The sequence below is a fragment of the Chamaea fasciata genome, unplaced genomic scaffold (assembly GCF_029207755.1).
Source record: "Chamaea fasciata isolate MVZ Bird 193981 ecotype frontalis unplaced genomic scaffold, bChaFas1.0.hap1 SCAF_4, whole genome shotgun sequence".
Lineage (NCBI taxonomy): Eukaryota > Metazoa > Chordata > Aves > Passeriformes > Sylviidae > Chamaea > Chamaea fasciata.
In genome coordinates, this window is record NW_027094089.1 from 39,427,992 (window position 1) to 39,499,675 (window position 71,684).

General features: G+C 39.7%; 3 protein-coding genes across 7 annotated transcripts in view; 1 reads left to right on the plus strand and 2 right to left on the minus strand.

The window, feature by feature from the left end:
* Positions 1–1,140, minus strand: part of CDO1 (cysteine dioxygenase type 1) — a 10,073-nt gene extending 8,933 nt beyond the window's left edge. The window contains exon 1 of one of the 2 annotated variants that reach the window (XM_066181340.1): positions 824–1,140. In XM_066181340.1, coding sequence (XP_066037437.1) covers positions 824–1,005 — 182 coding nt within the window. In that variant the 5' untranslated portion in view covers positions 1,006–1,140. The remainder of the gene's footprint in view (positions 1–823) is intronic. The other variant, XM_066181339.1, reaches the window with a different exon arrangement.
* An 8,867-nt stretch (positions 1,141–10,007) lies between these two features.
* Positions 10,008–13,836, minus strand: ATG12 (autophagy related 12). The gene is made up of 4 exons (XM_066181342.1): positions 13,359–13,836; positions 13,068–13,204; positions 11,504–11,566; positions 10,008–11,151 (listed from the first exon to the last, which is right to left on the minus strand). Exons 1-4 carry the CDS (start codon positions 13,834–13,836, stop codon positions 11,092–11,094), a joined length of 738 nt encoding a protein of 245 aa, XP_066037439.1. The 3' UTR covers positions 10,008–11,091.
* A 16-nt stretch (positions 13,837–13,852) lies between these two features.
* Positions 13,853–42,428, plus strand: AP3S1 (adaptor related protein complex 3 subunit sigma 1). Of its 4 annotated transcripts, none has more exons than XM_066181343.1 (6): positions 13,853–13,935; positions 15,989–16,080; positions 19,276–19,387; positions 27,329–27,400; positions 32,471–32,578; positions 41,784–42,428. In XM_066181343.1, exons 1-6 carry the CDS (start codon positions 13,867–13,869, stop codon positions 41,910–41,912), a joined length of 582 nt encoding a protein of 193 aa, XP_066037440.1. In that variant the 5' UTR covers positions 13,853–13,866; the 3' UTR covers positions 41,913–42,428. The 4 variants fall into 4 exon arrangements, with proteins under 4 accessions (XP_066037440.1, XP_066037442.1, XP_066037441.1 ...); XM_066181345.1 differs by lacking the exon at positions 41,784–42,428 and adding an exon at positions 35,515–35,557; XM_066181344.1 differs by lacking the exon at positions 27,329–27,400.
* The last annotated feature ends 29,256 nt before the right edge of the window (positions 42,429–71,684 follow it).

The window sequence follows — 71,684 nt, forward strand, 5'->3', positions numbered from 1 at the left end:
GGCTAAAAAGAGTCAAGCTAGAATGATGCTTTCACTATGGCACAGTTAGAGAAGAGAGAAGGAAAAGTTTTGGAGTTTGGGGTGGCTTTTTGGGGTTTTTTTTTGGTTTGGTTTTTTTTTTTTTTTTTTTTTTTTTTTTAAAGAAAGTACTCGAATGAAATGTGTATATCTTGAAATTTAAGATAGCGAACCCAACAGTGGCAAAGATAAATCAGCTGCTAGCAGAGCAAGAGGGAGTTAAAACCGTAACAGGTATTTCCCTTCCCGGCGGTGAGCAGCAGAAAGCCTCGATCTGCACTACGGCGGAGCACGGGGCAGGCGGCTACCGGCCTGCCGATAAGGCAGGGCTTGCAGACACGCACCGGCTCCGCCACAGACACCGAGCACGCCTCCTCAGCGCCCCGCGCAAAGCCCGCGCCGCCGGCGTGCTTCTCTCGGGTTCTTTCTCCCAACTTTGTTTACGTCTTTATTCGCTCATTTCGGTGGCTCCGGCTCCTCGCTGTGTCCCCCCCGGGCCGCTGCGGCGGGGCGGCCGGGGAAGGGGGAGCGGGGCCACCGCCCGCCCGTGCCCCGGGGCCGCCATTGGCCGCGGCCGCCCCGCCCGCTCCCCGCCCCCGGCTCCGCCGCAGCGGCCCCCCTGCGACCCCCGCCTCGCGGCCTCTGCCCTTCGGCCCCTCGGTGCCGCCGAAAGGGCTGTCGGCTGGGTCGAGGCGGTGGTGGGAGGGGTTCGCCCTGCGTCCCTGCTGATCGTAGTTCCCGTCCGCGGCTCTGCCTCGCCGCCGCTTGCGCGGCCTGGGGCTCCCTGCTCCGTGGTGTTCTCTACCTGTACTGGTCAAACTTGGCGTATTGCAACCACTCCTCGGGGTTGCTCTCGTACGACTCCATCAGCGCCTGGACCTCGTCCACGCTGACTTTGTCCTCGGCGAATATCTGATGGAGGATTCGGACCAGCTCCTCCAGGCTCCGCGCCTTCCACATCTCCGTCTGCACCGGCCGCTCCATCATCGCAGGTCGCTCCCCTGCCGCCACCAGCCGCTGCCCCTGGCCGGCCCCCGCCGCCTCCCTTTATGCGCCGGGAGGCACGGCGGGAGCCTACCACCGCCCCGGCGGGCGGGCCCGCGGCCAGCTGCCCGTCCCCGTTCCCTTGAGCGCGGCCACCGACCCCGGCGGGCGGGGGCAGCCGGACGCGGCTGCAGAGGTTCCTCGCACCGCCCGCTGCTGCTGCCCCTCCGGAACCCGGGCGAAACTGGGGAGGTCGGGCCGGCGGGCGTCTGGAGTTCCGGTGTCCCCGGCGAGAAAAATAGGAGAAATGGCTACGGCTACCGGGCGGAAAGCATCTCTCTCCCTCTGCCAGGGAGCGCGGCCTGCCGCTGCTCCGTTACTTACACGTTGGTTTGAAAAAATACATTTAAAGGCTCAGCTGAAAAGCAAAACAAGACACACAGCTATTTAAAACACAAAAGTTGTCTATAGACAGCCTGCCCGTTGAAAGTGCTATTTCTTAAAAGCCAGTGCACTCTACAGGAACATTTAGGGCTGCCACAACCACTAGCACTCAGAATGACAGCCAGAAACAGAGAATGGGACAAAAAAGACCGTGCCAACACAACAGACCGTCCGCGCACTCCTCAATCTATCCAACCTATATACTCGCAGCAGAGCAAGCAGATGCCACGCCAGCCATCTCCTTTCCATTTCAGCTCTTAATAAAATGTTGATTAATGATGAATTCTGGCAACAGAATTCACTACACACCACAGAACAGTGTTCTAAGAAAATCCATCTATTCTTTCTTGAAAAGCAAAAAAGGTTCAGCTCTTTAGGTCTGCCTTATGATTCTGGAGCTGGAAGCAAGCAGACTGGTGGTTTGAGCTGTGGCTCAAGGGTGCTCACAACACTGGCAGCTTGCGAGTTCTCTTACAGTTACATTAAGGGATTTTTAGAACACCTGCTTTCTCTTCCCTCTCCCTGACCCGTACACAAAAGTACAGACATGACAAAAAGAAGTGCCATTTATGAAGTAAAGCTCAAGAGGCTGAATTAATTTCTGGCTTCACTGCAGTAGGGAATACTTTCCCAGTTTTAAATGGGGCTGGAATCTAGCACACTGGAGTGAAACACAAATCAATGTACCGAATAGGTACATTTTCAGCCCTCATTCCAGAACCTCTCCTGGCATGCAGAAAGCAGACCCTGCCTTACCAGTATTTTGTAAAGTATTGTTGGTATGTGTGTGTGTGTTTGTGAGAAAGATCTGCAATGATTGCAATATTTTTTAAGGTCTGAGAGAACCTAAGACTATCCCAAATCTCTTAAACACAACCTTGGCACTGATCTCAGCAGCCATATCCACTTTTCCTGGGCCAAATGCAGGTAATGAACACATGACTGCCCTTGGTAACTTTTTCAAAGTCACAATTAAGAATGGGTCTTCTTTCTTAATGAAACTTGCCTCTGGTGTATTTTAGCTATTGGTTGGTGGTCTCAAGAGATTGGATGGGGAAGCAGCACCTTTGTTCAGTACTTACCTGTGTAGTTTCATACAGCACCGTTAAAACTGCTGTAGGTTACAAAGAATTAGAATTAGTGTGAAATATCGTTCATTTCAAAGACGGAATTCAAGTTCTTTTGGTGGCTTTTGGAAGCACTGCCCAAAGGAAAAACACATCCCTCAAGAATAAATTGCAAGGATCACAATAAAGGGTTGTGAAATGAAGAATGAGGTAAGTTTTAAAATATTTTTTGTCTTATTCTGATATTCACAGGATCAGACAGAAACTAATTTTCAGCAGCTGTATTTCTCTGCTTATTTGTACACTTGTGCTTGGAGGTATTTTCCCTGGTATTCAAAACCATGGGAAATGTCCTGGGTTGAAGTATATTCTATCACCATCTTCATGAACTGTTGAAACCAGGTGAGGCAGTGCTCCCTGCCTCCTCCACTCTGGCTTATCTTCTGTTAATGGGCCCATCAGCACCTTTGCTACACAGCTCACAGATAACCCCCTCCTGGACTACCTCCTGTTAATGGGCCCATCAGGCCTTATCACATGACTCACCATCCCATTGTGGGATGCTCCGCCCAGAGGGAGAAACCAAGCATTCCAGCCTGGATATAAGCTGAGACTCTGAACACCAGAGGGGCGCTTACCCACTGGATTCCCAGAGGACCCGAGCTACCAGACCTTTCTACAGGATCACTGCTTCAGGAAGACCACCTCATCTGGACTGCTTCCATCACTACGCTCAGGTTGTATTCTGACTCTGTCAGCGGTCTTTTGTATTATTGCATCGATTTTATTTTACTTTCTTTCCTTTTTTCTTTTTTCCTATTAAATTGTATCTCTGACTTGGAGCCTCTCATTTGTTTTGCCTTCAAACTACTACAGGAAAAAAGTATTATGCCACTGCCCTTAATCCCTGGGACACCTCAGTACTTTGATTCCTTTGCCACAATATTGATGAGATCCTTAGTGAAATACTGCTAGTAAAAGGACATTTTATACCCTCCTCTGTTACAAGTAAGGAATCAGGCTATATCTACCTACTGCAGTTTCCAACTGCTGCTATTTATTACAGTATATATAGTTAGACTTTTTATTTGCTCCTATCCAAAAGTGTTTACATCTTTTAATTTGGAATTGTTCAACATACTTTTTGATCCCCAAAACTTCTACAGGAGTTGATTACTTGACTGCCTGAACACCATTAGGAACAATATCTATGTCTCTCCAGCTTGTGCTTTTGCTTAAGCGCTATTGACAGAACTGGCACAAGTCTGAGCACATTAAGAGTTAGTTGCCACTGAAAATTCAATATTTAAAAAGAGATGATTGAAATCCACACAGCATGGAAATTATTTTTACATTCTCAGTTGTGATTCTGCACGAGGAGACTACAGGATTTTATGCCCTTTTATTGCTGAAAATCATAAACCTGCAGAAATTAACTATTATATGTATTTCTCAAGTATCCTATTTAAAATTTATCTTGAAGAATAGAAGCTTGGGCTTTAACCACAAAAGCTTTGCTTTATGTACAAATGCTGAAGCACTCCACTATTACCCAGAAGACAGGTATAAGCAAATCAAGCAATAATTTGATATGACATCTAACTCCAAGAGAGACTTACCAGCTGAAGTGCTCAAGCACTTATCGGCAAGTCACCTCCTACTGGGGTGCAGCTCACAAGGTTTCTCACAGGCCTTATTGAGGAAAATCTTCAAGTCAGATCAACAGAATTATTGAACTGCAGCATTAGATACTTTGCACCATGTACTAGGCCTGCAAATCTAGCTTGTACTGTACTTTATTTTACATAACTTGTAACTCCAAATAAAAACTGTGAGCCAGTTGAAGGTGGGATCCATGGTGCCTGAATGACCAGACTCTTGTGGCCAACAACTATGCTGTGTCTCTACTGTTAGCCTGGCCAGGCAACAGCACTTCAACACCACAGTGACTACTTACACCTCCTCCTCCACATAGAATGACTTTCCTAAGTCACCCTGTCTTGGTTTAGGAAGACAGGTATCTGCTAGGTAAAATTACAATCAGAGGCTCTTTGGCAAAGATTTGGGAAATAGGAATAGCAGTTCTTTACTAGTATGTAATACAAAGCAAACAAACACAAAAAAAAAAACCCCCTCCCCCCCCCCACCAAACAACTACAGCATTAATGACAAACGACAACAGTACCAAGAACCTTGAGGGCTTTGTTTCACAAAACCCAGGGCAGTTTGGTTTCGGTGTCCCTGCAGGATCCTCAGAGCACCAAGCTGAAACAGTGGAAAAGTCCCGGGCTGGTAGCTGGGATGGCAGGGTGTCCCGGCAGCGCAGGGGGTGCAGGGTCACGCTGCAGCAAGAGGAGCAGCGCCGAAGAAGCTCGAAGGCGAGGCAGAAAGCGGCCCAGCTTCTGCGAGTGGCAGAGAAAAACTCAGGATTCAGGTCGAACCGGTGATAGTAGATTTCCCAGGACTGGATCCCTTTGGCCACAGTGAAACTCCTCCAGCCAGCAACAGCCGTTCCCCGCTCGGCGTTCTTTGCGGCGGCTGAGCTCCTCGAGGAGCGGCAGACACGCACCTCCCCGAACGCCGGAAGCAGAAAAGCACGCAGCTGCCTCAAGCTTTGTCTTTTACCTGCTTTATCTCCCCCTTCCACCTTTTGTCCACCTCTTTGTTTCAGTTAAGTACTCTCAAGTATCCAACACTTGGTCTCCTTGGTAACTTGTGGGGAAAAAATTCTTTAGAGAAAGAAGGAACAAACCTAACCCCCAACACACCCCTTCATTAAGTCTCTGTTCATCTAAGTTTCTGATGTTTGTAGAGAGCTCTAAAGAGAAAACCTGGATCTGCAGTTGCAGTGCAAGTTTTGGGACTACATGACTCAATGTAGTCATGAATCAATGTATCAGTGTAGCTATTCCTCAGTCCTATAACCTGTAAAGTGAGACTGATCACTAAGTGGATAAGAGATCTTACATGAGAAACTGCTGCTGTACAGCAATTCTCAAAAAAAGTTTGAAAATAAATTGTATCAAACATCACACAGTTAAACATGATCTTCAGAATAAAAACATGCAGTAAAACTTGAGTGAAATGATGACACACATACACAATTATGTCATACACTGAAAGCACCACCAACTACTAAATGGCATGAACACTGCTGAAGGTAAAAACACTCCAAACAATGCAGTGAAGAGCTCTGTGGCATTGAACCACACAGCACAGAAAGGATTCTTGGAAGAATCAGTTTGATCCCCTTTTGGTGGGACATTAGTACACCATGCATGTGGCATAAATAAAATACAAAATACTAACTTTTTTCTCTGCAAGAAAGACACTTGAAAGTAAGTTTGTGGTGTTTTTCAATTTATGATATTTACATGAAAAAGCCGAAGTGCTGGCTAACCTCTGCATTAAGAGCATTACTGCATAATTTTGCTTGGAGATATTTTTCCTTTCTTTGAGGTTTCCCATTAAGAACTCTTTCAGGCTATTAGTTCTGTTACCAAACAGAGTTCAAGGGCAACATCTTTATCTGCTTTAAATCATATACTGATTTTTGCAATTGGAACATGTTAACTCAAATCTTTTCAAGTTAGGCCCTCAAAGCAATAATATTTTAATGCTACATTGTGTCCATCTGATTGACAAACATACATTATATAAATAATTTGCATTGGAACCATCATCTCTATCATGGGAAGATAGAGAGGAAGGACTCCAAGACTCGTGCACTTAAAAAAAAAATTAAATAATGTTCATCTACTTTAAATAAAAGAAGGTACGATCGAACCAATTTAGTCATTTAGAGATGATTGTGTGGAGGGAATGCAGGGGAATCATTTAAAAAAAGTTTCTAGATTGCTCCCAAAGTTTGAAGAGAGACCATGTTTTTCCTCCCAAAGTTTAACTCTTCTCACTGCGCATACAAGGGATCAAATCTCACCTGGAATTTCACCTGTGTACCTAGAAACAAGTATCCCAAGGACTGATCCCTGGCACAGGGGCCAGCTTGTGAAAAAGAGATTACATCAATGTTATTTACCTTCTGAACTCCGTAACAGGCTGATCACATCCAACATGCCCACCAGAAACGGTACCTTGCCCACTGCTGAACTGAGAACAGGCAAAAATCTGTGCCAGCAACTGTTCTAACAACCAGCGGTACAGATGACAGAGCTACAGTGTCCCAGAAAACTTCCTGGCACTACCAAGTCTAGATGCAGTGTGACAGGCTTAACATTAAGCCTTTAACGTACTCATTTTGGTCTCAGTCAAAAATGTGATTCAACGTTTTTTAACTACCTATTTTAGGATGAAACAATCTCTAAATCAGCTTTTGTCACTCATTTAAAAGAGGCATCTGACATCTGACAGCGTTATGGCCATTAAAGCAAGAGGAAAGCATGGATTTTTAAGTCGTTTAGTCTTGGAAGCATATTAAATATGGTAGTACCGAAACTGAAGCATAGTCTTTGCAAAAAAGAAACATATTTTATGTTTTCCTGTCAAGTGTTTTTCTTCTCTTGATGATCCAATACAAAACAAGGCCGAAAACAACTCTTATTTTTTAACACAAATTGGATTGTATCAAGCTTTTACAAGCTTGTAATAGTCATAGTCCTCATGAAAAACCCCAGAGTTAAATGATGACATTTGGTCAGCATGCACATAGCCAGCACAACTGTGTATTTTATCATTTCACTCTTGAGATAAATTTAGTTTCATTTAGCTCCTTCAGGTTTCCACGTGCATTTAAGATTAGTTCAAGCTAAAATTACAAATCTGCCATTAATGCTAGTCTCTAAATTTATGATTCATAAAAATAGTGCCTCACAGTTTAAAGGGTTTGCACCTGGTGATTAGCTTGGAACAGGGTAGCTGAATTTTGCATAGCATTATCTTTTAGTATCAAGATGTTGTGAAGTACTAGGTCTTTCATAAAAATGGTATAACTTCCCTTTCCAATACTTACCTTATTTCTCAGTCTTTAAAAATTAGTTTACTGCATTTTTTTCAATTTGCCTTTTTCTGTTAATTCAATTACATTAAATCAAGTGAATTAAAATATATTACAAATATTGGCAGTTCAGTACAGTATATCAGTATGATGCCTTAAGTTTTAGCTTTCATATTTTCAGATTCTGTGCTGCCTAAGTGTGTAGTTCTGAGCCTCATATTAACTGCTAGTGAGCTCTCTTCACAGATCAAGTAGACAAAACAAATCCTTTTCCTGCTGAAGACCAAGGACAAAGAATACAACTTTCTGGCCCAAAAGCATAAAAAGTAGTCTGAAGAGAGAAAACAAAAAGGATGGGACTTCATAACCTGAAGCTGTAATTGGACAATTAAACCCAATATGCAAATGGACCAAAACTTATAAAAGTGAGACCTCATGACCGGTCATCCATTTTGTGACCATTTTGGGTCCACTTTGGGTGTAGCCCTGGTCAGGCTCTTGTCCTGCCCAAGGTGTACCCTTAAAGGGTTTTTAATAAATACCTACTTTATTCTTTTAGCTCTGTCTAGTCTCTCTTCCAGGTCAGCCTTCTCAGGGCATCAAGTATGGTGCCTAATTGGTTAAGCACAACACTCTGAGTAAATCTAGACTTTATTTTTGTTTTGTACAACTCCCACTGATCTGTCCAAGAGTCAGTCCTTACTTTCATATCCTTTTTCTTCCACTCTAGCAACTTAAGTCACTTAAATGATGGTCACCACTTTTGTTCAAGGCATACCAAACGCAGAGAACAAAGGTCATATTTTACTTGGGCTTCTGATGTTTCCAATTTGCTGGAAATATTCTTTTCAGAGAGATAAACATTTCAGGATTACCTATGATTTTAGAAGCTACAAGTGTCTCTTTTTAAAATAGGAGATTTAACATGTCTTTTGCAAATTCTACAAGCAATGTACTGGGAATCACTTATTTGTTCACTTGACACATTATCTACTTGACTTGTTTGTGGTCTAGTTTGTTACTTAAGAATATGAACAAAAAAAAAAAATTCTGCCACCTAAAGTCACACCTCAGCTCCCGAGAGAGAGTCCATGGTCCTTAGAGAGTTACCAGAGGTAAGTACCGACCACCTCCCTAACACAAGGTACAAAACTACAGGGGAAAGTGGCAAAAAGGAGGACTCTCTCTGTAAAGCAGGCACAGAAGTTTCATGGGAGAATTAGCAGAACTGGAGCAGGCAGTCATTAAAAGTAACAGAATGAAGGCAGCCATTTAGGAGCACTGAGGAAACAGAAAGCAAGTGCTGGATCAAGTAAGTACTTACTGTATACTGGTAAACCAGGGGCCAAGAAAATAATACTTGGGGTTGGAGAAAAATTGAGAGGAGAAAAATGCTGAAGCAAACAGTTTTAAGTAAATATTGTTCAAAGAACGAGCTGCATATTAGATAAATGAATAATTCAAAGCTTCATGACTCATTTATCCAGGTCCAAAAATGTGTGTGGTAAAGGAAATCCAGACCATTACTGTGGGTTTTACATTATTGGATTATCACATTTTGAGGAATTGAGGCAAATGATTTTTTAATTCAACTTCAGAAAACAAAAATTATTTATAGATTCAGCATAAATGACAACCTTCTATAATTATTTAGCAGATACAGTGACCTGCAGTTCCTCTTCAAGATCTGTGTTTTTACTTTTTAAAACCAAAACAAAACACACACACATAACCTTCTTGCATCACTTCTGAAGAGCACATTTGCAGTTTATCAGTAGTTTCATTTGTTAAGATCAAGTGAGGTGAAAGGCACCAACAGAACATTCTTTAAGGAGAACCAGACTAGTAGCTTATCTTAGGTAAACATACTGTCACACAGGAGAACAAACTACTTACATTTGTAGGGCCAGCATGTGGACATACTACAAAAAAAAAATTGGACAAGAGCCCTAGATAAAACTATGCAAATACCTTTGTCTTTGTGTACCCTCTAGTGGCTGCTGTGGTTGTGCTGGCCGCACAGTAACTAAGCAGGAAATTTCCTCAACCAGACAGAATCGGAGTGCTTCCCTCTGCAAAAGTTCTTTTAAATAGATGGAGATTCATGAGATCAAGGTTCTGAGCAGGCAAAAGTATGGATTATTTGAAGTTTTAGGTTTACAACAAATTCTGCCTTGCTAGTTTAATGAAGTGAACCCAAGTTTTCCACTTAAAAAGCACCATGATAGATCACGCTATTCACGTGGCAAGCATTCAGGGCATATGCCTGCGTAACTGTGGCATACATGCATGCTGCATGCAAACTGTGGCAATGTTAGTAAGTTAAGCTGGGCATTACTCTTCCAAAAGTCCTCTGAGGTGAAAAAGTATCTGATACACAGGTTGCAGAGACTACGTAAGAGCCACTTGTGTATGAAACAGCAGTTCAAGACTATTGTTGAAACATACTTTAAACTACCATCTGGCCGTTTTGTCTGTACGTGCTGAAGAACTGGATTACGCCAGGGACAAAAACTGTCATCTAGCATAAGAACATTCCACAAGCAAACAACTAACATTTAATTTGGTTCAGCTTAAACAAACATAAAAGACTGCACAAGAGACATTTCAAATAAACCCACTAAAAATCTCCACCCCTCACACCCAAACTCCAATAAATAAAAGCAAAGGTCAGCACCCTAGTCAAGGTACCAAGTCTTCTCCATAATGGAAAAAACCTCAAGTCAATCCTCACTGTTATCATTTGGCAAAAGAATAGAAATTGCCTTCTACTGTTTAGTCGACCACACAGCTGGTGAAACAGAAAAATTAACATCAGTCAAAACGAGAATATATATAGTTTTTAGCATCTCTTATCTACTCCTTCATGAACTCAAGATGCAATAGCTAGTTGCAGCATTCAGCTAAAGATGCAAATCATTAAATACCATCAGAAGAAGCACCTTGAAAACTGCTGAAGTGTTGAGCCTTCAACAAATCACTACAAAATTTGTGGAGGAGAGATGTATTGTGAGGCCTCTCATGAAGTTGTGCCATTATAAACGAGGTACTCACATTACCAATACAATGAAGGCAAAGGGTGGAGTAATTAGACTATATACCAATTCCTATATATTACAAGAAAAAAAAAATCAACATACTGTCGTGAAATGATATGAGACCATGCACAGTCAAGATGAAGACTTCACAAAGAACAGGATACACACCACAGATGTACAACACGTCAGAAGTAAACTGAATCCCAGGCTATATGTACAACAGACTTTACTTTTAATAAAAAGGTTTTTTATCTTCAGTACAGCATAGACAGAGCTGTCCAGTCAGTCCTGCAGAAAACTGAAACAGTTTTCCTTCAGAGACAGGAATTACGTAGTCAGCAGCAAGAATACTGGCTCTACTCTACATGGCAGATGTAGGTGTTTTTCCTGCACCCCAGATGTACATCAGAAAAAAAGTCATGTGATCGTATAGTCTAGCCAGCTCTTTGCTTATGCTATTCACCTGCATCATATGTTCATAGGCAGCAATGCAAAAATCCCTCTTTCCGTGTGTTTATGCTTGAGTTTAAGTTAGTCTTTTCTCCATTTTTGAAGAGAACACCTGAACAACTGTGTTGCCAGTCATTTATCCCCATGCCTGAGTTTTGCAATAATGCAGTACAAGCTTGCCATCACTTCCAAAACACTGCAAGAAAAACAAAAAAACAAAAGCTGTTACAATTATTAATGGGCTAGCATGTACATGAAGCAAACAAAAAGCCTTCCCATCAGATAAATGTGTCATAGAATCCTGCCATAAGAAAGCTCTCTGTTACAATGAGAGGCATGACAACACACTGCACATGAAGGAATGCATTTCCAGAGACAGCACGAAGTCACATCTCTTTGGGTCACATTCACACAGATCTGTGAATATCAACTGCAGCACACTAAATGCAAGCTAATACTGCTAGGGATAGTAACACGTATCAAGTGTCTGAGGTGTGCTGACAAATCCTGATAAATACATTTGGAAAGGATATTTAGACTGAACTTACTTCATAGAGGGTCCCCACTTCTTGGTCTGGAGATGGAGCAAAAGACTGGTTTACATATATGAACTGCAAAGAAAAAAAGAGAGGAGATGGAATTCTCATTGGGAACATGGAAGAATCATTCTGCAGTCAAAAGCTCTGTTATAATCTTTAAGCATATAACAGAATACAACCAGTTACGATCTTCACTTTAAGTGTGGATGGGCAACATGACCGTGAGGAGTCATCTCTGTCTGGCCAGCCACACCAGGCCAAGGTAAGTGTGCTGACTTCCTTTTCCTGCAAGCTGACCCGTTACTCTCCCACACAGCAGCACAAAGTGAACTCACTGGTTTAAGCTCTTGCTCTTATTTCAACCCAAACCATCCACGCTATTCCAGATTTGCTCAATTAGTATGGCCATCACAGAAATTAGAAACATCTTGCTCTATTTTCAAGTCATCCTTCTCACTTCCTGCTCAAAAAAATGCATTTACACGTACAGGAGCTAAGCCACAATGACAAAGAGGACCTTGGGATCTGCCGTGTGAGGCAGCAGTGGGTACTGAGGCATCATGTGCTACTTCCAAATAAAAGATATAAAAATTTCTAGCGTTTTGTTCTTGAAGTATAGCCTCAGGCTTCAGCCACACACAGGAAAGCCACATGCTCCTATTTTTTTTTTTGTCCTGAGATAACGATATGATAGTCACTGAATCAAACTGCAGAGAATGTCCTTAGTTAATATCATACTTATCAATCTTCTTGGAGATATTAAACCACAGAAAAGCAGACCCCTCATGATTTCCAGGTGAATGAGAAGGCCAGTGCATTTATGCCTATATACTTAAATAAGATCCTCCAAACCAAGAACAGAATTAATTCAGCTGCGCTTTAGCTGAGTGCTTTAATGAGTCTATCTTTAACTGTATATCTCAAATAAAAACTTTGGACTTGGATGTTGTCCAAGTATGGATGTTGAGAGTTCACTGCAGAACAATAAAATCAGTGCAATTATATTTCCAGCTCTTCCAGTGTTATCACAAGGCCACTTTGGCTAGTCACTTCTGCAGGAAAGAACCCAGAAGTAACACTGGCCATCTGCTGCCCAAGGGCAAACACCTCCCAACTCCTCATTTTGAAAGCAAAATCTATTACTATGAAGTAATGAAACTATTTTAGATGCGAGTTCTGCAGGAAACAAGACATTCAGATTCAGAAAGCTGATCCTAAAAACTCTGGACTGTTTCTCAAATACTCTGTCTCTATACCCAGTTCCCCCAGGTACACGGTGCCTAGAAATGCTCCCCTGGGATACACGGCTGCCCAGGGTGCACACAGCTCTGCCTGGCAAGACACCAAGAAATACAGACAGTGCAAAAAGCCCAAAGGTCAGTGCCGAGCACACCCACACCGCGCTGCTACAGCTTGGTCAATATCACATCCTGAGTCTACTTGGAATAGTTCTCTAGGTGCTCCTACTCCAAGTTTCCTACAGGCAGCTGCAGACTGAATTCCAACACTGTCTTAGCAGGGTTTGACAGAGTGGACCTTGTGCGCGAAGTCCCCGCCCGGTGCCCGCCCGTACCAGCTGTTCGGAGGCCATCAGCTTGAGAAACTTCTTGATGAAGTCCACGAGGCCCTGGATGGTCCGGCTCCGCTCCACCGCCCACTTCTTGGTCCTCATGATGGGGGTGTCGCCCACGGCCTTCAGCAGCACATCAACTGCGGGGAGGAGTGCGTCACATCGGGCCCGCCCCCCGCCGCCCATTGGCTCACAGCGCCCGCCCCCGCCGCCCATTGGCCCCCGCGCCTGCCGGTCACCGCGCCTGCCGGTCACCGCGCCCGCCGCCCCGGCGGAGGCCTCTCGCCCCATTACTTTTCTTTTTCGCGTCGCCCGCGGGCTCCTCGGTGCCCGGAGACCCGGCCGGAGGCGGGCCCGGTTCGGCGGGCCCCGCTGCAGCCCCGCCGTCTGGGGTCTCCTCTCCGCCGTCGCTCCGGCCGTCGTTCCGGCCGGCGCTCTGCGCCGCGGCAGGCGGCGGCTGCTCCTCGGGTTCCGCCATGATGCCGCTGCTGCGCGGACGGCGGGAAGTGACGCCACCCGAGGGACGGCCTCCGCCCCGCGAGGTGTTTTGTCCCTTGTGGGAAGTCGTCTTCCCGTTACGTGACTCTCCGGGAGTATTACGTGCGGTGCGAGTCGTCCCGCCGGTGACGTTGACGTGGTGCGCGCGCCCCGCCGCCACCGGCCCGAGAGCGGACGTGGCTGGGCAGAGGGCGGGAGCGGGAGCGGGAGCGGAGGAGGAAGGAAAGAGAACAGGAGAAGGAGGAGAAGGGGAGGGGGATACAGCAGAGCTCATCCGGCTGCCGCCCTCGGCCCCCGCTCCACCATGATCAAAGCCATCCTCATATTCAACAACCACGGCAAACCGCGGCTCTCCAAGTTCTACCAGCGCTATGTACGGGCGGGCCGGGGCTCGGCGGGGCGGGCGGAGCGGGCGAGGCCGTGCCATGGCCGGGCGGCGGGGTGGTACTTGGGGACCCTCGGTCCGGGCCTGCGGGCTGCGCCGGGTGCAGGGCAGCGCCTTGAGGAAAGGGACCCTGCTGAGACCGTGTACGTGAGGCTTCGAAGAAAGCCGGTGTTGTTTTACTGGAATTTGCTTTATAGAAGCTCTCAAGATGAAGGGGGGAAGGGAGGGAGGGAGTCTTATCCAGCGAGAGGCTTGGCTCTCCCAGCTGTCGTGTGGAAGCGGTGCTGTAAGCTCTGCTGTCCGGCGCGGTACTGCTTGTGTCTGCTAAGGCAGGGCTGGCAGAGCGGGGGAGAGGGGTTCTTAAGAAGAACTTTTCTTCTGGAAAGTCCCAGTGTGCTGTAAAATTGCAGTTGACATGAAAACGTAACGAACTAGAAAAGAGCATTCTTGTCAATGGTAGAAGGCAAGCAGCTAAACAGGTCTGAAAATGGAGCACAGACATTCAGTCTGAATGGAAAGAAAGTGCACTGGAAACTCGTGATTTAGTTCAAGAATAAGAGATTTTTAGATAACGTTTTGAGCATACTGTTTCCTAACAAATATGAGGTCTGCTTGGGCATTAAAATGCAAGACAACAGTTGGTATTTCTTAAAGGTATGTAAAGAAACTACTCTTTTTCTAGCAGTGCAGTTACTTGGTTTTGTGGCCCCTTTCTTGCAGTTCTGGCTATTGCGGAACTCATAGTTTATTGGAAGGGATGTATCTTATTTGCGCACCTCAGAGCAGAAATGATGACTGTGACACTTCAGCTTGCACGGTCAGGTTTTGAATTAAAGGAGTGTAACTGATACCGGTCTTTCTTATGTGTGACTGAAGTAGAAGGGGAAGGAGAGAAACAAATTGCCAGAGGGTACTAGATTTTTCTTGTAAAATCATTCAGATCTACTAGTTTCATAACTTGTCTTAAAACAAATTCTCAATGCTTGAAGTAGGGTAATGTGTTTGTATAAACAGAATGCTTTGAAGTTTTGAAGATGTGGATAGCAAATTAAACTAAGAAACTTTCTGGTGCGCAGAAACAGGTGCAGTTGTAAAGATGGTATTTTTATGTGTGATTTCAATAATGTAGATTTGTTGGTGGACCTTTTGAAGATTATGCATTTTTTAGAGTTAATTGAACCGGTACTGGAGGCAAATCTCAGCTTTTTTCTACAAGAGGTGCATCTCCTGCTTTCTAGACAGATTAATGTGGTCAGATCTGTGAAAGAGGTATTTATTTTTTTCATAATACAAAATTTAAAATGGGTCTAAGTTTTTTTAGCTGAGAATGGAAACTGCATAAAATGAAGTTAGTATTTTGCAGCTAGGTAGAAAAATAGAAATTTATGACAATTAAAATATATGTCATCATTTTTTCTTTCAGAATATAGACCCATGACCATAATTTCAAAGTTACAAATTAAGTTTCTGAAGAGCCAAAAGAATTCAGTCTCAAAGTGCTGTTTCTGATCTGCTGAGAGTTAAGGTCATGACTTAGGAGAGCCTGTTGCTCAAGATGCCCTTGTATTTTAAGCTATTTCTGGAAGTGTTACATATTTGAGGTTTTTAGCTTCCCTGGTCCCTTCAAGCTTTGGGGACTTCGTTTTACTCTCTGTTTATGGATAAAAGTAGTTTCAAAACATGCCTGTGGCTGTTCAGCCTACATTGGAGATACAGGAAATTGAAGATGTTTGAGAACATATCCGGTTTACTTAAAAAAACTACTTTCAGATTATTTTTTTTACAGAAGTTCCTTAAAAACAGTCACTTTTCCATTTCTCTGTAATACCTTGTCCTAGGGTGACTTTATGATGCAGCTTCTGCAACTTGTAAATAATGGCGTTTTGTGTTGAAATGATACAAACAATGCACGTCTTGTTAACTGGCAGATTTAAGGCTTCAGAAATAGACAGCTCAAGAGCACTGATATGCTTTGTATTTTACAGTCTTGTGCGCTGTGAATTGTCAATTATCAATTATCAAAGTGTATTTTCTTTCACAGAGTGAAGATACGCAGCAACAAATTGTCAGAGAAACTTTCCATTTAGTATCAAAACGTGATGAAAATGTCTGTAATTTTCTAGAAGGAGGACTGTAAGTATCAAGTTTGAAATAAATGTGCAATACTGACTTGCAAGTATTGTTACTTCTGATCGCAGTGCAACTTTTCACAGCTATAATGTAAATGCCATGCCAGCTGAGATTTGTTGATGCATAAGGAATGATACCGTTCTGCACCAAATGTACATATTCTTTACTAACTGAAGCATAGCTATATGTACGAAAATGTCTTAGGCAATAAAAGGTTTGTTTTTTTGTTTTTTTTTTCCCCCCTGGTGCTGGAATGGACACAGTGCTGTATTTAGTGTCATGATTGTTTCAGATAGAAGGGTGGGGAAAGAACAGGCAGATGTTGTTTTGCTATAATCAAGCTAAAGATTTCTCGTCCCACTTTAAGAGGCATTGGCATTTGCCAAACGCATTGAATCACAGTATTCTGAAGGGACCCACAAGGTCTCTGAAGTGAACGGCCCGTATAGGAAATCACAGTCCTACCTTGGTGTTTGTAGCACCATGCTCTGACCAGCTGAGCTAAATCTTGAGAAAACTAAATGCTTTGGGGCTGTTCTTTGGCTTGAATTCCTAAAATTTGACCTAGGGAAAAAAAAATAGTTCTTAAATGTGCTTACTAGTACAGTTTCAACCAAGATATTTTAATAATAAAGGAAAGGCAAGATAGGAGGAATGTGAGGCTTATGTCTTCTGTCTCTGTAAGACACAAAATAATCTTTTTTGAATAATCTTCATTGTTTTTGAAAGTCATCTTGCTTTAGCTGAAGAAATTCTGAAATGGAGATGTGTTTTACTTTGAAGTACTTATTAGCCATTAGCAAGAGTAAATAGGTAAAAATCTACTTTCTAGAAGAGGGGGTCAGAATTGATGGAATAAGGTCATGATCTCCTGTCTATGACATAGAGGTTGCCGTAGTCTGTTAAACATTATGCAATTTCTGGTTATTGAAAGTTGTTTTGCTAACACCTAGATTTTTTGTGTGCAGAGTCAGTTAAATGTTTAGCTCTACCGTATCAGCTAGGATGTCTTTCTTCTTGATCAAAATGATTCCTGATGTTTTTATTACTGTTTTTTAAATTTAAAGTATTTTTTCCCAACTACTCTACTGGTGATTCTATCATTAGGTTCTTAGAGGTGATCTCAAGTTGGAAACATTCTGGCTTGAATTCTATAAGTGAAAGGCAGAAGACTTTTTTAAAAATTACAGCTGCTTAACAAGAATAAACTGAGACAGAGCACAATTCTGGCTTTTCTCCTGCTGCTCAATTACAGGGTTAATATTTTTTTCAGTATTTTTTTTCAGGACAGGTTTCACCTTATAGTTTGCAGTTTACCCAAAGGCCTCAACAGTTTATGTGTAGAACTATGTGTATTTCAAGTATGAAGTATTTGAAAGAATTGGGTAAATAGATCACAAAAGAGGAATCTTTAATTGCGATGTCTTTCCACTGTTCTATTTGTTCGTAATAGTGTTGTCTGATACATAGAGGTAATTCTTGCTCTCCACAAACAACGGATTCCCCTTCCCTACCCCCACCCCTGCCCTCTGCCAAGCATTAATGCAGAGCAAAGTGCTTAAACAGAAGTGACCTAAAAGATTTCTTTTTTTTAGATCTGTGTATTCTCTCTCTGTGATAATGACAGAAATTAATGGGATGAGTTATGGTGCACCAAACGGGTTGATTCAGTTCTGGTACAGAATTAAGGAAAAATTGCGATAGTCATAGTCATGTAGATTCAGCCTCAAAAATACTTCTGTTTCTGTAGGAGCAGGCTGTTGGGGAAGATGAATCAGGGAAACCTTATGATTGTTTAGCAAAAGATTCTGAAAATATGAAACCTATAATAGAAATGGAAGCTTACTTTGAGTTGTAGGATACCGAGTCTTAGTTACTATATAAGCTGAAAACAATAGCCAAGCCAGCTAAAGGAGAATTCCTTTTGATTGAACAATACCTTTCTGCTGGCTAAGGAACCAAAGGTCAATGCCGCAAATCAGAAAAGTCTAAAGAGTAGTTTTTAGAGTTTAAAATATAACATAGTATGGTAATGTAGTAGTTCTTATAGGCTATATGTAGATTCTATAGGATTTTGTGTCTTGTATTGGTTGGTCACTGTAAATTAGAATATTCATCACAAAAAGAGATACAACGCATTTTAACAAGGACCTCGCTCTCTTTTCCTAGCTCTGTTCCTTGCTCTCTTACTTCTACGTCTTTTAGCTCTTACTTCTACCTCTCTTACCTCTTCCCCCTGCTCTCTGACCCCTGCCACCTGGCTCCCTTCTCTCTTAACTCATTCCCCCTTGCTCTTCATCTCGCTCTCTTTGGGACTTCCCTTCAGCCGAGGCTGGTGGCTGAAGGCAAGGCCCTTTTTACCCACGACCCATGCAATAAAACCACGTATTCTAGAATTTCTCAGGTCAGCAGAATTCCTTCTCCCTGCCATCCGCGAATGATCCTACAGCAGGCCTCTTACAGCTCAAAGCAAATGTCAGTTATCTGATGTAGATCTTCTGTGCTTTATGTGCCTTTTTTTGGAAGGCCATAGCAGAGGGGTGGAAGAACCTACCTCTTTAGACCTCGTCTCATTCAGTGCCGTGATGATTAGTGAGTCTATAAAAATATAATTGCTTCTGTAACTGTAGCATTGCCTCACAAACTATTGCTTGAAGTATAGTTCTACTTCTCAAGATAACAAACATGTTGTAGCACTAGTGTTATATGTTCATATGTTAAATGGATCATAAACCTAATTTAAGGCTTTTTTTGTAATCCAAATGCCAGTCTTAAAGTTTTTTTCTCTTGATGCTCCTCTGAGAAGGTCAGGAAGGATTCATAGGCATATGCCATTAATCTGTAAAGCAGATTAGTCCCTGTGCAGTGTCTGCCTGCTAGTGTGGAATGGAAGTACATTTACAGTACTGCTTTTTTGTGATCTGTTTGAATTGATTTTAATAAAAAGGTGCACAAGTTGATGTCATTTTTGTCAGTATGGATAACAATAACTGTACTTGTGTTGTAAGTATAAATTGGTCTGTCTTGTTACTTAGTTTTCTGTTGGAATTACATCACAAAATAAAAGATGCAATATAGTTGGATTTGGGAGAGCTTCAGCTTTTAATAGTGGGCCTCCTATTAATTAAAGTGACTGAGGATTTGCTCAGCTTATTCTGAGATGCTACCTAAGCTTTCCTTTTCTTGTTTCCTCTTTAGATTAATAGGTGGATCTGATAACAAACTAATTTACCGACACTATGCCACCTTGTATTTTGTCTTCTGTGTGGATTCCTCAGAAAGTGAGCTTGGTATTTTAGACCTCATACAAGTAAGTTCTTTTGCTGCTTTGTGGGTTGTTTTCTTGGTTTTTTTTTATTCCTAATAACTCATTCAACTTTGAAGTAGCTTAGAACTTAAATATTTTGCTTTCCTTTATTTTTTGGTAGTAAGTGCTGAGTATTATTTTCAGATTGTTTGCAGTTTTATGGGCTGTCTTTGAAAAAGTGATTTCCCAAGTTGATGGGAAGGTGAGGAAACTGTTTGGATCCTCTTGAACACAAACTATTTTTTTTTTAGCTTTTCAAGACCTTTTTTGGCTGCAGATAAAACTGGCGCAGTTCTAACATTTGGTATACAAGTGTAGATTATGAAAACTTTGACAGACAATGCTCTGTATGTATATATGTATTTATGTATATTAATACATACCGAGACTCAAACACATACACACGCATGTATATATATATTCACTATAAATGTACAATGCATAAATATGCTAAAATATCTTTGGATTAAATTTTCCTTGTGGCTTATGAGCTTTTTGACAGGTATGCCTTAGAAAAGAAGGGCAAATGCTCCCCTAGGTATGTGTTCTGTGCCAGGGGAATTGAGATGGGTGGGAATCGTTCGAGAGAAATAAGATCCATAAGCTTAGGTTCTTTCTGTGTCTCAGTAAGAAAGGCTCAACAGCCCAAATGGTTTAATAGGTTAACTGCCTAATAGAACAGAGTGAGAAGATGAATGTAGATGGTAAATCATATACCTCTTCAGGTGCTGGGCATGCCACCTTCATGTGACACACAGTGGAGCCCAGGTGGGTTTTCCTACAGTGCGTAGGGAAAAGTAGATCCTGTCTGTGGAGAGAAGCTCTCCCTCTTTTGAGTCTTTGAGCTATTATATAATTTCCTCACAGGAAAACAACTCTTTAGAAAGGATATTTTCAAGAAAACTTGCTGCAGTTTGAGGTCGTGGCAAGGCCATGCAGGTGGCATGTTTACCAGCACCACGTGGGAGCTGCCTGCAGCTTCCTCTATTACAGTGAACTGACTGAGTTTATCCCTTAGCCAAGGAGTTTCTGCAGCACAGCACAGGCCTGTGTGTCTGTTCAGGTTGTGTTACATGGATGACTAACCCCTAAACATGCAGCAGCCTCTTTGTCAGAATCAGTACATTCCATTCCTGCAGTTAATTTTTGCTAAGGACATCACAGGTTATAGATTATATTAAGAAGATCCAGCCCAGTAGAGCAGACAGGGCCTGTTCAAGATCACTGGCTCCTCAAATAGAATGTCTTCTGCACGGCTTCCAGGTGCAATTTCCTTCCAAGTCAGGGTCACATTGGGACCATTGAGTTCAAACTCCTGGCCTTGTCCAGGACGCTACAAGAATTACACCATGTGCCTTAAAGCATTGTTCAAATGCTTCTTAAACTCAGGCAGGCTTGGTGCTGTGGCCAGTATTTAAACTGCTAAATATATTTATATAAATGTATATATATAAATATATAACCCCTTTCAAAAGCTTATACATCAAGAGAATTGGTTTGTTATGTAAGTAAAATCTGTCCTGAGACATAAGACTGTATCAGATGGTTATTTCACTGTAGAAGCACTGTGAATCTCAAAAGCCTCACCATTCCCTGCAGACCTTTCTTGAAGCTGCATAGCTTCTCACAGATGCCTCCTACTGTTCAAAACAGCTGCTCCAGTTCTGGAGATGGGAACAGCGGATCCAGAATAGTGCCTGTGTGGCTAACAGGGGAGGAAACTCCCTTCTGGATTCTTAGTCATCTTTGGTCATAGAACATTCTGCAATGTTGGAACAGTGCAGCATTAACAAGTTATGTGCACAATTGTTGTACAGGGTTGCTTAGTTGCCTATTGCATGGTGTGTCTTCTTACTTGGAAGTGCCAGAATATCTTGAACAAGGAAAAGAAGCATATTCATACCTAGACAGTGCAACCTAAATTGTATGTTCAGGTGTTGAAGGAAATTACTATTACCTATAATTATATAACCCCCAAACTTTTTGAATTAGAGAATCAAACTAAAATGTTTTGCATCTTGTACCAAAAATACTCCAGTAGATTTTAATCTCCTAGTCTTTGTATTTCACATTTTTTCCAAACACCCCAAGTGTTTAATTACATGTCAACATAATTGCTTAAAGGAAAATGAAATAAAAATGCTATTTCCATTTGTAGAAATACTTCGTTTTTCTGACCTGGATGATATTGTTTATAAATCATACAGTCTCGCCACGGTATCCACAGCTGCTGAGGATTCAAATTTCTCTTAATCATTGTAATTCAGCCATTTGATTATAGTATAAAGTATTAGAGGTATATTAAATATTCAGACTATAGAGATTAATTAAATATTTTTAATTTTTAAACTGGCTCAGAAGAAGGATCTGTTTAATCTTCTTAGCAGTAGCAATCAGAATTAAATGTGTCTGAAAGGGCCCCTTTCTGAAAGAGGGCCCTCAGAAAGTTTATTACTTGTCAATCCCACGTGCAGTGTAGACTAACAGTATATATACCTGCATATTGAATTGAGCAAAGAAGCTTTTTTTTTTCCTGAAAAGTGTTGAACCATTCTTATACATCTTTCTTTACTGTAGTTCAGAGATAACACAGGTAAGAGTAAGACATCTGAACGTTGTTGTGAGTCATTCATATAACGAATTGTGTAAATAAGTAGATAGGTAAGGTACCAGTTTATGATGGAAAGTAAGCTGGTAAAATGAACCTAGAACTCAGTATAGCACTTTGGAGGTTTCTGTCATGAAACTGCATAAATGCACAGAGGATAAGATTATGTGTGGCAGTCTGCAGTTCTTTTCAGCAGAAAGTTTTTGTTGTGGTACTTAAGATACTTTTGTGAATGCCACTTATCTCCCCATTAGGTCAGAGCTGTTTCACAGGTAAGTCTTCTTGACTCGGGCTTTATGAATATTCTGTGTGCATTACAAATCACAGACTCTTCCTTGGGTTTGATACTGTCTTCAGTTTGGATTTTTTCGTTCAAGCACCTAAGGCAAATTCACATTGTTAATTTTTGACCATTTTCTTTCCTTTTTCCCTATATATAAACACAAGTTTCTTTTTATTATATTTGCTTACTTGGACTGGGAGATGGGTCAGCATCTGTGCTATGCTTAGATTTTGCAGTCTTGGATTCAGTGTAAATTCTGTCATGCTATTTGAGCATCTTTGTGTTAGCCTGTGAAGTGTACGGTTTTACTCTATGGAGGGAAAATACACGTGAAAACTAGCTGTAGACTGCCATAAGGAAAAAATGTGTTCACAGTGGTACCTTAGCTATCTTACGGACCTAAGAGCGTATATCAGCTCTAAAAATTTGTGAGTGTCTTGGCCCATTGCTGTATGTTGAAGACATAATGAATCAGCAAGCAGCGGAGTTTGTAAGATCAGTCTTTTATGGGAAATTCAATAGAGCCTTTCAAGATAATGGTGTTCAGTGAGATGCATGTGGGAAGTGCAGTGCAGTTTATGTAACATGTTTTTCTCAGTTCTTAATGATAAAGGATCCTGACCAGAGGTGCTTTAAAGCTATTTAAATAAAAATCAGAGAGGCGTATGATGGCAATGAGAACTCTCCATGGGCAGTTTGAATTACTTCTGTCTGCAGGTTTACCATTGCTGTTTAGCTAAGGAAGAAGAAGGGGGTGTTCTTGGTATGAGTTCCTCGTATTGTTTTTAGCTCATTTTGTACCTGCTTTTGTTAGTGTTTGACATTATGTATGCTCAGATACATTTGACCGATTAGGTGTTCTGAGTTTTCTGCTGCCTTTGTTATCTTCCTACTGATGTATGATTTATTCCTTTTTTGTCTTATTTGCTTATTTTAAAATAATTTAATTTTTAAAATGAGCCCTTCATTATAAAGGTGATTTTTTTTTGATGTACAGCTTGCATATATTCAGTAAAAATTTGGTATTTTGTTTCATCTAATTTATGCTCCCAGTGCGTATCTGTCTTTATTAAATCATGTATCTTAGAAAAGAAAGGTGTAACGGTTTTCCTTTTTCTTCATGTTTTCTGTTTACTTACGTGGAGATGGGCATGATTTTTTTTTTTTACCATAGAAGATGATAATTTCAAAAATTAAGCACAAGGGGGAGCTAGTAATTAATTGAGCATGCATCCTAATTTTCCTGCTACTTGGCTCATTTATTTGTTACTCTTTCAGTAACATCACAAGATGCATCTGAACTGATGTGTGTGTGTCCCAAAACAATTGATGTGCTTTCTCTTCTGATTATTGATCTACAAGTCTGCAGCATCTGAAGTGATTACTTAAATTTTAGCACTACTTGCCACAGCGTGCAATTCATTTGACTCAACTAAAATTCTGATGGAAGTGACTCTGATTTTACTTGCCATTTCAGTCATTGAAGGCATCTTAAAATAGGCCAAGAAATGTTAATGTAAAAAATCTAGTTTACCTTGCAGACCAGGTTTTTAAAAGACCATTTTTACTGGATGTAGACCTTATCATTTCTGCTATTATTCTGACTGAACTCGCCATCATGAATAGATGATGAGGGAAATTTGTAAAGTTTCTATGAGTAATCTTTAGTCAGTGAAAAATCTCTGTGAACAGATAGTCAGTGCCAGCTGATTTCCCTTAGATTAAAAAGCGTTTGTTGTGCATTACTGGTCATGCATTGTAAACAGAGATTTGTGAGTTTATTTAGTGTGTGGTGGGGTTGCTGTGTAATAGGTAAAGGTTTAAAAGTGACCACTCCAACAATGAATCAAGTGTTACTGTAGGAGCTTTATTTACTGAAAGAATGTCTCAAAAATTAAACTTTTGTGTTGTTGATGTGTGAGCATGCATGCTGCTACTTAATACATGTATCTAGAGTGGGGTGTTTTTAGGATTCTTGAGTTGCCTTTGTGTTTAATGGATTCCTTTGTTTTCCAAGGAGCTAGACAGATGTCGGAGTGTGTGAATCGTGTAAAGTTGGTGACTTATGCGAGGAATAGGGTCATATTCCTAGCTCTTGTAACTAAAACCATTGGACAAAGGTTGCATTTACACTGTTTCCAATCTTCTTCTTGCAGCTATTATCAAACAGCACTGCCCTTGTTAACTGCATTCTCCTAAGGTGCAAGGAAAGTAAAAGAATATCTTTGGTGGTTTGTTTTGCTGAATATGTTGTCAAGTGCGTAGTTTTTTTCTTCTTAACATACAAGTTGGGGTTTTTTGCCCGTATCCTTTTTTTATAGAAGACTGTTATTATCACAATGAATTAATGACTGCTTGAAGAAAAAATCCTGCTATGCCTAGCTTCAGTATAATTTAACAGTAGCACATTCATTTTCTTAATTAACTTGTCACCGAACCTTATTGTCCTGAGTCTGCCTCTGAATATGCTCTATGTTCCTAGTTTAAGTTACAGATTTGTATTTTGTTATTAAAGAATAGTCCTTGTTCTAAATGCATGGATCATCAGTTAATTTGTAGTTTGACTTCAACATTTTAAAGACTTTAATAGTAGTAGTAATAGCAAGGGCAGTGTATGATTGTCCTCTCTTTTACACTGTGAGCAGGATCTGAAGGCCAGGAATTGACATGTAAAAGTAATCTTTGTTGATAATGCCATGTAGACAGTTGGGAATGGCTAATAGCCAGCATATCTGTTTCACTGGGTCTGTAGATATAAATACATGTCTATAGAAGCAGGACTTCTATCCACAAAGAGTGGACGTGAATGGGGTACATTCAGGTGACATCTGGTCAGCAGTGGTGTTCCCCAGAGCTCAGTGTTGGGCCCAGGCCTCTTTAATGTCTTTGTGGTTGATCTGGTTGAGGAGTTCAAGTGTTCCTTCAGCCAGTTTGCAGGTGACTTTGTGCTGGGTGGGAGAGTTGATCTGCTGGAGGGATTCAGACAGGCTGGAGTGATGGACCAAGGTCAGGTGTATGAGGTTTGACAAGACTGAATGCCAGGTCCTGCTCTTGGGTCACAACAGTCCCTGCAGTGGTTCAGGCTGGTGCAGAGTGGCTGAAAGCTGCCCTGTGGAAAAGGACCTGGGGGTGCTGGTTGACAGCATCTGAACATGAGCCAGCTGTGCCCAGGCAGCCAGGAAGGCCAGTGGCATCTTGGCTTAGATCATCAGTAGTGAGGCCAGTGTCTGTCCGTCTGTACTGGGCATTGGTGATGACATGCCTCAAATCCTGTGTCCAGTTTTGGGCTCCTCAGTACTAGAAAGACACTGAGGGGCTGGAGCAAGTCCAGAGAAAGGCTTTGGAACCGGTGAAGGGGCTGGAGCACAAGTCTTACAAGGAGTGGCTGAGAGAGCTGGGGGTATTTAACCTGGAGAAAAGAAGGACTGGGGGCGCCTTATCTTTCTATACAACTATGTGAAAGGAAGTTATAGAGATACTTCAATCTCTTCTCCCAAGAAAGAAGAAATAGGACAAGAGGAAACAGCCCCAGTTTGTGCCAAGGGAGGTTTAGACTGGATGTTAGGAAAAAATTCACTGAAAGGGTTGTCAGACATTGGAATAGGCTGCCCAGAGAAGTGGTGAAGTTACCATGCCTAGTGTTTTAAAAACATCTAGATGTGGCACTCAGGGGCTTGGGTTAGAGCTGGATTTGGCAGTGCTGGCTTACGTGTTTGGCTCATTCATCTTCAGGTTTCCAACCTAACCAATTCTGTGATCTATGTCAGAACATGGTTTCTATTTTTCTGGGCCTAGGCAGTTTGAAATCTGGTGCCTCTCAAATGGGGTTCATAAATCATGCGGAACAGACAATCAAAATGGGATATTTATCTTTCATATTGCTTCTTTAGGATGTTTGAGTTTAAAATTGAATAAAAAGTTGCATACAGTGACAGCTTAATAATATTAAATATATATTGTGACAAAATGGCCTTGAAACATATAAACTGATTAAAATTTCCAACAAGTTGCAGTTTATTTTCTCACCATTAATTAAAGATCAATAAATTCCTATAGAAATTCTTTCTAACTTTGAAGACCCTAAGCTCAACCTTATATTCAGCTTAGAGAGATCTTGACATTACCTGTGTCTGTAGGAGTTATCGCTTGGACAAAGGGGACTGTGCATACAACTCTCTAAGACTGGAATCTTTGACAGCACTCAGCACTAGCACATGGTGATTGGCATTCAGGAACTTCAGGACTGCAGGAACAATCATCATTTCTTTATCTGGTCTAATTTGGGATCAGGTGCTCTTGGTGTACCAAAGTACAAACATAAATGCCAAGGGACCTGTTTCAGAAACCCCCAGAGCAAGGTGTTGTACAGGCCATATCTGGCTGGAGTTCAGCAGCTTCTTGGATTTTCTGCTTTATGCTTTTATATTCTGTATTGAGAGATGACTTATTTACCTGTGTATAAACTTCTAGACTTTTCTAAATTTATATTGTGATATACCTCACAGGATCGGGAGGTGTGGCATTAAGACAGATGCCTTTTTCATCCTGGATTCAGTGGGCCTGAGTCAAGTGAAAGCTGCTATACTGCTGGTGGAAGGAGTGATGCTGACAGTTAAAACCAAAGTTAACAGTCTGGGTAATTAGGAGATGCCTGCAATGTAGTAATTATTAAAAATAATGATGGGAAAAGCTGATTTTTTTTTCCTTCATATTTAAATTCTAATTAAATGGGAAGGAGTACTTTGAATCACAGCTGAGAAAATTGTAGTGTAGGTTATGTTACTGGTTTTTCAAGATGTATCCATTTTTTGAAGCAGTGTGCCATTAAGCAGAGTTTTAACCTAAATTGGCTTGTGCATACAGTTTTGCCATCTACATAGATAGCATACTTTTGACATAATGTTAACCACATAATTTCTGTAGCTGCCTTTAATGGCTTAAGATCTGACCAGTGTTTGATTTCTGTATTTGCTTTTCTCAAACCTCACACCTAATGAAACTGTACAATTTTTATTAAAGATTGACCTTTGGCGCTTTTTTCCCCTCTTTGCAGGTATTCGTGGAAACATTAGACAAGTGTTTTGAAAATGTCTGTGAGCTGGATTTAATCTTCCATGTAGACAAGGTACTGTAATGACATCTTGTAGTTTTAGCAAGTAAAGTGTTTAGTTCAGCTGATACTTGGTATTAAACTCTGCCTTACTTTCCAGAGAAGGGTAATAAAGCCGGTAGAGGCTCTAGAGAGTGAGTGTTGTGAGGTGTGGCCGAGGGTGCAGGGGTGTTCAGTCTGGAGAGCAGGAGGCTCAGTGGGAGCCACACTGCCCTCTGCAACCACCTGAAAGGAGGTTGTAACAGGGTGGTGGTTGGTCTCTTCTCCAAAGTAGCTCTGAACAGGCTAGAGGAAATGGCCTCAAGTGAGATACCAGGAAGAATTTCTTCGCTGAAAGTTGTCAGGCGTTGAGGCGGACTGCCTGGGAAAGTGATGGAGGCACCATAACCAGGAGTTTTCAAGAAACAACTGGACAAGGCACTTAGTGCTGTGGCTTAATTAAAATGGTGGTGTTTGGTCAAAGGTTGGACTTGGGGATCTTGGAGGTCTTTTCCAACCTTACTGATTCCAGGATTCTGTGATTTAATTATCAGTGAAATCTAGACTGTGTCTGCTAAAATACTTTCATTAGTTGAAAGCTGCAATGGAATGCGCCTTCTTTCTGAGGAACAAGAAAATAATACAGGAGATTTGCATAAAAGTACTGTACATAAAATTGTAAAATCTAAGACATCTGAATATTCTTAGAGTAGGAAAAGCTTCAAGAAATAATATGTTCTTTTTTGTTTATGGTTAGGTTTTATATAACTCAGAACTGAAGTTAAGTGTTTTCCAGTTAGTTTTGGAAGGTGCCTTTCATTTGCTATGATCATGTAATTTAGATGCTGTGTGGATCTGTCTGTTTAAAATCTCAAACAGCCTTTTTCCTTTTTCAAACATTTAGAAACGTTTGAATATTCCAGCTATAAGAAACAAGTGTTTTACTTACTAATCTAGTTTAGAGAAATGCTCTTACTATAGTCACCATTCATTTAAAAGGACTTTAACATATTTTGGTGTAATACCTAAAATGCTGAGAATTTAATATACAGAATTTATTCCTTCGGTTGCGTTCTGTGCTTACTGTTGCTTCCTGTGCAGTCACCTTTCCCCATCTGTGAACATCTTTCTGAAACAATAGCAAAAGCTGCCAAAGGAAAGTAAGAAGGAAAAAGTAGAGTAAAAATAATACCTAGTTAGGTATCTGAAAGAAAACTATTTCAAACTGACTCAGTTTGTTTCAAAATCAGAAAGTTCTTTTGGAAGAAACACTTGCACCTTGACCGAACTGTGAAATGCAGATTACCTATAGTGAGTGTTCAACCGATACTTAGGTCATGAAAAGTCATTAGGATTTCTAGTCATTTCCATAACTGAAACTTGTTGGAGATTTCCAAAATGGCAGATTAAAGTACAGAAGAGTTTATGAGTGGTTTGTATATTGGCTTCTGAGCTTTAAAGAACGAAAGTACTGCAGTCATTTTGTGGGAAGGAGTTTAATCTTTAGCTGAAGAATGCTTTGGCTGATCTGTACTCCGAGCTGTTGCTCTGTAGCATGTTTCATTAAAGAGTATTGCTTAACATAACTTGATAGACAAAATATTTCTAATAGTATGTAAAGAACTTAGGGGCATCAAAATGTTAAATTTCTTGAAAAATATTTTACTTTGTACTGGATATGAGATGATATTTCTTCTTGAAAATTACCTATCAAATGGACACTAGAATTTAACTGATTCTTTTGATTTACTAAAAATATAAAAATCTGCTGGAGAATCTCATTAAATGTTTAGACCAGAATTTTCAAACTCTGAAGAAAATGGGAACTCTAAATACTAGTTAGATATTTTAGTAAAAATAATGCATTTTCACAACAAGAGACAGTGAAACTTTGAGTTAAAAAACTCTGAACGTGACATTAACAGTGCAGTGATTTTTAACTTCAGTGTAAATGAATTCAATATAGAGACATGAACTTCTGTAGTAATGCAGGGCTGCCACCAGCTGTACAGTAGTATTAGTTGTCCAGCTGTGACTAATTTGATGTCATCTCCATGCTTCCTTATTTTTCCCCTCCAGTTTAAGTTCATCAGTATTCTTGTAGATCTGAGAACAAAATAGGAAGATGTATCTGTGAGAGTGAAATTAGAGTGTTAAATTATCTTTAAACTGTTGATAAGGTCGCCTTGTCAGATAAGGTGACAAATAAAATACATTGAGCCTTCAGAGTTAATGCATTAACTTTCTCTTGTCAGATATTTGTGGCCTGGCTTGTTAATATATTTCAGGTGTATAAAGGGAAAAAACAGCAGTTGCTTCTGTTTCATCTAGACATTCTTAGTTATAATGGGTGCTTATGTGTGGTTGCTGTTTGGGGTGAAACCTTTGAAATATTTGTATTTTGAGTGGTCTGATACTAAGAAAAGTGACGATCGGCAAAGTTATTTTTTAATGACAGTTGCTCTATGTCTTCAGTTCTTGATGAAGCTGTGGAACGTTGCTTTCTTGCAATTCTCTAGTGAGACCTGCCTAAACGAGCATTTTTTGTTGTAAATAGATGATGTGGCATGTAGAAGAGTTAAACTCTGTAATCTCAAGAGCTGTTCCCAGCTTAATAACGTTTTGTGTGGTATTTCTGTAAGGAAATATTTATCTTCATCAAGTGTTAGTAATTGTACGGGACTCAGCAGTGACTTGCAGTAACCTGGAGCCAAGACAGATGTTAATTCAAGAATATTGATACAGTATGAGAAATTCATGTGGAGAATGGAATATAGGTGGGAATGAATGTTTCTAATGTGCTGTAGCAGATGAGGACTTGGGGTGTTGGGAAGTGTAGTTTGTACAGGAGAGAAATTGACTTCTCTTTTAAAGATGATCTGTATTACAAGCAGCCAAAAAACTTGATACAGCTGGAGCAAGATATTTTCACATGTCTTGTGAGGAGGAGGGGCAGGTTTATTTCAGTCCTGCACTGATTCCTACACTGAGTCCAAGAGTCTAATGCTTTCTGATGGAAAAGGCATCACTGAAAGCTATTATACAACTAAAATAATAGAATACATTCAGCTAGGGATGTAAGGAAATACTTTGGTTTTTTTCACAACTTTTTGGCACCTATTGAAATATCTCTGGGAGTATCATGATCTCTTGCAAGAGTTTATTATCTAACCAGAACAGTGAACCATCCAGAATCTAATTTCTTCAAGACAAGAAAATGTGTTTGCCAAATTTTCCTGAGTTTTTTCTTGATACATTCCTTCTTCTTTAGAGTATCTTTTTAGAGCGTGCATTGAACATAAATAGGAAGCACTCTTGGTTTTTGTAAGAACATACTAAAATTGCTGTTACAAAACAACAATTTCAGATCTCTTTTGGAATATAAGGTACCTATTTGTTGTGCCTTCAATCTTTCACTTAAATACTATTTTGAATACACTGTTGAAGTGTCTTTTGCACTTCATGGCTACTTAATGCATTTTTATTTAAGATTTTTTTGTTGTTGATTCTTTAGGAAAATAATTAGAGATTTTTTAAACAAGACAAAATAAAGGCAATAATGTGTATTTATGCATTTAATACATATTTGTAATGATTTTGCAATTTAAAAAGAAAGAACAGTTACTGTTTATTTTTATCTTGCTGCTGCTTGCATATGAGCAAACATATTTGAGGGGAGAGAATCAGTGGATTACAATAGTTACATAATTTTATTAGTCAAAGCTGCGATTTCTTTTCTTATGCAGATTACCAAATAATATTAATTTTATACTGGTATTTAGAAAACCATCCCTTTAGAAGAAAAGTGGGGCAAGACAAAATATTTAAGCTTCTTTAAAGCATCTATGCTTTGAATATTATTAAATACTGTGTGTTAGACTTCATTATTGCATCCTGAAAGTATGAAAAAATGCAGAGAAAGGTAAGAAGCATGACCCAAGGTATGGGGCGATTTGCATTGAGGAAGAATTCTAGAGACTGGGGACAAAGGAATAAGAAGCATATAGAAAGGAAGGATTTGGAAGAGCCCAAAAGGGGTCTGATGAAGAGCTGTCTTCAGCCTCTCTAGATATATATAAATTATAAATTCATACAAAAGTACAATTTATCAGGGGAAAAAAAATCAATTTTTTTTTTTTAGGTATGGCACAAAACCAAGAACTGTGTTGGTTTTTGATGCACTACCTCCCGGTTATTTGATTTAGAGATTTACTTCTATCCTTAATCCACAGGGAGATTGGGAGAATGTCCAAAATAGTAGTTAGAATTATGCTTTTGAGATACCAGATGGTACGTGTTTATTTCTGAAAAGTAATAAAATGCTCCTTGTCATCAGATTTAAATAGTAATACAGGGTTAAAATATTATACGTTGTGTGGTTAACTGTGGATTTTTACAAGTAGGTGTGCAGAAGGATGCCTTTTAAAAAAAAAAAATATCCCCAAACTAGTCTTTAATATGCTCTGAGTGCAGACTGTGAAGCAGTTATTCATGAACAAAGGCTTTCATCCTCAGGTCAGGGCTGCAGGAAAGAGGGATATTTAAACATACCCATTTCAGTAATGTCCCCAGCTGGTTTATGTGCTCCTGCAGTTTGAGTCTTAGCCGTCAGTCTTCGCTGTAGGTGCTGAAGACTCCATATTTATCTGGTGTCTCAGGAATGTTACTTCTACTTCTGAGCCAAATCTTGGGATCTATGGTGGGTGAATGTCAGTCTCTTTCTTCTCAGGTGTAGCCCAGAGTAGTTTTGTGAGCAATTTGTATAGTCTCATAGGACCTGTTTCCTAGAGTTGTTACTGCTGTTGATGCTAATTTGAGCTCTAATAATTGGTTGGAAAATGGGAACAAAAGAACGTGGAATGTGAAAGTTCTTAGCATTGGTAAGTGGTATCGCTGATGAGTTTGTAACAGAGCTGTGAACAAAGAAGATACTGGAGAAGGAAACATGAAATTTGAGCTTTGTTCCCAACTGGCTTTAGATTAAATGCTGACATTAATTAAGTGACTTACAGAATTCATGTTTCCTGTAATGAGGTACCTAGACCATCTCTCCAGATTGTATGGAGGATATTTTGCATTTTTAAATTTCCTTTTGGTTTCTTTTAGGTCCATAATATATTGGCTGAAATGGTCATGGGTGGAATGGTTTTGGAGACCAATATGAATGAAATTGTCACTCAGATTGATGCACAAAATAAACTGGAGAAATCTGAGGTAAGAGTCATGCACTGCATAGTTTCCAAACTAAAACCAGCGTTGTAGTAAATGCATGCTATATAATGCTCTTTGTCCTTCATAGCAAACTAAATAGTGTAAGCTGCCTGCTTAGAGTACCAAAATTTGCAGTGTATCTGAGGGTGTTGTACCTTTCATCATAAGTAATAACTGCTTAGTTGCTGCTGATTAGATTTTGCTTTTTGTATCTAATAGCATTGCTATTAAGATACTTCTGTACTTCTCTAAGTTTCTCTTGTAGAAAACCTTTTATTTCCAGCCTACTTGTTATGCTGGACTAGTGACTTCAGCACTAAAATAAAATTAGATAAAGAAACAAAGTGTGTCTTCAAAGATTACATATTCCTGTCTGATAGCATACTTCTAAGCACCTGAAATAAATAGCAGCAGTAATACTGCAACACAAGAAAATGAATTAGACTGAAATGGAATAGATAGAATTTAAAGCCCCGTTTTAGACACTCCAAAGTAAATATGAATTCTGCCATTTTGATAATATGAGCCTTTGGTCTTCAGTGAGTGAGAAAATTATATCCTGTATTTGCCCATAACAGGCCAAGTGAGGGATCACACGTGATTTGTGGGAATCCTTTTTCAATTAATCAATTGCTGAACTTGTGTTTAGGAAAGACATTTAGATTAAGAAAGGATCTTAGAATTACTTTTTCTTTCATACAGAATATTACTGTCCCTTTACTGTCACTATATGTGCCTTGTAAGCCAAAATGCTGGTAATATGTCTTAACTAAGTCTGTGCTGGATTCTAAATGATGAGAGTAATTCCACAGAGGAATACATCAAAGCAATAATATTCAAGTTTCTAAACAAGCCTTTGCATGAATTGGAGACTTTCTGAAGTTGAAGTCAACTGAGTAGACTGAAATCTTCCAGGTGGCATAAATATAAAGTAAATGGCATTTTGGGAGAGGACCAGAGAACTTCTTAGTTCTAACTGAAATACAATAAAGAAAGAAATGAATTTTTCAGCTTTTTTCTTTTTTTTTTTTTTGTGGTACAATATATACTGTTCTTCTTATTGTGCAGTCTCAAACTGTGCCAACTCAAGGTTTTTTAATACATTTAATTGTTTGTTTTGCACAACTTCCAAACTATATCCAAAAACAGGACAACAATATGTGAAAAACAAGAAAAAGCTAGGTATGATATGACACGACACAGTACATAGCAATATGCATCTGAAAGGATTCTATGGTAGATTCTAAACATGTCCAAAGTGTCCATTTTAATGTTTTTCTCACATTCAGAATGAAACATTGATGACAGAGATGAATATTTGGAGTTATTCTCATAAATTTTTACTATATTTGAATAACTTCTGTATACATACATTTTTCCTTACTTGGTAGAAAAGAAGCTGTGTTGCAAAAAGCTGAACTTGCTGAGCAGCTATGTTTTACCATGTATGATGTACACATTGGTTCTATTGGAAAGCATTTATGTAAATTCTGTTACCGAATCAGCTGTAGACCAATCTCTGACTAGTCTCCTGAAACACGTCAATTCAGGGCAGCCAAGTGCAGTACTTGATGTCTTCCATTGTTCAACAGTAAGTCAGTCTTTCTTTTAAGAACGTTTAGTGTAAAAGTAAATGGTAGATGATCTGAAAAAAACACATAGAACTTGAAATGTATACAAAGCAAATAGGAACTTGTTCCTTTACCTTCAGCAATGAATTATGGAAGGTAAAGAAGTAGCAGTGATAAATTAAAATTCTTGGTGACTGGGATGAGGCAGAACATTTCACAGTCTGCTCACCACCAATACCTTCTTTTTACTTAGTTCAGTGATTATTTCTTTTCAAATTTAACAGTTACTGTAATGCTGAGATAGCTCACAATACCTGGTATTTATTTCCTTTGATCATTAATCATTTGTTTCATGTATATCCACAGAAATTTCCTGATTGCTATTTGTTTTCCTTTTGTCTTTTTGATCAAGATTGTAAATCTTTCAGTATGTCTTTCCTGAACACATATTTTCAAGACGGAAGCAAATCCATGTAAATCAAAATAAGTAATAACTTAATAAATTTTGAATGCTGGTCACTAAGAAATCAAAACTAGTAGATCTTCTTAGTTTTCTTTAATTTAAAAAAAAGAAATTAGAAATTATTATTGATGTAGTCCATAGTTTATAGGAGTGCCACCTGTGCCGACAGCATTGTTGCTTTAGTTCCTTTGGCTTTTAGACCACTGTCATACCTCTTGCATTTACGAAGCAGCTATTTTAAGGTTAAATTGCCTTTTCTTTTATATCTGAAATTATGAAACTAATAAAACTGTAACCAGGTTACATTTTTAGAAATACTTCTGTTTTTATTGTGCCCATCTGGCTTTCAGTAGTACACGAAATTTAGCTATTTAACATCAGGTATTTGTTTATTATGCACTAGGTTTCTAAACAGGCTTTCAGTTAGAATTTAGTGAAAAAGACTGAATGCATTTATTATATTCACATATATTTGAGTAAAGTTATGAGCTCAAGGAATTTTTTAATATTTTCAACAGAGATTAATTAAACCACTATAAGGGAGTCCCTAGCTTTGACTTGTGATTTAGCTAATATTGTTTGGATGGGCTGTAAAGGAAACTATTTGTACCCTAAGAAATGTTGTCTTATATGCATTTCCCTGCCTTTCAGTTTAGTGTTAGTGTGTGGATGCGTTTCTGGTCAATCCTAAAACCAAAGAATCATTGTAATAAAGGGAGGGAATTTTCTGGGAGAGGGGTTATTGGGATTTTATTCAGAACTTCTGGAAGTATTGTAGGTAAACCTGGGATATCTTTTCTCTATTTGGAGTGTTCAACTGCGTGTGATTTAGACTTTTAAGTTGGGCCTCATTTTTTCTGAACCTCCTGATCTTTTCTGGCTCTTTCCATTCTTCTCTCTTACAGACCTTTATCTTTCAGTCTCCCAGACAGGACAGGTAGACAAAGGTATTGCTGACTTTTAGAAAAAAATGTAATTTTAACAAAAAGGGAAAGCAAAATGATGTCAAAGGCAATAAATTACGTAGGCCAGACTCAAAAATTATGTGTAAAAATACCCATACTAGTCCTTGTAGCCTATTTTGTGCTAGTTTCTTGTAGTTCCCTCATCTTTTTATTGGCTATAGTGTATTTTACTAGCTTTTCATTGACATCATATTTTTTATTTTATTTCTCTTCCTGCATTTTAGAACTTAACTTTTCTTTGTATCATTGTTGAGAAACAAAGGAGTATGAACTTGTGTGAATATTAGCCAAAAATCCTGCAAAACTGATGTCAATAAAAATGAACACAAAGATAACAAAATAAGATATGATGCCATAATACAAATAACTTCAATGTTGGGAGAATTTTGTCCCTGAAAATCTAAAATGAGTAATATGAACTATTTTGCTTCACCATTTAGTATTTCCAGATTTAAAAAATGAACTTTTACCTGCTTGCAAAGAGAAGTTTCAGAATAAGCTTCAGGTGAATGAAACATTAAAAATCCCACCACCAAAACCAACAAACTGAAGTTGTTGTGTATGGAGAGAATAAAATTATCAGGGCAATTTGTAGAGATGATATAGAAATTCTGAAGTTGATCATCCATCCTTAATTATGTTGAACATAAAATGAAAAGGGATGTCAGAATGTACTCAACTTCAGATGTACATTTGCTGTCATTATAATCTGGGTGTCTGGATTTTGCTCTAAGATATCCTGGTAACTGCAGTCCCTGAACATGAATGTTAACAAAGAACAGAAAAAGGAGAAGGAAAAGTATGTTTGAAATTCAGCTTATGGTCAAATGTCACCTGCCATTTGTTGTTTGAAATATCTAGTTTAGCTCAACAGTTTGAATATCAGTCAGTGTTAATAGCAGTACTCCAAAATTAATTTCCACTTGTTTTAAGTCTCTGTGTATTCAAACTGCAGGTATTTTAAGCAGGTGGAATCTTAAGCAGTTGAAATTTGTTTAATGTATGAATAGCTTTGCTTTTTACTTTTTATGTGACCTTCCTAGCATAGTGCACTGCAATACCGTTAAGATTTAACAAATGCAACTCTACAATTGGATTTAGAAACACTGAGTTGTAAAAGCATTAGCTAAAAATAGGTTTTGGCAACATGCAGCTTTTAAACCTATATTTGAAGTATGCTACAGCTCATGAAGAAAATCAGGGACTTGACTTTCCTCTGCCTAATACGTTAACTAACACTTATAACATACAAGTGTTTCATTGGTAACACTAGGGAGCTTGATCTCAGATTTTTGGTTTGGTTTTTTTTTTTTGTTGTTTTTCTTTTTGTGCAAAGCTACTCTTCTTTTTCTGTGTTCTGCTCACACATATTCTGTTTTTATTTTTGGGTCTGGCAATGAAAAACAAACAAAAGAAATAATTAATCATTCCCATCCATTACTCTTTTTGTGATTCAAGTGCTTAAAATTCCTAAGAGTATGTCTTAAGTCTTCTTATCTGTTTGGCCTCATTTTGATATACTTGCAGACTTCATTTTGTTTTTTCTCTAATTACATTCATTTATTTAACCTCATGAGCAGGGGACATGATCATTCCTTTATATTATGCATTGCATCCTTTCATGATTTCATATCACTGCTGCTTTGAAGTCATACTTGTTCTGAAAAGAAGCATTGCTATGAAACACCAACAGCAGAGAGGTCCTGGTACCTCTGTAATATCTGGAAAAGGGTGGAATATTTTGCAGTGTTAACCTTCATTATTTTGTTTTCCAGTAGGCTGTGGTTTTTTATATATTTATTATAGTGTTAGCCAGCTCTGTGTAGAGTTATTTGGGATGACAGTTGGAACATTTTTATTTGTATATGTGTATTAGCAATGTTTGTGATGTGCAATATTTTTTCAAAATTATCTGAATTTCTTTTTAAAGAGTAAAACAAGGTTACTGGGATCACTTTGATATGAAGTTACCAGTTGGGCATTCTAAGAAAGGGTAATGATGAGAACAAAGAAAATTGATTCCTATAGTGATTAATAATGACCTAAATAAATTAATGACAGCTTTTGTCTCTCACTTGATAGATTAGGACCAGTAGGATAAAAATCCTGTTATTAAATGTGTCTTTCTCAACCTGTGAAATAGTGTCTTTTTTTGTATATATGGTATTGCTCTTTAAAAGTGTATGAACATGTTTACAAGCATTTCTAAAATTTTAATATGCAGCATTTCAACATTAAAGCACATCCTTCAACAACAACTGAAATTGAGAGTACAAAGGAGCTGCAGCAAAACTGTGTTGTATTGGCTTATTGTTATACCAGCTGTATGGAATTCATATTGTCTTTCTGAAATTGCATTAATTATGTCTTAAGAAGTTTTAGTTTCACTTGCTTCAGTCATTTGCTTGCTGTGACAGAATTCATCATTCATAGCATGTTTAAAGCTTGCTACGTGTTTTGTTTTTTCAAGTGGAACAGTTTTTTCTTTGCACATCACCAACTTACCTGCTGAATTAAATGATAAAAAAGCAGGTGAAACTTGTTCAGTGTTACAGTGAAAAGTATACTAATCAGGTGCCTCTATAAGATGCCTCAAAAGCACATGGGGCTGAAAGTACTTACTTGTTGCATCTTTGTGTTTGTAAATACCGTTCACTTCCAGTAAAAGAAATGGAAGGACTGTGTACTAGTTCATTGCCTGACATGCTAAAAAGGAGTGCTAAGGAGTTCAGATATTGAATTGAATTGTATTAGTTATCCAGCTTGGGAGTTCAAGTGCTTTTCACTCATTTTATCCATTAGACATTCTTTATGAACTGTTTGGTCTCTCTTAGAAATGCTATGTAACTGTGTTGTGCTTGATAAGGTGGACGTTAATTGTGCTAAATAGCATTCTGCTATGCATTTTATGTATCCACTATTCTACAAACTCAATACGGAGAATTACAGGTGAAGAGAATGTAAAGTTTGAAAATCTCACTTCAGCATCTGATAGTGAAAGATAATCTCACTGTAAAAAAAAAAATAGGTAATCTGACAATCCCAGCATTTTCTTAAGGGTCTTCACTGATCTTGATCCAGAATGGTCCTCGTGAAATGTGACTGTTGGAAGTTGTGACTATGTAGGGGGGTGGAAGGGCAGTGGTCATGTCAGTTGTGGTATTTTTAATAATTTTCAATTGTGTCTCCATTGTATCCTATACCATTGGGGCGGGAGGCAGGGACTGTAAGTCTGTATAAAGAGGATAGTAGCAGGTAGGTAAAAATAATGACCCGTTATACTAAAAATGTTATTTGTCCATTAAGAGTAAATAACTTCCATTAAATTAGGGTAAAGAATCTCCATCCAAGTCACCCAGAAGGTACCTCTCTTTTGAATTGCCGGGCATGTGCTACCATGTCATTTCTTATTATATTTTTCTGATTTCCCATTGTTTCAGTTGTAAATTGTATAATTCATTGCTTTTAATTAGTATTTTCATCTTCTCTATGGAAAACAGTTTACATTGCCCCATTTTGCTTAATGAATTTTTCTTCCATTACTGCAAATAGAACCTAAAGGATTAAAAGCATTTATTCTTTTATCCACTAAGACTTCACTCGTAGTTACCTCTTGATTTAAAATTAGTATTTCCAAGTTCTCAGATGTAAAAGGAGAGTGTTGGGCATATTCATGCCTTCTGCATTGTTTTTTAATTAACACAAAGAAATTGCAGTGTCTAATACTGCTCCTTTAACTTATTGCAGATTCAGGGTTGCAGGTTTTGGATACTTGCATTTCTTAATGCTGCTAGTGTTAGGTCCAGGTATTCCTTTAAGAAAATATTGTTATTGAAAGAGCCTCTGAAATGGGTGACCTGATAGACTTGGTGATGTTAAGGGAAATGAAGGAAAAAGAGGGTTTGAAAATACTTCCTTGCACCTTTTGAGTTTTACTTAGTCAGTACTTCTGAGAACTGATAATTTGGTTATGTCAGGGCCAAGGTGAGAGCAAATTTGGGTACATTAGAGATTCAGTTTTCTCAGCTTTCTTCTCTCCCCCCACATGCTTTTCCCAACTTTGGCATGCCTCACATAGGAGGGTTTCACAGGGAAGACATTGTTAATAGATGACTCATGGCTTTCTGGTCTATGTTTCTTTTTCTGGGAATCATCCCATGACTAAAATGTAGGGATTTGTGGTGTTTTAGACTTTCCACATAAAGTTTTAGTTCAAAACCAGAAGCTTTAATTGGTTTCTTTTGACTTGGGTTATGTTTTTGAAGGGAGAAGGAAGAAGGAAGGATTTTAGTAGGTAGGATTTGAAGTGAAAATCTTACGTTAGCTTGACTTTATATTTATTTCTTATAAGAGAACAGTAAAAGGGAGAAAATATTTTTTTCATAGCCTTCAAAAAGTAGAGTTGTTATCTGATGAGTGTGTGGGGTGTCCATCTCCTTTTGTGCCAGGTGGACACATGGAAGTCAGGTGTACTCCTCAGTAAGTTTACCCTGCACTTGCAATGAATTTCAGTGAAAACCAAGAATCTGAAAAGGTTATACTTTGAGTGGTAGTCATGTACCAATGCTTTTTAGTAATCAAATATGACACAACCTTCTTGAAGATTTTCTTCTTTCATTTTGCTGTATTTCTTGTTCAGAAATACTTTATATGCAGATGGACTGATTTCTTCAGTCTTGGACAAACCTAAAATTCTTCCATTTCTACAGGCTTAGTCTCTTTTTAAACCAATTCTTAGCATCTTGCTTTGTTTCCTGTGGATTGGTGCTTTTTACTAGGTCTGCTAGATGCCACACTCTAGTATGTGCCACATCTCTAGATGCCACAGCTAGTAGTCCTGAAAATCACATTGTGATTTTTATTGATTTTGAATATTTTTAATCTTACTTTTAAAACATTTTAAAAAAAGTTACTTCTTTTTACATATTCACAGAATTTGAAATGTGATGTCTTTTTCTGCTAATAAGAGCTCTTCTTTTTTAAATCGTCCATGCCTTTTTTTTTGTCCTTGCAAAAATAAAAATTATTTTTACACTTTTGTGGCAATCCTGAAGTAAAACCACACTGAAAATCCTAAATCTACATAGAGAATCTGAACTTTTAGGATAGACATTTCTGTACTTAATAGTATGTATTTTTCACAACATCAAATATAGTAGTAACACTTACTAGTCTTGTTTTAATAGTCCTTAAAATAACAAGATTTTGAATAGGTATTTTCAGAAGCAGTAGGGAAGGATGATTTATGGTATGTCTTCAGGCCTCTGAGCTATAAATTGTTAGTATTTCATGATATACCTCAGTGTGTAAACTTGGCAACTACTTTATCTAAAAGTGGAACTAAATGGAAGTCAGTAATTCTCTATTGAAAAATTTACATGTTTGTACAGAAAGGCTCTAGTTTTGTGTGCAAAGAGACTGCATGCAGTAGATGACTTTATAAAAAATGGGTACTATTTAATAGTTTAATTTGACATAACTTGTGTAATGCCCAAGGGGATGCAGATATGTTAGTGTATAATTAGTTACTGTGGGACAACAGATTATTCTAGTTTGCCTGTAGAAATTCTGTCTGCATGCTTTTTATCACCCACAGTTGCAGGGTGTTTATCCTTTGCATCTTAGTCTAAGCCACCTTGAAGTACCACTGTGTGTGTATATACATTTTTTTTTGTATGTGTATATATACACATGCCTGCGTGTGTCTGTGCGTGTGTCTGTGCGTGTGTCTGTGCGTGTGTCTGTGCGTGTGTGTGTTTTCATTGATTGGACTAACATTCAGCACCTTGTTACTTTGAGGTTACTTATTCTAAGCCTGTAACCAATGTTAGTCAAGTGTGAACCATGTGAACTTTTAGAATAGGTAAGAGACAAAGGCAGCACATTGGACACCCAACACCTCGAGACTGTCTGGTCTATAATGTACACATTACATGTACTTGGATAAGCCTCCTGTTCCTTCCTCTCATACTTTTCCATCCAGTTGACATTACATGTTTTACCATATAAAAAGGAATATGTGAACTGTTTTCTCTTTCTGGTTTAATATTTCCAAGTAATCCATTTCATTCCAAACACAATTACCATGTGGTTTTTCTAACTGTGTAATCATGGAAATATTTTAAAAGTTAGTTGTCTGTGTATATTGCTGGTAAATCTTCTTGTGACCAACTTTGCCTGACTTGCATTTTTCCTCACTTTATATACAGGCTGGCTTAGCTGGAGCTCCAGCCCGGGCTGTTTCAGCTGTAAAGAATATGAATCTGCCAGAGATCCCAAGAAATATTAATATTGGTGACATCAGTATAAAAGTACCAAACCTGCCCACTTTTAAATAACATGGCTACTCCAGGTAATACCAAGGAAGAAATGTAATAGAGATTTACTGCATAACTGTTTACTAAATAAACATGTCTTACTTTCACTGTTTGGATAGAACTCCAGGTACTGCATAGACATAACCTGAAAAATCAGTGTGTGGAGTTGAATGTTGCTTTTGTCTTGTTTGTGAAATTAAAGGAAAGGGGTAGTTCCTATGTGATTTCTAAATTACATTCCTATGCCCTTGCAAGTCATATCACTGTGTCTCAGCTGCTGCAGTATTTTGGGGAAGTATTTAAGATGTTCTTTACTTTGTATAAACTATAATGCTGAGGTTTTTTTACATTCACCAAAGTCTATAATTAGTGCGTTCTTTAACTACTTCTGTTTGTCATGATTATTTAAGACTTAAGTGCAAATGTTGCATGAAAACATTTAACTCGTGTTTTGTTTAAATAAAATCATAACAAACTGGACTTCGAAATACCTGTTTTATGAAGTCTACTGTTTGCAATAAACCATATTATTTCCTATTCATGGAGCCAATTGACTATATATAAATACTGTTGTAGCAGACATTGATGTTGTAGTTTAATCTCTGAAGGGCTTACACAGGGGTATTGTGCCGAACACATTGGCTCTTTACATTTCTCAAAAAAGCTGTTCATTATTATACTGAAGGAAAAAACTGCCTTTACTGAAGATCTGATGACCTTTGTTTACATATATATGTTGATACTTACACAATCTGATAGACTTTCGCTGACGGTCTGACTTTGTTTTGGGGAAAAATGGGCCCTGTGATTGCTCTGTTGTGACAGGCACAGAGAGGGCTGAGGAGATTTTATTTGGGCAGCTCAAACCTGTACATGACAGTCTATCAAATAATGTCATAAAGAAAGGCACTCTGGAAAGATAAATGGGGATACTTTAATAGGGACTCTGTGCCTGGTGACATTTGTGATTCTCTACTTTGAGAATTAAATTTGAGTCACATAGTATTGTCAAGACCTCAGAGAAATCTAAGTGCTGTCACCTCTGCGTAAGTTGCTCAGCTCCTAAACTCTTCTGTGATTAAAAAACGTAGTAGGGACATAGTGATTGCTTTTTATAATCATGCTTTTAAGCTCTGTGTGATGTACAAGAATATAAATGAAGTTCTGTTTAAGCTCTGTTTAAATGAATAATAAAAATATGATTGGGATATTTAAGGATTCTGCAAAGCCTGTTTTTCTCCAAAGAAGTATTTAGCTGATACTATATGTGAAAATGCAATAATATTGTGTCAACAACAACAGATTTCAGGACTAACCTGAGAAGTCCTGCATTACTTCAGGGATTTGGATTTGATGTAAACTAAGTGTTCTTTTAGTTGAATGTTAAGACATGGTCTGTAGGATAAACTTTGAAGCACATCACATTTTCTGTTTGATCAACAGTAACTAACATCTTTTGAGAGTGTTTGAGAGAAGAAGAAATTACTTTTGACATAGAAAATCTGATACAATCCAAGAAATTTTCATGTGTTTCTTAAGGTGGGGCGGGGGGAGAGCAACAACTTCATGTATATTCTTTGTATTACATTTAATAAATAGTAAACAGTATATCTTACATTATATATATAATAACTTATATTTAATAAGTAGTAAACTGTAAATAAAAGTAAACATCAGCTAACATATACTGTTTAAAAAATGCTTTCAAAAACAGTTGCTCTCTCCAGACCTCTCGAAAAGAATATTTATTCTTCCAAATCAACTTTCTTAGTTTGAGGCTTCCAAAAATTTCAGGTGGGGTTTAAATAATTGATTGCCTCTTTATCATTTTGACTGAAGAAAATGAGAGTGTAAAACATGCAGCCATTCTTCAACCCCCCCCCCCCCCCGGTGAGGTATTCCTTAGTATTTCTAAGTTGGACATCTTACTTAGTACAAAACTGAAAGTTACTATTTCACCTGCTTTCACCGAGTTTTATTTTACTAACGTGTGGCACGTGTGACATTCAAAGTAAAGATGTTGAAAGCTTTCCTCATTGTTGCCCCTGTGATGATATGGTTTGTTCTCCTGCCAGAGGAGGAATAGGACATTTTGAAACATTTGGTACTCTGACCTACAGAATGTTCTTTGGGCTATTTGTTAAAGCAACTCAAAATTCCAGAAATTCTTCTGAGTCCTCTATTTTTGTCTCACTTCTTTTTTTTTTTTTTTTTCAGATTTTTAAACTTATGGAGTTAAAACATTTTTCATTCCTTGCAGAGAAATATTTTCTGTCTTTATTTGAATGAAACACCCAAAAGAAAGTATGTCTGAGATGCATCTTGGCATGAAGCATATTTCAGATTAACTTCTCACCTGTCAATAGCCAGCCTGTCTTTCGTTTTAGTGAACTACATCTCTGCTTTTAACAATTATATTGCTATTCTAAACTCTTTTATTTTAGTTTTATTTGTTTTATTACTTTTGTCTATGCTGCTTTTCTCTGACCTGACATGTCTTCTGCCAGAAGGCCTTTTCTCTGGACAGCTCTTCTATAGACACCAGGCTTTTCATGAAGCTTCTCTGTGACTAGCCAGCAAATATTTAATGTGAGGCTGTAGCTCAGAGCTGGTGCTTCCTTACTCAGAAAATCTTCAGATGGGAAGAAATGCTTTATCAGATTTTTCACAGTAAAATTGCACTCCTTTCAAAGAGAAATTCTCATCCATAGAAAAACCTCAATGGTAGCATTTTCCCCTTAAATAAACACAGATGCTGTGACCATGTCAGCTTCCTCAGGGTAGCTGATCCTTTCTGCTTGCCACCCCTTTGCCAGAGGAATGTCTTTACTTTGCCTGGGGGGGTACTGTCCTCTTACCATGTTGTTAGACACTACTGAGAAGAGAGGATACTTGCTTAATAGAAATTATGGAAATAATATCCTTTCTATTTACTTTGTAAGGCTTGTCTTGTGTTACATTCAGATATTCATAGGCTTGCCACAATATTGATCTTTTGTTCTTCACCTTCATGAGAAAGATGTGCCGTTTGAATTCTTTCTCTTTTTTCATCAGTTTCCTCTCAACCGCTTCTTAGGATTTAAAATGGAAACCAAATGTGGGATCCAAATTATTAAGCTCTTGATTATGAGTGTAAATGTTTTTAATGCTTTTGTAACAGAAAAAGCCCACCCGTAGCAGATATAGGTGAGCAGATACAGGTGCTTGTGTGTGGATGTTTATATGTGTATATATATATAACATCAGTCGTCTGCACATTGCTAAAAAGGAGAAAAGATCATCTTGAGTTACCTGTCAGATATAAAAGACAGGCAACTAATTAGCCATTCTCCAAATCCATAGGGCCTGCCTTTTAAGTGGTGTTCTTAAGGGTATCAGCAGGTGTAAATAAATCACAGAAAGCCATTTTTCCTAACTCCAGGACTCTCTTAGAACTGCAAGATGGATTCTTCTAAACAAATAGAAGGGCAGGAAGGATAATATTTCAATAGGGTGAGTGGACATTATCATCTGCCTCCATAGACTTGGAACAAAGCAGCTAATGTTCCTTCTGGGGCAGGGGCAGTAAGTACTGCTGAAAAAGCATTTTGACTCTTTTTGTTAAAAGGCAAGTATCTCATGTTGGTAAGGAACGCTGTGTCTGTGGTATCAGCAGCACAGACAGAACACATGTTGTCTCATTATGTTCCTCTCTCCTCCCTGGACACCACTGCTTTAAATATACTGTGGGGAAAAGGAAAAATTCTACATTACAAGTGTATACAAAATTCCTCCTCTTAAACAGGTGTTGCTGCTGTGATGCATTCTGCTTGACACGGGTAGGTGGAGGAAAGTGTCATTTGTTGCAAGGAGAAACAGGTTCAAGCCAAAAATTCAAATTGGTCCTGCCTTACTGTGAGTACATTTGACCTTTTCTTTCTAGCAGCACATTCCAATAAATGCTAAAATTAGTCCTGAGTTTTACTCAGGCATATGATAGTCAAATGAGAACTTGTTAAAGTTCTAAGGGTTACCTCATAAAACTCCTTGATACAGAATTACAGCAAATGAAGGGCATATCAAAGGAATTGTCTGGTTATAACTGTAAAAAAAAAGTTATAAGCAGTATATTAAAAAAAGAGCCTAGGTCTTGCAGGAAATGTATTTCTCAACTTCTGCACAGAGTATTCATAATTTTTAGGAGGATCAAGGAAAGCAACTGCCAAAACCTGACTAAAGTTGAACAATTAAATTCACAGAAAGTACTGTTTTGTTATTTGCTGTTAACAATTACCATGACAAATCATAAATCTTTTTCCATTGAGGGAAATGATCTGTCCTTACAATTTTTGGTGTTCAGTGATTACCCTAAAATACTCAGTGCTTGCATTCCATGGGCAAAAGCACAAAGGTAGTCATTCTGCAATGTTAGCTTGGCAGCCAGATCTCTTTTGTGCTGGTTTTGGTCTTGAGGCACAAGAGGAGTGCAGTCTGACCTGGGAGCAACCACAGGTCAAGACATCCTCTCTTTGCGCAGAGCAAATATGCCCATGACTGGAATACTAGGGACGCTGGAGTTGATCCAGCATCCATCCCATGAGGCAGACTGACAGGCACACTTGTGACATACTGCACTGCTTTCCTGCCCAGCTGGGCTCTTCTGAGACTCAGCAGCACACAGACCTTGGATATCCCTTTCTGTGCTGGCTGTGCTGTACAACAGCCAGAAGAGCTGGAGGAGTGGAGCAAAGCCATCTCCAGATCCTTTCTGAGCAGGACTATGAGCTTGTTACCAGAGCTGCATAGAAACACAGGCCTGTAATTACAGCTGTGAGCTGCTTGGATAAACACCTCTCTGTAGTCTCCTTGTTTTTTGTTAGCTTTCACAGATAAATCCATAGACCTTCTCATAGGATTCTTAGGACTCGGCCAGGAGAGTTGCTGTTGGGCATGAATTGAATGCTACAGGTTGGGATGTGTGCTGGGTAACTGCATGAGCTATGTGCATGGTCAGATCCCTGTGTGATCAGCACTCTCCGTGTGCGCCTGAGAACCTTCACTTGTGTAGCCACAGTGTGTGGCACCCACATCTTCCCCTCTAAAGGCCCATCTGAACAAGTTTCACCAAGCAGTCTGCAGAAGAGGAAAGCAAAATTGAGATGGATGGTGCATTTGAAATAGTCAGTGCAATAATTTGCTCTGCTGATATGTGTCAGAACAGCAAAGATCTTTCACAATTCAAACAGCCATCCCATTTCCAAGTGAGGTGCTGTTTTACTTCATGTGAGAACTGTTTGGGTCAGAGGACAGAACTCATAATTCCTTTCCTGAGACACTGTGACGTATGTGTCATTGCTTGCCTGGCTCTCATACGAAGTCTGTTTCCACATGGAGGGCTGTCTGTGTCTATTTGTCTGTCTGCCTGTCTTTAGTGTGTTTTCAGGACTGGTACTCCAGCAAAGTCTAGCAGGGCACATCCTGGCTGTTGTCCCTCCTCAAGGTGTAGAGCAATCATTCAAGGTGTGATTGTGCTGGCAACATGTAAAACATACATTCAAACTGAGGGACCGTTAGTTGAGATTACATGCTAGGAAAGAATTCTTTACTGGCCAGGTGGAGAGGCAGTAAAACAGGCTGCCCAGGGAAGCTGTGGATGGACCACCCTTGTAAGAGTGTAAGGCCAAAATGGAAAGAGCTTTGAACAACCTGATTTATTGAAATTTACCTGTGTCCATGGCAGGGGGTTTGGAACTATGACATTTAATGTTCAGTCCCAGCCATTCAGCAATTCTATAAACATGTTTCTGTATAGAACTATGTTAGTACAGGCATCTGTATCCTGGCTGAGGTTTCTCTTGCTGCTTTAAAATCAAGGACAGGTAAAAGGTTGGTTAGAGACAAGCCCTTTCTGTGGACCTGCATGCTCGAACTGTAGTGCAGGCAATGGAGGGAGAATGAAAGGTAGTATGGAAGCCTCTTGCCAGAGGGTAACTTGAGACTGTAGTATAGAACTGATGGTCTGAGTGAGGAAGCCTCATGAGGTGTTACTATTGTCCTAGGGGCTATGAGGCTACACAAAAGGCCTAATCCAGGTCTTCAGCATGAGATACTATCACAGAGATCACCTTCAGGAAAAAAAATTGTCAGGTAGAAGCAGAGAGAGCATTTTACAATTTAGAATCACACAGGAAATCAGAAGGAAGGTAAGAAATAGTACTCATCCTTCCCCCATGGCCTCAGTGCAACAGATTGCAAAAGCTTGCAAGTATTACCCTATTAAATGGGCCTCCTTGGCCTTGGATGTTTCAGTTCTTAGGAATCTGTTACAGCCCATGTAAGTAGTTTAATTCCACTGGAGTATCTCTTCAGTTGCAGTTTACTAAAATACTTAGTAATATCCTTATCCAACATACTTGCCCAAAAATACTTATCCAAGCATTGTGGGTTAGCCAACACAACATCTGCCCCAGCTGTGTCCCCTCTCAGCTTCCAATGCACTCCCAGCCTGCTTGGAGTGGGATGGTGTCAAAAGCCTTGCTTGACACTGCAATAGCACCAACTGAAATGGGGGTGCTATCTGTGCTGGTTGGTTACAAATCCAAAACATAGTATCATACATGCCCATATGAAGAAAATTAAATCTATCCAAACCAATTCTGAGGGAATAATAGAGATAGTAGGAGGAGGGAAGATGATGTGATTAGGGTAGTAACTCATTAAGATGTTGCATCATGTATGAAGTCATTATTTTAAATTCTTTCTTTTGTAAGTATGTATGGTGAAAGGCTTCCTGCTAAAACTCATTTAGGTTTCCCAGGAGGCAAATCCCAAGAGAGTGCTTGGGCAAAAAGAAATGGGTAGTTTGCAGAGCAGCTTAGAAAGGATGCTGCCCAAAAGCCATAAGAAAAACAAGTGCAACTAATATTGTAAAAGAAGGAGTTTAAAAGATCATTTTATACTCTGGGAATAAAAGTGTGACAGAATTGAGAAATAATCTATTGGGTTAAGTGAGAGAGATAGAGAGGGAGAGAAAATAGCCATTGCAAACCCAGGTGTTTTTTGGCTAAAGACTAAAGCAGTGAGCTTTAAACTGCTAAAACGTGTGTATTATCTGACAGTTGCCGGTTGATATAATTTTGCTTTTCTGACAACCATTTATCTAAAGGCAGAATGAGTGATGAGGAAGCACTAACAAAGATGAAAATATTAATGGATTTAAATGTGAGAAAAGAAAACTTGCTATTTCTTAGTTAAGTGCTACATAGTATTAGCAGCATTTGTGAACATAAGAAAGTATTTGCACCATGTTTGTGCACTTTCTGATACAAAACAGTGATAGGGTGGCTGGTGGGGTGAATATTCAAGGTATGCAGTGATGACAGATGAGTTTTCCAGTCTCCCATTTCCCCTAGCCCCTTCTACTTGTGCTACCTATTAAATAAATGACAGGCTAAAAGGAGAGGAGGGCTGAGTTCCTTCAGGGTTTATGTCAATTTCAGTGCTAAGACAGGGATTTCCAAATGAAGCTTCTTTTAGAAAAATTTCTCTCCTGCCCACCAGAAAAATGAATAACATTCCAGAGGCGTTAAGTTTGCTTGGCATACATGTTTTTCAAGTTTTTGGGTATTTCAATTTGTGAGAATATAAGGAGCACAAAGCCTCTTGATCAAAATCAAGAGTGAAAATAACAGTTTGTTTCATACTTCAGAGTTGTATTTAGAAATTCTTCTCTGAGTTTGATTGTAAGGGTGTCTATCATCTACTCGCTGTTTGGCGTGTGCTGTGACAGTCATACTTGTTCATAGGAGGACACACTTCTGGAATTTCAAATGTCTCTCCTTGTTCTTCCCACTCATCACTCCTTCCGCATCATTTTTTAGCCAAATAATTCCAAATAAAGGTTTGAATATGTTGGGAGGGCTAGAATTGTTAATGAAGATGACAAGGGTTTTAAGTGAGCTTTCAAAATGAAGGTGCTTCACGTACTTCCTTCCAAGCTGATCCTTTTAAGTTTTATCTTTGTTACCAAAACTTTGGTAAAATACAAACCTACTTAACACAAGTGTAGTTAAGAAGCAGGCATTCTTTATTTGGGTGGATGCACAAGGGGCATAGCTCCTCCAAAATCCATGTATGCTGAGAACAGGAATGTTTCTGGTTTTATACTGTATTTTACACACATACTGATTGATTGTCCCAGAATAAACATACATTTCCCTAAAATCATTAACATATTTCTCCTCTCCTTTATGCATGCTTTCTTCTGTCCTGGCAGTCTCTCTGGTGGTCCCCGGTGGTCATAGACCCCACTGTTCCAGGTGACCCAGCTGAGTTGGCTGGGGACTGGGCTGGTGAACTTTCAGTTGTCTTTCTCACACAATGGGCATTGTGCAGTTCTATAGGCCAGTGGTTTTGGAAAATAAGCATTATGTTAGCTCACCAGGTGTAGACAATTTATCATCTGGTAACATCTTCATTAGCTGGAAATACCTGGTGCATTAGCAGGGAGCCTTGATTCTTTAGAAGGGGAAACTGCAGCCTCCAATGAGCCCTTCAATGCACAGCGTCTGTGAGAGACCTGAGAATGTGCTACTGTGGTTTCAGGCTACAGACTCACCCGAGGGTGGATGGCAAAAGCAGAGCTGTGTCTAGACAGCAGTGGGGAGGCTGTATGCAGGGTGTTTCAAGTTAGGGGAAACAGTGAAGAAAATAGAGATAGTCCATTGCAGAAGACATGCTAGTGGCTTTTCACTTACTTAGTCTTTTTGTTACATATAAATACTGTGCTAAAGGTTTGGGAGTTCCAGTGATTGATATTTAATGGCCTGTTTAGCAGACAGGGTTTCAGGACAGGGCCAGTGCAATTTTTTTTCTGTCCCCAGGTTAATTATTACACCATATGTTTTCTTTGCCTTAGCAAAATCGTTCTCTTTTCCCCTCCTTAGCTTCTGAGTTCCAGTATAAAAAAAAGGCTCACTTAGAGTTTTTGTAGAGATAAGATTATGATCATCATCATCATCATTATCATTATTACTCTTATTGATTTAGCAGGTGAGGGGTTTGGGGAGGCAGTTTGAATGGAGCATGGGTTTATAGGTGATCCGATGGAGAGCTCAGGTTCACAGCTTTTTGTGTGGGAAGACCTTGGTTACAATACACATGGGGAACTGCATACCCCTCACTTTAGCTGGAGAGGAAACTGCAACCCCAGTGTTTCTGTGTGAGAGGCCACTGAACTTCCTTGCGTGACATTAGGCAGCAGTGGTTTTGACAAAATCCATTAATTTAATGGATTCAAATGAAAGAAATAGAAAAGAAATAGAAAACTTGGGGATGCAAGTAGAAACTGTAAAAAGGAGTTTCTTGCCTAAAAGAGAAAAAAAGTTGAACTTCTTGCCAAGAAGTTGAAAAGAATTTTTTTGGTGAAAAGCGATTTGAGAGAGAGGTGATGGAAAAAGTCACAGGAAGGAGGACAGGCACACAGAGGCCGCATGTAGAAATTTCTGAAGGAAAAAAAACCTAGAAAGATGACTTACAAATGTAGAATGGGACAGTAGGAATCAAGATGCTACTGAAGGACACTGGCATAAGGTGCAGTCTGTTAAGAGTATTGCCAGACGAGAAAGTCAGGAGGGACTGTGGCTTTGCTGCAGAGCCATTTGACTGAATGAACACTATGGATCCCATTAAGCCCCTGGTGGGGGAGAAATATGGGTGAAGTTCTCTCTTTAGATGGCTCTGAAAGGTCTTCTCCAGGTGGACAGACTGTTCCATCATAAATGAAATCTTAATACCAAACTTACATTGATTCTATTTTGTGAGCACAGTAATATAAAACATACATACATGCATACATATATATAATCAATTTTATTCATTACAGAGAATTTCCATGAGTTATACTATATTTGCCAAAGTATACAGGTCCAAATAAGAGCTGCACCGCTGCTTACCCATGGAGTGAACACATAAAAGTTGTGTTGTTTTTATTAGTGCATTGTTTTAGTATGAACTTAGAGTTAAATGGTAATGCATGTCACTTTCTGGTTATGGAATTGTTTGGGTAGAGAGACTGGAAGAGAGAGGAATGTGAATCAAGGTGGGGCTCTAGGAGTTACTGCTGATGCTTATGGAGGAAAATGGGATCTGATATGTACTGGAAATTCATTAACGTGACATTTCAAAGTTGTGTAGGAGTTGCTTCTAAGTGTGTGGGACAGGGCTTACAGGGGAGATGAGATAGGTAGGTAAATAGAGATACACAGATAAAGTACAGTAATTTATTATTCTACTACTCTTTGGAACTCCTTTTCTAACTGTGAAACGTACTTCATCCTAGATGAATAAATCATAGCCTTACTTACGTGGCAGTTGTATCAAGATGACTCTGTAGTGTACACAGTGATCAAGGAATAAGCACAGCTGTCATAATTAAACTGAATTGGTCATGGTTTCTCTGTAGTTTAGAACAACAAACCTTCTCCCACAAAAATAAAATAAAAAATATCCACACAAAATTTCTATTTTAGGTGGCCACTCTTCTCCTTCCTCTGGTTTCTCTTGAACAGAATCATACAGAAGTAAAGCTGAAAGGAAATTGGAGTTGTAGCTGTCTAAGGTGCACTTCCAGTCTGAAAAATCACATGCCCCTAATTAAGAAGTAATGGGATACAAAAAAAAAAAAAAAAAACAAACAAAAAAACAAACAAACAAAAAAAACAACCATGATTTTGTGTTGTGAAGTTTGCATGTGTTTGAACATGTTCTTCTCTGCCCCTTTAAGAATAACATTGAAAAGTAGATTTTTAAATGTTTTTGAGTTTGAGGTGGTCTGTGCAGGTGTAACTGGGATGTTTTCAGATCTGTTAGTGTAGTAGAACACTTACTGAGCTCTTCACACTCAAGCAGTCATACCACTTGTCACAACGAGCAAGGAGGCCTTGTTCCTTCCTTGTGTAGAGCTTTGTAGTGACAACTTAATCATCCTCACATAAGGGAGATTGAGGATTGTGACCTAAACTGTTTCAGCTCTGTTGATATAACTAAGAAATCAGCTGTGCTTGGGGAAAGGAAGAAGGACAAGCACACTTTTTTGAAGAGGTAGTAGAACTTCGGGCACAAAACCATCCTATTAACCAGCACTCTGTTGTGACTCACTTGTGTAATTAGAAACATACCATATTTATTTGTATCCCTAAAACTAATCAGCTAAACTTACTCCTCCTCTAGGAATATTGAGATCCATCTCATGTTTTGGAGGATTACAGATGCTAGTGTTTTTGTGCTCAGCATCATTGTTTATTTAGAAATGTCACAGTTCTCTGCAACATAGCAATTCCCAAATGAAATCACTTGTAAATCAATACAGAGCAGCTTGTTTATCTGGGGAGAGGGGTTTCAATTCAGCAGTTTATGAATTTTGAAAAATCAAGAGTTTTGTAGAAGGTGCTTGGTTGTGACCATGGTTGTTAAGGAGTGAATCTGAGCTGACAGGAATTTTAAATGACACTTTTCACTGCATGCAATTTTTGCTTACAAGCAAAGCAACTACCAAAGCAGCAGAGGTGCATGGACAGCTAAAGCCCTGAAATCAAACAGCAATTCCAAATTAGCAAAGTGGTATTACCTACTCTGAAGTTCCCACTCCCAATTTCTTTGCAGGAAAGAAACCATCTTGAACCATCTTGGATTTCTCCCTAAATGGTGCAGGAATAATTTTCACAGTTGGAAAAGTTTCCAGGCACTCCTCCTAATCCCTAATAAACTGTAGTTGTCTTAAGCAACTCAGCTTTAGCAATACCTGTCAAATGCTATTCACTAAAGATGAATTACATTAATTATTTTTATCAGACATTGCCCTAGTGAAACACAAGTGTTGGAATTAAGGTAAAATGCAACATCATGAAGACCTAGATTGTGAGAAGGTTAGTGGAGTTTAGCAAGGCAGGATGTTTCAAAGGTAGCGACTTTGAATCAGACTTGTGTAAGAAAGTTATGTATGATAAACAGCTTTTCACAATTGGATCCTAATGATGTGAAGTTTACTTCAGGCCTGTAGTGGGTTTTTTTCCTCCTTTGTGTGTCAACATTTAGAAAACAAAGGAGTGTTTTTACAAGTTTTCACTTTTCAGAATTGTTCCCAGGTTTTGTGATTGAGACTGATTATATTGGATGTGAGTACATTCCCTATTACATGAATATGCAATTTTGAAACACAATACATTACAGTGCTTACTTTAGTGTAATATGACTACATAAAAACAGTTTGTTCCCCCAAGATCCAAACAAACAAAATATGTTCTGTATTTACTTCATGTGTTCAACCACAAGAAGTGTGACCTTATTTGCATAGTTTTTTTTTCTGTTTGAAAACATGCAGTACATTCATCTACCTTGTATCGAAACCACTATAAAAGATTTTTTTCTCAGTATGTGACATTTTAAACTAATAATAGATGGACATTTTTGTTTTCTGTATGATGCAATAACAAAAATCTAATATTTTCAGAAGACAGAGAAAATTCTTTGTTTCAGGTGGCAGTTAATGTTCTATGGGAGAAATATACCTGTGTTTACAGTTACCATTATTGGTTTATAAGAAACATTATATCTTCATACAATTCTTCATATCCCTCCCATTTAATTTAAGTTATGGAGGTTGCAGGGTGTAGTTACAAGCCAGGCTTACACCATCTGGAGTTTTTTCTTTTGTAGTCTTCAGCACCAGGAAGCAGGATCAGGAAATCCAGAGCTCTTGACTACAGAGAATGTGTTTTCCAAAAAAAAAGTCATGCTATTTTTAACAGAGTTGAACTTCTCATTTAGGACTCCAGTCAGAATTAGTGGAAGCAGTCAGTGTGCTTAGCTGCATACTAGGAAAGAAACCAATAAACCTACAATTTACATTTCTGAGACCAAGCAGTACTGATCAAACCAGCTTCCTTGACACCCTTGCACCTCTGTGCATAGAACTGTGACAGGAACAATGGAAACTGAAGCTAGATCTTCCTTTAAAGACAGGTTTATTTAACTGAGTATTTTTAATGGGACTAAGGGGTTAAGCAAGTTTCATAAAGGGTCTTGAAAGTAGGATGAGGGGCTGAACCCTGTGATCAAATTTGCCAGTGTTGCTCCATGCATTTTTGTACTTTCTTGTATTCTTTTGGGACCTCTCATTCTGGAAGCCTCTTTGATATTACAGTTTGCACAAACTTCTCTAAAGAGTGCAAAAATTAGCAAAGACTGGCAAAGAGTGATCTAAACAAGTCTGTCTCTTCAGGGTCAACCCCAGTGACAAGCTCAGCATCATTTTGAAACCTCATACCGTGTCAAACCACAAAATCCTAACATTCATAAATTGTGCACAATATGGCTGTGTGTGAAAAGACAAGAAGGTCCGTAAGGCCATATTTAAATGGCATTTGTACACATGACTACTACTATCATAAGTCAAGGCTGATGAAATAACTTTGGACCTCTGTTTATGGTGTTCTTTTTCTAGTTAGCATTTTTTTTTTGCAAACAGAAAAGTTCTTAGAAGCAATCCTAATTAGGGTTCTTTCTTGACACAGATAAAAATCCCTGCCTGTAATCTGCCCAGCTGTAGATGAATGAACTTTTGATCGGCTGTGCCTTAAGATAAGGAATTTCAGCTCTCCATCTATCTGCTTATTTGGATTGTCTTCCAGACTTCAAAAAAAAATAGTCAAACAAGATTTAAAACAATAAAAGGGGATTGGAGTGTCTTTCTGCTTGGATTTCATGGCCCAGCTTCTTCTCCAGTGGATTTGGAGAGCTAGGCTTCTGAGAGTTTATCCACCCAAGCAACACAGTGCATGGAAAGATAATAACCAGGGATGCTGAAAAGAGAAACAAGGATTAAGTGTTAAAAAAGGCACAGCAATCAGTGTCTGGGTGGATGTGTCTTCCTGAGCATATCATGAAATCCAGTTAACCTTGTTAACCACTGAGTGGAAAGGTGCCAACATCTCTGGCATCAAAACTGGTGATTCCTGAAGGTTCTGCATACTCTGAAGCTGCTACTGGCCTGGGGCTTTTTAGGGTTCACTAAGCATCCTGACTTGGGATTTGGTGCCTTGCCAAGCTGACTGACAGTTTCAAAGACAAACAAAACAGATTGGTTGGAGTGTCATATGAGTACATTAAAGGTGAACTAATATTTCTAGCCCTAAGTTAATATGAGTAAATCTTAAATAAGTTATTCCAGTTGAAAAAGGAATGCAAACCAGGTGCATGATACTCTCTATTTTCCTGGTAAGTAGTAGTAACTGAATGTCTGCAAAAGGGAGAATAATCTCTCTGGGGTTTTTTAGGAGTGGGAAGGGAGATACATGTTGCAACATGTTGCATGTTTTTTTCAGCTGAAGCCTTCCTGATTTGGATTTTTAAAATGTACTTTCCTCCTACTTTCCACACAGCAGGGCATGTGTATTGTTTCCTGGAACTGGTATATCACCCATTCTTATCCAGACAGCTTTAGCCAAACACTGCTTTCAAGCAGCAATATCCCATGACAATTTAATCTCAAGAAAAAAGAGAACCTGCATTAGAATGCAGTTCCTAAAAGATCAGAAATTGCTATCAGAACAGCAACATTCCATGTGCTTGCTGAGATACCATAAGTAAACCAGAAGGAAAGCCATGAGCAGCAGAACTAGTGAAGCCTGATTTCCTCCAAAACCATGCACTCTGTCATCCAGCTCCAAGCCAGTTTCCCTTCCAGCATCCCAGGAGATGTGCATCTCAGTAACTTGAGATCTTGCTGTGCTTCGAGTGTTTCCAGTTCACCATTTGTCTCTATATTCTTGGGCTACAGTTGAGAGCAAGCTAATGAAGCCAGGCAGTGCCAGGTTCCCAGGGGACAGCCAAGCATGTGGGATGGATGGCCTGCCTTGCCATGCCAAAGGGCATGATGTATAGCAGTTCCCTCAGCAAGAATGCTGGATTTAATCTTCTCTCTCAGTAGATACAGACCACCTGGGTAATTTAATACCCTTGAGATGTCTGGTTTTGTCACACAGGCTGAAATAGATCAACAGATTCAAAGGTGAGAAGGAGAAACTGAAAAAGCTTTCTTCCTTAGGTATGCTGATATTAGTGTGTCTGCCATTTAGCTTTGGTAGGCCTAGCTTTAGCTATTTGAGACATCTGGATGGCATGTAATGATTGTTAGTATGGAAACTCATGTAGATAAAAAAAACAATATTCTGCTATGTTTGGGTAATTCAGTGGATATGAAGTTAAGCATAAAAACCAACTGGCTGCCCTCTCATGCTGTAGAGCTGTAGAGTTCATCTATAAACCAGTAAGTGGATGCAGTGTCAGCTTTTATTTCCATAGTCTTTATTATGTGATGTATAAAGAACAAAAGTTGAGCCCTACATATTCTCTTCTTCAGGTTTCTGGTCTGTTTAACAGAGCAACCAGATTTATCTGACTTCCCAAAAGACATATTATTCAGAATTGTATAAATGTATTTAGGTTTGGGAAGTTTTATTTGTTTTCCCAGCCATGCCAACTGTGTTCTAACAAATAAACACAGGTGTATATGAAGAATTTTTAAAAAAATATCTAATATGTTGTGTTTATGGGAGTTACGATGTCATAAGCATGTTGCATATATTATTAAGATGAGACCATCCAGAGAAAAGAGTGCTTTAACCCTTTCATAAATACTAATCCACCTTCTTTTATTAATTTATTTCCTTCCATTATATGTAATTTTTCTTTCACTATGGATCCTCACATAAACACAGTGGCTTATTTTAAGTCCTTTCCAATATTTCTTACTAGGATTTAAAACTCAAGACCTTATATTTTATATAATCGACATCACTGTAAGTGTTGTAACTTGATTACTCCCCAGAGGTCTTCTCTGATCACACCGGGATAGCTTTCTTCATGTGGCTAGGGCAATTATATTAGTCTCAAGAACCAAGACTGTATGCTTTGGAAAGGGGCTGTTTTAACTGGATCTGAAAGTATAAGCTATTCTGTACAAGTATGTAGTGGTTTGAAAGCAAAACAAATGAGAGGCTTCAAGTCAGAGATACAATTTAATAGGAAGAAAGGAAAGAAAGTAAAATAAAATAGATGCAATAATTCAAAAGACCACTGACAGAGTCAGAATACTACCTGAGCAGAGTGATGGAAGCAGTCCAGATGAGGTGGTCTTCTTGAAGCAGTGATCCTGTAGAAAGGTCTGGTAGCTCTGGTCCTCTGGGAATCCAGTGGGTAACAGCTGCTTGTACTGTCCCAAACCCCAGATTATATCCAGGTGAGAATGCTTGGTTCCTCCCTCTGGGTGGAGCATCTCACAATGGGATGATGAGTCATGCAGGGGGTCCTTGATGGCCCATCAAACAGAGATAACTCCCGGAGGGAGTTATCTATGAGTCATGGGCAAGGCATTTGATGGGCCATTAACAGAAGATAATGGTCCAGAGGGAGGGGGTCTGGGAAAACACTGCCCCACCTGGATTCGACAGTTCATGAAGATGGTGATAGAATACTTTGTATACATCCTATACTACAACTCAGCACATAATCCACTCCTTATTCTATTATCATCTACATCATACCCAAATTAATACATTCTTACAGAGATGTACATACATACATATACATATATACATAGAGAATGAAACCTTACACACCATTCTCACTTAAAATTAGGCCTCCCTGTGGTACACATCGGGTTTCCCCATTTTTTTGCATTACCCACCAAGTGTAACCAGGTCCTTGAGCAAAGACAATCCCACGGATGGGTCTGCCTTTGCCTGAGGTGGGATTAATCAAACGGCCTTTCCTAAAATGCTCTTCATGCGTACCACAGTGACTTCGTCTTCATCCATTGTGTGTAAGGGTGCAGACTGGGCAGGACCAGCTCGATTGATGGATCCTTGAGTGCTGACCATCCAGGTGGCTTTGGCTAAGTTTATTTTTCAATTCTTGAAGGTCCCCCCACCACGTGCCTTCAGGGCAGTTTTTAGTAGTCCATTGCACTGTTTAACTTTCCCAGCAGCTGGTGCATGATAAGGAATGTGATATATCCATTCAATACCATGTTCTCTAGCCCAGGTGTTTATAAGGCCATTCTTGAAATGGGTCTCATTGTCCGACTCAATTCTCTTGGGGTGCCATGTCTCCACAGGACTTGCTTTACAAGGCCCAAGATGGTGTTCTGGGCAGTGACATGAGGCACAGGGTGGGTCTCTAACCGTCCAGTGGTGGCTTCCACCATGGTCAGCATGTAGTGCTTTCCTTGGCGGGTTTGGGGAAGGGTGATGTAGTCAATTTGCCAGGCTTCCCCATACCTGTACTTCAGCCATCGTCTACCATACCACAGAGGCTTCACTCACTTGACCTGTTTGATTGCAGCGCAGGTCTCACAGTTGTGGATGACCTGTGAGATGCTGTTCATAGTAAGGTCCACCCCTCCATCACGGGCCCATCGGTATGTCACATCTCTTCCCTGATGACCAGAGGCATCATGGGCCCAACGAGCTAGGAACAATTCTCTCTTGTGCTGCCAGTCTAGATCCACCTGTGATACTTTCACTTTTGGCAGCTTTGTCCACTTGCTCATTGTTAAAGTGCTCTTCATTAGCTCAGGTCTTAGGTACATGTGCATCCACGTGTCGAACTTTTATGGTCAGCCTCTCTACTCGGGCAGCGATGTCCTGCCAAATCTCAGCGGCCCAGATGGATTTTCTTCTCCGCTGCCAGTTGGCCTTTTTCCATCGATTCAGCCATCTCCACAGAGCATTAGCTACCATCCATGAGTTAGTGTAGAGACAGAGCCTCAGCCACTTCTCTCGTTCAGCAATATCTAAAGCCAGCTGGACAGCTTTAAGCTCTGCAACCTGACTCGATCCACCTTGTCCCTTGGTAGCTTGTGCAACTCGCGTGGGGCTCTACACCACAGCTTTTCATTTTTGGTTAGCGCCTACAATTCGGCAGGAGCCATCAGTGAACAGAGCATATTGTCTTTCAGTTTCTGGTAGTTCTTTATATGGTGGGGTTTCCTCGGCACGTGTTACTTGCTCTTCTTCTTCAGACGATAATCCAAAAGTCTCACCTTCCGGCCAATTTGTTATAATTTCCTGAATTCCAGGGCAATTTGGGTTTCCAAGACGGGCACGCTGTGTAATGAGGGCAACCTAGTTGCTCCATGTGGTGTCAGTGGCGTGATGCGTGGAAGGAACCTTTCCTTTGAACATCCACCCCAGCAATGGTAGTCGGGGTGCCAAAAGCAGCTGTGTTTTAGTGCCAATCACTTCTGATGCGGCTTGAACTCCTTCATAGGCAGCCAAGATCTCCTCCTCCGTGGGAGTGTAGTTGGCTTTGGACCTTCTGTAACTTTTGCTCCAGAATCCTAGTGGTCGGCTTCAGGTCTCACCAGGCACCTTCTGCCAAAGGCTCCAGGACAAACCATTGTTCTCGACTGCAGAGTAAAGCACGTTCTTCACATCTGGTCCCGTCCTGACTGGGCCAAGGGCTACTGTGTGAGCAGTTTTTTGCTTGATCTGGGCAAAGGCTTGTTGCTGTTCAGGGCCCCAGTGGAAATTGTTCTTCTTGCGGGTAACCAGGTAGAGAGGGCTCACCATCTGACTGTACTCAGGAATATGCATCTTCCAAAAGCCTATGGCACTTAGGAACTCTTGTGTTTCCTTCTTGTTGTAGGTGGGGACATGGCAGTGATCTTGTTGATTATCTCTGTGAGGATTTGGTGACATCCATCTTGCCATTGACTCCCAGGAACTGGATTTCTTGAGCTGGTCCCTTAACCTTACTTTGTTTAATGGCAAAACCTGATTTCAGCAGAATTTGGATAATCTTCTCTCCTTTCTCGAAGACTTCTCTTGGGGTGTTCCCCCATAGGATGATGTCATCGATGTACTGCAGATGTTCTGGAGCCTCACCCTTCTCCAGTGCAGCCTGGATCAGCCCATGGCAAATGATGGGGCTGTGTTTCCACCCCTGGGGCAGTCAGTTGTAGGTGTACTGAACGCCCCTCCAGGTGAAAGCGAACTGAGGCCTGCACTCCGCTGCCAAAGGAATGGAGAAGAATGCATTGGCAATATTGATGGTCGCATACCACTTTGCTGCCTTGGATTCCAGCTTGTACTGAAGCTCTAACATGTCTGGCATGGCAGCGCTCAGTGGTGGCGTGACTTCATTCAGACTACGGTTATCCACTGTCAGTCTCTATTCTCCACTGGACTTACGCACGGGCCATAAAGGGCTGTTGAAAGGTGAATGAGCCTTACTGACCACTCCTTGGCTCTCCAGTTTACGAATCATCTCATGTATGGGAGTCACAGAGTCTTTGTCCCTCTGGTATTGCCGATGGTGAACTGTTGCTGTGGCCGTTGGTACCTTTTGTTCTTCAACTCTCAGCAGTCCCACAGCAGAGGAGTCATCTGAGAGACCAGGCAAAGTATGCAACTGTCTGATGTCTTCTTTCTCCACTGCGGCTATCCCAAAAGCCCAACGATACTCTCTTGGGTCTTTGAAATACCCATCCCTGAGACAGTCTATGCTGAGGATGCATGGGGGCCTCTGGGCCAGTTGTGATGAGGTGTTTTTGCCACGCGTTCCCAGTTAAACTCACTTCAGCCTCTAATACAGTCAGTTGCTGGGAGCCTCCTGTCACCCCAGAAACGGATTCTGTTCCTGCATACCTTGATGGCATCATGGTACATTGGGCCCCAGTGTCAACCAGTGCCATATATTTTTGTGGGTCAGATGCTCCAGGCCATCGGATCCACACAGTCCAGTAGATTGGATTGTCCCTTTCCTCTACCTGGCAAGAGGCAGGGCCCCCCTATTCCTGGTCATGGCATACATTTCTATCTTCCTGTAAATATGTTTCTGAGGTTCCTTCAAGAGGATCAGTCATATTATCATTCCTGTACCGTCTGGAGTTCTGTGCACGAGAGACTGGAGCAACATTGATTCTAGATGGGCTCTTTGTGGTAGGTGTTTCTCTTTTCAGTTCACGTACCCGGGCTACTAAGGAGGAGGTGGGTTTTCCATCTCACTTCCTCATGTCGTCTCCATGCTCCCGAAGAAAAGACCAGAGCTTACCTCGTGGTGTGTATCCTCTCTCCTTGGCTGGGGGACGCCTGCTCCTAATGGCAGAGACTCTCATTGGCTCTGGTGAAATATGGTAAATTTCTTCAAGTTCTTTTTTCAGTTTCTGATGGCCTTCTTCAATCAAGCTCCAGACTTGCTCAGCCAGTCTTGTTTCCACAGATGAGCCATGGGTATGAACTGGGGCAGTGACAGTGTCCTTGTAAATTCTTAGTTTATTAGCCAAGACACCTACCCTGTCCTCACCTTCTCTCTATTGCAGTGTTGCCAGGTAACGTGAGTACATCTCGGGTCCAAGCCGTGCAAATCTCAACCACATCCGTGATGTGCACTGGACACCATCTGGACTTTTACGAAATCTCTCATCTTCTGAAAAAATGATCTCCAACACAGCCAATTCCCTCAGGCATCGGATACCTTGTTCTATTGTGTTCCATTTTCCTTGGTGCACTTGGAGGTCTTTTTTACAAAGGTATCTATCCTTCACACTTGTTAGCAGTCGCTACCAGAGGCTGAGAGGTTCTCGGGTTTTCCCAATCCCCTGGTCAATGACCACATCCCAGGACAGTGATCCCAGTTGCCTGGCCTCCCTTCCATCCAGAATGGTGTCATTGGCTGCAGCGTCCCAGATGCGGAGCAGCCAGGTCAGGATGGACTTGTTGGTCTGGCGGGTGAATTCCCTTTGCAGGTCACGCAGCTCACCCAGAGACAGAGAGCGAGTGATGATTTCTGACTCTGTCTCTTCTGCTGGGTGTGAAGGTCCTGCTGCACCCTCATCAGTCACTGTGCGGACTGATTTGGTCCTTGATTTCTTCTTCTGAACGGGGGCAACTGCTACTGGTTTAGGCTGTTCCGGTTCGGTGATGGTTTGTGTGGAGATGCTGATGGCACATTTGGTCTCTTTCTTCTCTGTGACAGTCTGTAGATGAGGACACTGTTGCTGTTGCTTTGCTTCTTTTTCCCCTCTTGCTCTTCCTTCAGAACAGGCTGTATCACTCCATGTAGTGTTTTGATTCTAAGCATGGTGCAGGCCGTGCAGAGAAGACAAAGCAGGACTAACAGCAACATCATGCTGTCCTTGGCATCCAGAGGATACTCCATATTTTCAAAAACTGTTGTGTCATGCCTGAAAAGCTGGAAAAAATCATTCTTTACCCCTCCCCACAGGGGCTGGATGAGACTGTTGAGGCTCCAGATGTAGCATCCTAGACCAGAACAAGAAAACAAAACTGGGCATATATTCTGAATGATGTTCATTGCCTCGGAGTTTATCAAGCAATGGACATAATAGACCAATAAAGCAATTTTAGTACCATACTCTGGTCTACCCAGGAGCATTAAGACCGGCAGATAGTACCCCATGTGCGGAAAGAAAGATAGGTATAAGACACATGTAAGCATGTTTAGCATCATAGCGAACAGGTGTCTTCTTCAATACAAAATTGTAATTCTGACTTTTCTCAGTGCCTCCTGCCCCACATTGGGCACCAAAAAATGCAGTGGTTTGAAAGCAAAACAAATGAGAGGCTCCAAGTCAGAGATACAATTTAATAGGAAGAAAGGAAAAAAAGTAAACTAAAATAGATGCAATAATACAAAAGACCACTGACAGAGTCAGAATACAACCTGAGCAGGGTGATGGAAGCAGTCCAGATGAGGTGGTCTTCTTGAAGCAGTGATCCTGTAGAAAAGTCTGGTAGCTCTGGTTCTCTGGGAATCCAGTGGGTAAGGGCTCCCTATACTGTCCCAAACCCCAGATTATATCCAGGTGAGAATGCTTGGTTCCTCCCTCTGGGTGGAGCATCTCACAATGGGATGATGAGTCATGCGGTGTGTCCTTGATGGCCCATTAAACAGAGATAACTCCCAGAGGGAGTTATGGTCAAGGCCTTTGATGGGCCATTAACAGAAGATAATGGCCAGACAAAGTAAATGTCATCTAGTGGAAACATAAAAACAACAGCTTGAAAGATTCAAAATTGTATGTGCTTTTTTTGCAGCTCACATAGTAACGTTTAATAATTGCTGGTACAGCTGTTACAAATAAGAAATGTTTCTGATTTAGTTGCTTACTTTTTTTGGATGACAGAGTTACTTTATAGACAGCCCTTTGCTGTCAAAGAGATTAAAAATTCTGGTGAATTAAGTACCTATCTACCTATTTATTGTAAAGAAAATAAGGTATCTGTCTGTTTCAACTGAGATGCTTGATTCACTCTCTGAATGCCTACAGCAAAATTTACTACTTTGTGCAGGTAAAAAATTCTGATTTTTTTTTCTATTCTTCAACTCCCCTGTTTTATTCTCTTTCTTCTTGTACAGAATGCAAAAGGTCCATTTGTCTTTAACAAATGAATGAACCATCTATTGTGCATTGTATATGTCCATTGTGCCTTTTTAGTAGCCTGTAGTAGTTTGTAGTTTTAGTAGTCTCTAGCTATTCTCCTAGTCATTATTTCTCAGAATTTTTAGTAACCTTTAGTTATTGTTCCTACTCATTATTACCTTGCCTTACCTGCCTGGAGAAGGGCTCTGTCTGTGTCACAAAAAGCTCTTGAGAGCTGGATAGACTTTATCAAACATGACATCACTCCTTTACAAAGCCTTCTTCTAGGTCTTGTCATTTGTGCATGATGGATTGCAGATTGCTCATCAATCTGAGATTCTGTGCTGACTGCTTGTGGCAAAGTGTCTCCTGCCTCTCTTCTCCTGTCTTGGGAGGACTCAGCCTTAGCAGTCCATTAAAAAGTGCAAGGCTAAGACAGATAAGCTGCAGGACAAAGCAGAAGTGAAAAGGGCCTCCTGAGATGAGTTGCAGAGACAGATGCAGTGTAGAAAGTGTAATTCAAGACAACAACCTTGTGCTGGTTCTCAGTTTTTTATAGGACTTGGAGCATGCCAATACATCCTCAAACAGTATCTCTGCTTTTCCTTTACCTCTGAGCACAGAAAAGTGTTGCTGGCCAGTGAAAATGGCTGTGCTCTACAGCTGTATAGCTTAGCTGTGTTTTGATGGGTTTGTCTTTATTGGTTACTGACTAACAATAACAGAATGTAAATCTTGGTCTGTGCTTTCTCCCCAAGGCTCTCTATTCCCATGATTCCCTGTCTGCAAACTCAAGATCGTGGTCTTACCCTCACTTGTCAAACCCAGATAAATTAAATACACTGAACCCAAAGAGACCTCATAACTTTCCTGGTATTACAGTTGAATAAGCCTGGTAAGTATACCAGGCATTTTACTGGACCAGTTTTCAGGTGTTTTCTAGATCTTCAATGCTGTCCATTGTAAGCAACAACAATTTAATATCTAGAGAGCCAAATGACAGGCCTTTTTGGATGCTCCTAGGCAGTATATACTGTATAACCTTTCTGAGAACTTTGGGGATGCAGCCAGTTTATTTAAAGGCAACAAAGATTAGGGTAAAGTTTTCTCTGTTTACCAGCCTAATATGATAAATACTAAAGTAGTAAAATGCTAAAATGAATTTTCTTTGGACCAAGTGTCTCCAAACACATGGTAAAGTCAGCATTGAGTCTTCGTACTCTGTTTTTCTTACCATGTGCTAGCAAGTAGTTTGTGGCTCTTTCAGTATATCCTGTCTCTCAATCAAAAGCAAATGCTTGCTATGGCCTGTACATTATGTAGAAGACTTCCCAACCATTCCATAAATCCTTTACATTTTTTCGCATGCAGGTGATTTACGCTTTCCATTCTCTCTTATATCTCCATTGGATAAAGCTTTTTATCTTACAGTGACTTCAGTTGAAAAATAAGCACCTATCCATTATACCATTTTACCATTATACCATGTTTCTTCGTTTGAGACGGAGTCTGAAAAATCTTCTAAGTTTATTACCTTTGCCTTAGAAAAGAGGTTTACTTTGTAAACCTCTTTGCATGAAGTACTCATTGGAGGCTCTGTAAGAGAATCAATTTATGTGGGATTCCTTCTGCACTTTGTAGTCAAAAATCTCAGAGGTGGAGGATAGTATTTTTCTCGGCTCAGAAGAAATTGCAAAGTGATGTGGTTCAGAAAAAGATGGTTTAGTATCCTTCCCGTTTGCTCCTCCAAAAGTGCTTTCTTTGTTTTCATGCTATAATGAGTGCCTTCTTCAGCCAGTGCTGCCAATAAGAGGGTGTAGCCCCCATGCAAGTCCTTAGTTCAATAATTTGGCAGTCTAAACACAAAGTTTAGAAGGCAAAGTCATATCACTTGCAGTTATTTGGCTTTATCCCAGTATTCACAATAAGAAACAGTTCTGTTATGCTAACCCAGAGCTTGGTCTGGCTTGCCAACCCTTGAAAATCTAGATTTTAACTGGGAAGATGTTGGGGGTCAGGTTTGTTCCTTCTTTCTCTAAAGAATTTTTTCCCCATAAGTTACCAAGGACACCAAGTGTTGGATACTTGAGAGTACTTAACCGAAACAAAGAGGTGGACAAAGTTGGAAGGGAGAGATAACGCAGGTAAAAGACAGAGCTTGAGGCAGCTGCAGGCTCTTCTTTTTCCGGCGTTCGGAGTTCGGGAGAGAGAGAACGGCTGTTGCTGGCTGGAAGAGTTTTCACTGTGGCCAGAGGGATCCAGTCCTGGGAAATCTACTATCACCGGTTCGGCCTGAATCCTGAGTTTTCTCTGCCACCCACGGGAGCTGGGCCAGCCCTGCCTCGCCTTCGGCTTCTTCGGTGCTGCTCCTCTTGCTACAGTGTGACCCTGCACCCCCTGCCTGCCGGGACATCCTGCCCCTGCCTTCCGAGACCCCTGCCATCCCAGCTACCAGCCCGGGACTTTTCCACTGTTTCAGCTTGGTGCTCTGAGGATCCTGCAGGGACACTGAAACCAAACTGCCCTGGGTTTTGTGAAACAAAGCCCTCAAGGTTCTTGGTACTGTTTTCGTTTGTTATTAATGCTGTAGTTGTTTGATGGGGTTTTTTTGTGTGTTTGTTTGCTTTGTAATACATACTAGTAAAGAATTGCTATTCCTGTTTCCCAAATCTTTGCCTAAGAGCCTCTGATTGTAATTTATAATTGAAAAAGAAAAAGAAAAAGGGGTGGAGGGAGGGGGTTTACACTCTCCATTCCAAAGGAGACTGCAGTTGTTTTTTTTTTTTTTTATTACCTGGCAGATACCTGTCTTCCCAAACCAAGACAGAAGAGTACCCTGTTAGAATGTCACTCACAAAATGATACTGCACAGGCATTGACAATCTTTGCATGGAATTTAGAGAAGCAAGTAATTCATTAAATATTAATGGAAAGTGGGCAGTTACCACTTCATCATTGCTTCTTTTTTCCCACTCTCTGTATTTCTTCTTCAAGGGGATGGGGGAGGTTTATATTAATTTCCTTTGCTCTCACAGACCATAACACTGGCTCAGCACAGGAGGGGGTGAACAACTGCATGAAGGCAGGAATAAATAGTCAAGACTGAAGAAGGACAGGAAGTTTTAAAATCAGTGCTGTCACTATAGATGTGTAAGATGAAATCTCACCTTCCACAGAACTGAAGATTTGCTAATGTACCAGAACTCTCACAGAGACATTCTGTATATGTGTGTATAGCACAAGCCTAGAAAGCACAGAGCTGGCTGCAGCAAAAAAATCCAACTGGTGAGAAGTTCCAGCATTTCTATATATTTTTCTTTTCACATTAGTTGAAGGGTCTTTGCTGAATTCTAAATGCGTCACTTTGAATTTAGAGCTTTGTAGATTTTTGTGCCTTTTTAAATAGTTTATCTAAGTTCTCATTTTATTATATATCTGTTAATAATGTTTTTTTATTATACTGTAGATATTTTAGTAATAAGTATATTAAACTTCATTCAGTAAATTAATTACAGAGGGTAGGAAGTTGTAGTCATTATTGTTCATTCTTTCATAACTGATAGTAAAAATGATAATATGACTATAAAATTAAGACATGAACAATTTAAAACATTTCAAAATTAATACAAATTGGAAATTATACAGTCTGATACTTTTGAAGTGTTTTGCTTCACATTAACTCAAAAGTATCACTTTAATATTTCTCATCAAAAATAATATTTCCTGTGTTTTGCTCAAGATACATGCATATTCTACCTCTGCCATGTAGCAAGATTTGCCTGGGTAGGTGTGCTAGCTAACAGCTGTACCTATGAACTTCTGTCTGCAGTGGGCAAGAGTAAAGCTAAGGATGCAGCCTTGAGCACACCACCTCAGTTGCGAGAGGCTTTTGAAGAGTAAGTAAAGAAAAAATAGAATTTAAAAAAAAAAAAAAAAAGAGGAGAAGAAAAAACTGTGATACCAGCATGCTGGAGGCAAACCCCTAGTATTGTTTTGCTACTTACAGTCTCTGTTGCTGGTTATTTGGTGCTTAACCTGTTTTTCTGGACCTCAACAAGCTGTGCACTTGCACAGCTTTTCTTCATTTCACCAGATGGTTCCAGTGGATTGTATGGTCAAGATCTGATTTCCAGGGCTATTAGAGGGACTGGTCCTTTCTGTATGGTAAGATGCTTACTTAGCTCTACCCATTTTTGGATACTGCAGTTATTTTTTTGTGGTAATCAATTTTATTCAGAAGAGGTTAGATACTTTTGGAAACAACCACAAAAACTTTCTAGGTTAACTAGAGAGAAATATGTTTACACAAAGCATTCAGTGTAAAAGTTGTAACATTCAGTCTCTATTAATATCTCTTTTGGTTTAGAGGCAACAGTCTTTCTACAAACATTAAACATGTAATGCAAATAAGGGATAATCATTCAGAATTTCCTCTCTTTTTTTTTCCACCCCTCCTGTTGGAACTCTATTTTTCCAGTTCTCTGATTATTTGGACCATTCCTGGAATTCTTGCTTTTAATTTAAAAATTCCAGAAATATTGTTGTGCAGCTTGTCTGTATATTTTTTCATAATTGCAAATGAAATCACTTTGTGGACAGAATTTACAATAGAGAATAAGAGAATTTCTAATTGTCCTGACCAGCTGTGTATGTTCACATTCAGTGTTTTTCTTTTGAATAAAAAAGCATATGCATAAGTTGTGGCATTTGTGAAGGTATCCTGAGATATATTTCAGTGTCAGACAGCAGAGAAGTAATAATGTGCATATACTTAGAGCATCATGATGGCAAACTTTTATAAAGGGATTATGAGAAATTTATGCTATTTTAATTGGCACTATATATGATATTCCTGAACTAGAGATAAATGGACACCTTCCTTTTACTTGTAACATTCATACTTTTACATGCCTTCATCCCACACTTGTTTCCAGTTCCAAATCTGTCACTCACTTCCCACCACATGACCTCTTTCCCCTTCTGCTAATTTCAGGAAAGCTTTTTTTTTTTTGGCACAAGAATCATGGCAATGGCAAATGTTGGTGTGGCAAACCACTACACTGGTCATGACTGGTGCCCTCAGCTTTCTGCATGTGAGACATTCATACCTGGCAGGTTAGATGGTAGATGAAGCAATAGGCTCATTTTGGTGTCTGTGACCCATTTTCTTCAGACTGCTGGTGAGTATCATAATCTCGCAACTGCTGGATAGATATGTGAATGATAAAAATGGTGAGTTCCTCTACAGTACTGGATATATAGGCAACACTAACTAGAGTTCAGGCAAGGAAAACTAATGGCTGCAGAAGTGATAGATGTCCCTCTAAGGAGAACATTTAGCTTGGCCCTATCTTCCCTATGCAGTGGTTCAGTGTCTCATTGAGCCGTGAGCCTCTGGGGTAGTGGGGAACCTTCCTGAACTGACCCTCTCTGATGGTACTAAGGGATACAGCATGGCAAGAGAGGTATCAATAAACACAGTTGTTAGGCAAAAGTTAGCTTGTTTGCAGTTTTATGAGGACAGTCATGATGTTAAAATGAAGTTACCATTCCCCATGGAAGTCTTTTGCTCTTGCCTGCTATGATCACATCATTTTGTTTTAGGGTTGGCACAATGAATTTGGGAAGAGTACTGAGATAATTCTTGTGATACACTCCAAATTTTATTATTTCTGCTACATACCCAGAGCAAGGAATCGTTAAGATATTTGAAGCAATCTCTGACTGGCATTTTATGATACAATAAAATATGTTTCTGCAACTGAAGTGTCTATTATGTGAAAGACGGAAAAGAATGATTAAGTAGTGTAACAGAAGTGGCATACTTCCAGGGCTTTGTCTCACTTGCACTTTTTAGAAATACAACTAAACTTTGAAAATATTTTCAGTTTGAGACATAAAACCCCCCAAAAATGACTGCATGCAGTAGTTCTGGTTTTGAGATGGAGTCCTGAATAGTTGCCTTTGGTTCAAAAACTTTGTTTTGGATATTCCCCATAATATTCTTTTGAAAAACTACTTCTTGTTGTAGAAGATTCTCTAGCAATGGGATTAACCCCATAATACACAAATTGTGATCAGAGGAAGTAAAGAAACTGAGAATGGAGTAAGCCATTATGGAATTGTAACTTACTGTGCATTACCATTCAAACAGAATTATTTAAGGGAAAGTTAATTACCAAGGGAAAAGAAGACATGTATCAGGAAAAGCAGCTACTGAATAGGCAACCTAAGGGGTAGTGCTCATTATTTGGAAGGTGTATTGTCCACTGTGCTCTACATAGCTTTTTACACTTGACAACATCTTCCTGGCCCAGAGAAGTAGTGGTTAAATATTCTACACCTGTGTAAGACCAAATTAATTGCATTACTGTCTATAATTTCTGGACCAGGAGGCACCCACTCTCTATTCTGACAGCATTGGCCAGGGATTTTGATCCAGACACTCACAGAGGGACACTGAGATGAGATCTGCATTTGCCCTTTGTGCTTCCTGAGTCTAAATGCAGGCAAGATGATGGGTTCAACATTTGAAATTTCCATGTATTTTGAAATTAAATTGGACAGACTGTTGCAAAGATTTGGGTTGTACTGTACTCTTGATTGTATCCAGCTTTAAGAAACTGCTCACAAATGTCTCTTTGTTCAATGCAAGTGAGATGTCTCAGGCTTCATCTGCACAATAATTGGGAGAAATCTTGGCTGAATATATTTTATTGTAATCTGCGATGTAGAGGTGTCCCAATTACATGTTGTGTGTCATCTTTACTTTGAAATGTGTTATCTTGAGTCTGACCAAGGGCGCAGAGCAGGCAAAAGGGGAATCAGCAAAAGGTGCGTAATGTTACTCTGCACAGTGGAATTCCAAAAATTTGCTGCAGTAGAAGGCCAGTGCTGGTGTCTATTTTTGACAGCTCTGGAATTATTTTCTTACCTTTCACAATTCATGCCAAACTCATTCTGTGTTTTAGTACTTTCACTTTTCTTGCTGGTCTTTCTTCTGCAATGAAATCTTCTTTGAAATGTCTTGATTTATGAAAGAACACTCTACTAAGGCTCAGGGCAGTTATAAAATACCTTGAGATGAGTAGTTGTTGCTGATACCTACTCTTTATGCTGAGCTTCATCTTTGTCTATCAACCACAGCAGGAAAAACCTTTCCTGTGCAGTATCTGCTTATAACCTCTAAGGTGCCATCAGCTGAAGCAGAGTATGGAACAGTAGTCAACTGAAGGGGAAAGAGTAACAGTACACTTTATTCTGTTACAGAAACAAACACTTCAGAGTTCGCATTTTATTGGCACATACATTATTTTGTGCACATGGTGAGGAAAGAAGTCATGCAACGAGGGACCAAGGGAATATTAAAT

Excerpts from the sequence above, each read along its gene's own strand:
- ATG12 (XM_066181342.1), bottom strand. The coding sequence starts at position 13,836 with ATGAGCTCTGCTGTATCCCCCTCCCCTTCTCCTCCTTCTCCTGTTCTC. Across the intron at positions 13,205-13,358 it reads GGGCGACGCGAAAAAGAAAA|TTGATGTGCTGCTGAAGGCC; the intron begins GTAATGGGGCGA and ends TCCTCCCCGCAG. Across the intron at positions 11,567-13,067 it reads TGATGGCCTCCGAACAGCTG|TTCATATATGTAAACCAGTC; the intron begins GTACGGGCGGGC and ends TTTTCTTTGCAG.
- AP3S1 (XM_066181343.1), top strand. The coding sequence starts at position 13,867 with ATGATCAAAGCCATCCTCATATTCAACAACCACGGCAAACCGCGGCTC. Across the intron at positions 27,401-32,470 it reads TAATCTTCCATGTAGACAAG|GTCCATAATATATTGGCTGA; the intron begins GTACTGTAATGA and ends GGTTTCTTTTAG. Across the intron at positions 32,579-41,783 it reads ATAAACTGGAGAAATCTGAG|GCTGGCTTAGCTGGAGCTCC; the intron begins GTAAGAGTCATG and ends CTTTATATACAG.